Below are 72,089 nucleotides of genomic sequence, written 5' to 3' on the forward strand. Positions count from 1 at the left end.
ATGTGTATGATATCCAACTATCCATCAGAGAAGGCACCCCACCGAAGTTGGATACTTCAAAAATCAGGCTGATCAAGCACCATGTAGATCACAATCTTAATTTAAAAGTTTTTGTATAGTTATCCAATATTTCCGGTATTACAGCGTGCCTAATTAATTTTTTAGGGCTGATTTTTAGTAAATACCATCGTCATGGTGAGGGAGGCTTAATGCACGCACAGGTTGGCTGAGATAGGTGCAATATACGCACTCAGGTAGCCCAACATTCAAATGATTGTTTCGCATGGTATTAAAAGTTGGAAGAGACCATGTTTATTGCTGAAGGCTATCCACAATCATCATTTCATCTCAATCATCAGTAGGTTAAAACTAACTTTGGCAGAAACCCATGTCACGGATCGAGACAAGAGTATATATTGGCTCTGTACCATGCTTTAGATGGTGATGTAGAGCGGGATCGAGACAAGAGTATATATTGGCTCCGAACCATGCTTTAGATGGTGATGTAGAGCGGGTCGCCGACACTTTCATGTCCAAGATGTATCAAAGAAGGCCCGATCAAAGGCAGAAGTCATCAAGACTATCAGGACCTTAAAATAGGCATATCTCGCAAACCAAAATGAGTTACTCGACGTACCATTTATGATTTTGGGGTACGACGAGCTACTTTAGCCAACCAACCCCGCTATCCTAGGTTGCCCACGCCGAATTTGCGAGATTCCATCATATCGATGGCCAAATTCCATGTTTAATTCTGTTTTTACTATAAATAGGAAGTTTTAGTTTAATTATAATTCTTCATCCGTTGGGCTTCAGGAGTTGTGTCCAACATGAAAAGTGCTTAGAATAATTAGCAGAATAATGTGGTTAAGCCATATAGAAAACTTACCATAAAAAGTAAATTTACTATATAGTAAGTTACAAATTTCTAGGAGTTTTAGTTATAGTTTGCTTCTGATTTCTCTCTCATTACTTGGTATCCCTATTTAAAGGGCTATGAACTCGTTTATTTCATTAATCAATTAAAATTTGAATTTATTAGAATTTATTTCTATTTTTCTGCTTTCTTTTCTCGTGGATTCGAGAAGTCTCTGTAAGGAGTCCAGAGAAGCTCCGTGGATTCAGAGTATTTATCCTCAAAGAAAACTGTGATCAACCTCAACACGTTCATCCCTGCGCCAATTGGTATTAAAGCGATGACTCCCCTCAAACCGATGACAAACAACGAAGGTATAAACAAAAATTCTATAGACGGTGATTCAGAGATTCGTTATCTTTCGGAAAGAATAGAAGCTTTCCACCAGGAAAGTCAATTGACCATGCAAGGACTGCAAGCAACCCTCAACCATATTGCGGATGTGCTAATTCCGCCCTGAACTCAAAATGATATTCAACCGCCCGTGGTCGCTCTACGACACAATCCCGATTTCTGCAAAGCACCATCAAATGATAATAAATCACAGGTTACCACTTTGATCGTGAGGAAGTCGTTATACATGCTAAAGGTAGAAATAAAATTACAGCAAGACAACATCTTTCGAACGAGGTACATTGTATACCAAAAAGTCTGTAATGTGATCATTGATGTCAGGAGCAGTGAGAATCTTGTGTCGAAAATAATGATGAAAAAACTGAAACTGAAAACAGAAACGCATCCATCTTCACACATGATTAGATGAATCAAGGAGATCAACAAAAGTAACCAAACAATACATTGTCTCGTTTTCAATTGGTAAAAATTATAAAGATTAAGTACTTTGTGACGTAGTCAATATGGAAGTTTATCACATTACAAGAAAAGGAGACTTCAGCCTCGGTTCAAAACTGTGGATAAAAAGGTTAAAAACTGAGGCTAAAGCCTTTAGCCTTAATTTTGCCTCAATTATCCAAACCGAGGTTGAAACCCCTGTGGCTAAAGGCTTTAGCCTTAGTTTTAACAACCGAGGCTAAAATGACTTTTATAGCCTCGGTTCTTTAAGTGAAGCTAAAAGAACCTTTTTAGCTTCAGTTTTCTCGGAATGAGGCTAAATCAAAATTTTAGCCTCTATTGTTTCCAACTAAGACTAAATCCAAATTTAGCCTCAATTGCCTCCAACTGAAGCTAAAATTTTGATTGAAGCTGTGCATATTTCACCCATTTAGCATTCATCAAGACAATAATCGGCACAATATTAACAAAACAATTAATTTACCAAAACAAACTACAAATGTCTTCCTTTCCTTAACCTTCCACCCACGACATCTTTGAGAGAGTAGTATGAATTTACAAAAAAAGAAGAAGAAGAGTACAACGGACTTATACAGGAGAATGATTTCTTCACACCCTTTGCCAGCTTTGAAAGCAATAGGTACGAAACAGGACCAACAACAACTGCGACAGTCTCAACTCCAATCTGCAGAATGACCACAGAACATCAGCATATCACTGAAGTGTGTAGAATTTGACTGAAAAACGTTGTCATACATTGGTAGCCTGGTAGAAAAAAGAAGTAATTGCACATAATCTACCTCCTTAGCTTCCTTGTATTCAGACACCACCCTTCGGCTTGCATGAGGGCCTTCGGATGTGTCATGCAACACCGCCTTCCATCGCATGGTGACTATGATTTCCTGAATTTCTTCAATGATAGATATAATGTCAAGAATGTAGGCACACCCGCTGGGTCTCAGCATTCGATCCATCTCAAGCATGATGCTGGAGATGTTGCATCTGAGACAGAACAGAGAAATTGTTAAAGAGGGTTGAATGCTATTGAACATGCTCGGCCAAACCTAGCAATTTCCCAATCCATCCAGTGGACCGCAATGTAGCTGTTGGATGGCTAGAGATTAGCTAGCCCCACATGCACACTGTCCAAAAAGCACCTCCATATGCAGCATTGTGCAAAATCAGGTGAGTGTGGGGCAAGATGGCCCCCACCATGAGGGGAACATAAGAACAAAACCTGGCTGCATGGTTTTAAAAGAAGATAAAAAGAAACGCTAAGGATCTAAATCCAACATACGCGTGTCACCAGCTCGATGAGTGAACCATCATGATTTTTGCAGATAATGTTTCATTTCAATGTGTCACGCCCCAAAATTTGGGTACAGAGTGTGCACCCTCAGACCCGAGTTTCAGTTCGTAACTCGTACACAAAGTGTACTAATTTAATTCCTTAATCGGTTTAATCAGATATGATAATTATATTCAATATAAGGTCCACCATAATCTCAATCACACATACATAATACTTAGCACCAATCAACTAAACATATATAAATCTTGACGACCCTTAAAATAAAATGAACCTTAAAATCATTTACTTATTATACCATTATACTATAATGATATTTATTCTATGCTAACATTATTTTAAAGAAATAAATTTAAATAATTGCTTAAAGTCTCAAAATAAATACTAGTATGCATTATCAAACTATGCTAACAAAATAAAACATATAATCAAAAATTGTCTAATGCCGCCACTTCATCTTCAGATAAGTATGCCCATATTTCAGGTGGGTCATGTTCAAGTACAGTAGATCCTTCCGATTCTTGCGTCACATTATCTGCTAATAGATCCTCTGTACGATTTTTCCATCAATAAAAACGTAAGCTGGCCAGGCTTAGTGATATAACCCAGCATGGTTCATAATCATAGCAATTAAAATAATACATAAATACATATACAATGATATGAATGTAAAATTATGTATGAATGCATCAGATGGGGTGATCGTCCATCTGCTTGGGTTGGAGGTCGTCAACCCGCATCCACCCGTTGAGTAGGCTTCTACCTTTCGATAGGCTTGGGCATAGCCCGCATCTGGTAACGCTCTACCAGGATCGACATTTCTTCCAAGAAGGGCCCCTAGGATCGACCATGCATTATGCAATGCAATGGATAAAGGATGATATATAAATGCATATTTTTCATATTTAACATAGTTGTCTCGATTAAAATATTCACATATAAATTTATCGTACAATTATCATATCAAAATATTCAAACTAGTAAATCAATCAAACAATCACAATGATTTATTTTAATTTTAATGAATTATGAAACAAGTTGGGTTACTCACCTGAGTTTAGTAGTATTGACTCTGCAATGTAATTAGGTTGATTTGAATTCCGAAGTCCTATCAATTATATCAACGATATTATTATTCATTTATTTGTATTACATGGTGGGGTCCACCTTTGATTAACATTCTACGTGGTCAAATCTAAAATAATCAAATAATTAAAATTATATGTTTATGTAAATTTAATTATTAAGATTTAGATTTTTTTTTTAGGATCTGAAATTGAATGTCAAATAATTAATCGGGGTGGCCCACTGGATGATTGGATCATTCAGATTCTTGAGGCATTATCATGTTTTGCCTCTACACATTAGATGGATGGTGTGGATCTAACCACACATACACCGATGGCCCATCTCGACCTTCTTCGCCAAGTGATACCAACATTTGCGCAAAAATCTAAGATTCCTTTATTAAACACTTTTAGATCTGACTAACGTAGCCTATCTGATTGTTAGATTGATCTAAAAATTATGGCCCTTGTATATTTTGGCCTTAAGGATCATATGATCTGTACAGATTTATCTTAGCACAATTAAATTCCATCCATTTAATTTCTTTCTAAAATATTACTAATTAGACTAAAATCATAAAAACATCACTTTATTAAAATTGACTCTACACACCTATACAATGATTGTGTGGATGATCCATGACATCCATTGTATAGATCAAGAAGAAATTAACAACATAATAAATAGTTAAAAAGATCTAACGATTAGAACTTACCTGATCAAGCCTTCTTAAAATTTCCTCTTCCTTTTACTTTAGGGCTTCCTATCTCTCTCTTTTTTTTTTTCTTTTTTTTTTTTTTTTAAAATGCAGAAACCTTCCGTATCCCTTTTAAAAAAAAATTCTCATAAGATATGATAAACACATCCTTCCTTATCTTGAATTTGAATTTTTTTTATGATATTTAATAAAAAAATTTATTATTACTACTTTAAGAATCGATCCCTAAACCTCTCTCTCAATTAATAATTTCACTAACAACTCAACTATTGACTTGTTTTTATTTTTTATTTAAAAATAAAATCTTTAAATATTTAATTTAGTTTTTTTTATAATGTACCAAATTTTAGGGTTATTACACAATGTGTGGTCCACCCTACATGTCCCATGCATTCTCTGGTTGGCACTTTCACTGTGTGTAAAAGTGCTTGTGGAGAGAGCTACACATGGGGATGGCAAACTTCTGGATGACTGATTACATTCATCACATAATCCCACCTATTAGATAGGTGTGCTTTCGGGTACATGTGGAATGTTGACTAGAGTTTATTTTTTAATCATCCATCTGCAGGCTAACAATCGGATGGATGGGATTGTAGGACATGATATATTTTTGCAGCATCCCCCAAATTGGTGAGATCCTCTGTACATGATGCTGTTGAGAACCAAAAGCTACAAACATGGACCAATTGTATGCTAAAGCCTAGAATTGTGTACTAAAATGATGCAGAGAAGACAAAAAAAAATTGCAAATATGTCATATATGCTGGCATCCAACATTTAATGTAAGGGTAAGCCTACCGTTTTTGTTCGATGGAGAAGAGGCTAGATGCATGTAAGAGATGTATGTGTCAAAAGGCTCGCACCTGGAGAAGCAAGCATGAGAACTAGTATGGGGCATTGGCAGAAATGTGTCATGAAATAGAGAAACACGGAGAAAAATGCAATGAATTCAAGGTGAATGGACAAAATCGGTCCATGATTGAACAATTGTTAGTTGCACAGATCATGAAATGAAGGGGCAATAGACTCAGTTGCAGGAGTGGGGAAGCATCTGTTTCAAAATGACATGTGTATCACTGCTAAACACACTTCTATAACCAACTAGGCCCCTGTAAGCATGCAACCAGATAAAAAAAAATCAGCAATCTCTGCAACGAGACACAAGATAGAGTGGATTGAATACAAAAACATGGACAACCATGCAGACAGCCATTAGAGAACATCAATTTTGTAAGGATTGAAGAAAACAAATATTACAAAACACCATAAAGTAACAAAATTCAAGAAAAAAAGAGTGACATGTTGCACTCATGATTCTTCAAAAGAGAACAAATGTTAGATGAGCAGAGATTTTTATGAATGTTCACTCCAATGATTCAATGAAATTGGCAATGGCTGAAAGTGTTAATATATGAATGTAGCTTCTTTAGGTACACGAAGCCTTGAAATAAATCTTGATACCTCAAGGAATTTTGAGCCAATGTTAGACATCTTACACAGTAGGAGTAGGTAGGCAATCTGACCGAGCTACAGTTCTATTTGATTCATCTATTGAAAAGTGGACTACACAAATGACATTCAGGGTTTTTCCACGGATAACCTTCATATCAAATATAAATGAACAATGCGCACAATCTATGTAAATGATTAACAAATAAGAGAAGGCAAGTCAAGAAGTCACGTTATTTCTTCTTTACCTTTATCTCCAACCCTGAACTATTTGGAGTTCATTTCAGATTCTACGTAAGTCTAGCAATGTAAATTCTTTTTTAATAGGTAATGAGAAAATAAGTCTGACAACGTGAGTTCTTATAAACAAATTATTAGATACTTACATATTAATATCAGTCTGTTTTGCAGACTAACAAAATCAGGTTAAAACCATTGAAGTATTTATATTTGGTTAAATATAATACTTCAATGTTCATGTATGTGTTCATATAGGAGCTTGCTAATTGATAGACCCTTCAGCTTCCTGACATTATTAGAACAAATGTTTCCCACACCTTCTTCACAGAAATTGGATGAAACCATGGCAAGAACCAAGGAAGTTATATGTTCACACAGTCTACTGGCCAGAGAGTTAAAGAATCAATAAGCTCACATATATCCACTATATCAACATTGTGGTTGGTTAGGATTCCTTAGACATTTCATCACAAGATCTTGCTATTAGGGGTATGTCTCTGAAGTCCTAACTGGTAAGAGTGGGCCTGGTTCAATTTCCCTTGACAGATTGATCCCTTCTTTAGTCTGTGGATGTGGCTTCTATATTCATTATCTAAAATTCCACCTGAAAACTGGTATATGATCATAATTTTGTCTCGCTTGTTGGAAGGGGATTCAACCACAACAGTAGAAACTGCAGAGAACTAAAGAGTATTGCAACAAACGACGTGCAGAAATACATTTACCATTGACAGCTTCAGTATCAGAAACATTGATCAAATTTTGAATGGAAAATGAAAAATTATAAATTAAACCATGGTTAATTTAATAACAAATGGCTATCATGTTAATCTAACTTAACACCATAGTCCAAACCCAATCCTTGCGCATACTCAAGGATGGCAGGAAAATGGCTATCATGTCAATGAAGAAGTGCACACAAATCGTTGAGCCATAAACATTTTCCTAGTAAAGTTAGAAGTCGCACAGTTAGGCACTTCAGATGCATTAACATCACAGTGTAGCAAAGAAAGGCATCATTAGAAAACTTCATCGCTTTGATGTTTGATCAGTAACAAAAACTTTAATGCTTACAGTCATTCTATGTTGCAGGATGTGGGCAGGCACCTGGATAGAACATCCTTTCAACTAAGGCTACTCTAAACAACACCAGATGCTTATGGGTCTACACAGATATCAAATTAATAATTGCTACTGTAATGAATGAGCTGATTTTTCAACAGTATTATCAGTAGCAAAAAGAGGTTTCATTGCTCATTTCAGACCATTTCAGATGCCAATCTTTCAAAGAAGCAAAACTAGAAAATTGATAGTATACATTTCCACATATTTAAAGAATAAATAGCAAGACAGACCTGACCAAAGTATCCTTGAAAAGCAGATCCATACAAGGGAGTGAGATCAACCCCATAATAATTTTGTTGCTGCCAAAAAAGGGCCTAGATAACAATCATAAAGAAAATAAATAATAATTAGGAAAAAAATCTCAAAGACATTGCCAATAGATAAATAAATATTAGATCAACAGACAAAAATTTCTCTTAGGTTGAATTAATTCCACAACTATTAAATCAGAACAGGAGAAGGAACAAAAACAATAACAAGAAATCAAGAAATCATAATCTCCCTAAGGTACCTTGTTGGCAATTTCAACATACAGAAACTCATCGCTGAATGGTGCCATGTGTATCCTACGAAAATCACAAAACTTCATTTCTCGCCAACCTGAGCATTTTGAAGATCGACGTCGACAGTGTTGGCAGCGCCAGACTCAGGTTCACGATCGGACGACCACAGGTGCAGAACTCGGGAATCGGGGTTGAAACGAGCGATGAACGGTCCGGAATCAACAGAAGATGCTGAAGAAGAGCGAGATGACGTTGTAGAACAAGGAGATACAGAGACGGACTTGCAGATGAACTCCTGGTGTTTGTGGTTTTGCCCCAGAGAAACATCCATCTCTGTGTGTGTGTGTGTGTGTGTGTTTGGTGGAATTAGGGTTTTTGGATGTTGGGGTTGAGCAAAAGCAGGAAGATTGGAATCTAAGCCGCCAAGGAGTGCAGAGGCGAGCACCTTTCTCGTTACAGCTATTTATAGTGTTAGCAACAGTAGAAGAGAACAAAGGAAACGTGCTCCGCTTACCTTAATACCATGTGAGGCGTATCGTCTGATGATGTTACAGGTGGGGCCACGTATAAGTGATCTGGACCGCTCATCTGGTGGGTTCACTTGTAGATGGAATAATGGCAGGGAAACCTCTCCATCTGGTTATCTCAGTCATTCACTTATAGCCTGCAAATGGACGGTTCGTGTTAATTGAATTCGTATTCGCTGATCAGGTGTTTGGGGAGCATGGCCATTCATGTTGGCCCTTATGGAAGTGGGGCCCACTCGTCAGCAACGAGTATGTGGTTTGCTGGAGTGTGAAAGATTTCTATCATGTTGGGCCCACAGTGCTGATCCAAACTCTTGATCTGATGGGCCCCACGGTGGATGGGTAAGTGGGTGATGCCTTACAGATCGGGATACCCCAGCCCTTCGATATGGTGGCTTGCACGTACACCGTTGAGATGATAACTGCAGCAAGAGTCCCGATTCTGTGGGGGAAATGACCAAGTTTTGAGAGGTCTGGGATTTTCAGTCTCAAAGATCACGCCAGCATCTTTTCCGAGGTGGGTCCCATCAGATCAACGTTTCCTATCATTTAACAATAAGTCACCTGTGTACCTATTCCAATGGCTTCTCCGAACTTAATTTAACCTCGCAAAAGGGCAGGCTTTTAGCCTCAATTTCTCATCAACCTAGGCAAAATGATAGGCCTTTTGGTCTCAATTTCTCACCAATATGGTAGAAGGGAAGACTTTTGGCATCAATTTTTCACTAATCGAGGCAAAAGGGAAGACTTTTGACCTTGGTTTCTCACCAACCGAGGCAAAAAAGTAAATTTTTGCCTCAATTTCTCACCAACCGAGGCAAAAGGGAAAACTTTTGGCCTCAATTTCTTGGCCTCAATTTTTTACCAACCGATGCAAAAAGGTAGACTTTTGGCCTCAATTTCTTACCAACCGAAGCAAAAAGGCAGACTTTTGGCCTCAGTTTCTCACCAACTAAAGCAAAAGAACAAACTTTTAGCCTCAGTTTCTCACCAACCGAGGTAAAATAGTAGACTTTTGACCTTAGTTTCTCACCAACCGAGGCAAAATAGCAAACTTTTGGTCTCAATTTCTCACCAACTAAGGCAAAAGGGCAGACTTTTGGCCTTAGTTTTTTACCAACTGAGGCAAAAGGGCAGACTTTTGGCCTTAGTTTCTCATCAGCCGAGACAAAAGGGAAGACTTTTGGCCTCATTTTCTCACCAACCGAGGTAAAATGGAAGACTTTTGGCCTCAGTTTCTCATCAACTGAGGCAAAAACGCAGACTATTGACCTTAGTTTTTCACCAAACAAAGCAAAATGACAGACTTTTAGCCTCTGTTTCTCACCAACCGAGGCAAAACGGATGGCTTTTGGCCTAAGTTTCTCATCAATCAAGGCAAAAGGGAAGACTTTTGGCCTCAATTTCTCATCAAATGAGGTAAAAAGGCAGACTTTTGGCCTCAATTTTTTACCAACCGAGACAAAAAGTGAACTTTTAACTTCAGTTCCTTTACAACCGAGGCTAAAAAACACATTCAACCTCATTTTTTTGAACCGAGGCTAAAAGCCTATTTTCTTATAGTGTCATATGTTACTTGGTCAACCATGACAAAATAATATTGATGCTATTACTATGCATAGAGGTTAGAATAACGTATTTAAAATTACTAAAGATGATAGAAAGATTGGCCTCGTCTCTATGAGAACGGAGAACCAACCCAAGACTTTTAAAGTTGAGGAATAGTCTCTCACAACTGAACAGACTTTTCTTAAACAATCTGAGGAAATAAGCGATATATATGCATTAGTAGAAAAAAAAAGAATATATGGAGCCTGTGATCACCCTAGGAGATTTGAAACCAGTGTTGCAGGAGTTCAAGACGATTGTGCTCGATGAACTTCCTAATAAATTGCCTCCTATACGAGATATACAAAACCACATTAATCTTGTCACATGGATAAGTCTGCCTAATTGCCCACATTATCAAAAGAAATGTGACATCTTGAAGGCAGAAGTGAAGGAACTAATTCATACTAGCCAAGTCAAGGAGATCATGAGTACATGTATTGTACTGTCAGATCAAGAGCCTAATGCCAAGTACAATAAAATGACTAATAAACATCAGCATTAAAAGTTATCTCAGAATCATGAACCGAGCCCCTTGAGTAACTCGACGATGAGTTTTTTTCCAAGCAGAGGGGTCTAATGTAGAATGTGTTGCAGATACATTCCTAGCATGGTTGGATCAAAAGAATGTGGACCATAAATTGATCATAACTTTTGATCCGGGTATCATTACGACGCAACAGACGGAGTATAATGAACTGAAGCAGCATGAGAACTCGAGGACGAGTTCTTTTGAAGTGGAGAGGACTGATGTAGAGCGGATCGCGGACACTTTCATGTCCAAGATGGATCAGAGAAGGTCAGATCAAAGGCAGAAGTCATCAAGACCGTCAAAACCTTAAACACAGGCATATCTTGCAAACTGAAATGAGTTAATTGACATACAATATATGATTTTGGGATAGGACGAGCTACTTTAGCCAACCAACCCGGCTAAGCCAGGTTGCCCACGCCGAATTTGCAAGATTCCATCATATCGATGGCCCGAATTCCATGTTTAATTCCGTTTTTACTATAAATAGTAAGTTTTAGTTTAATTATAACTCTTCATCCGTTGGGCTTCAGGAGTTGTGTCCAACATGAAAAGTTCTTAGAATAATTAGGAGAATAACGTGATTAAGCTACATAGGAAGCTTATTATAAAAAGTAAATTTACTATTTATAGTAAGTTACGAATTTCTAAGAGTTTTAGTTATAGTTTGCTTTTGATTTCTTTCTCATTGCTTAGTATCACTATTTAAAGGATCATAAACTCGTTTATTATATTAATCAATTAAAATTTGAATTTATTAAAATTTATTTATATTGTCTTGCTTTCTTTCCTCGTGGATTCGAGAAGTCTCTGTGAAGCTTCGTAGATTCGGAGTAGTTATCCTTGAGGAAGATGGTGATTAGCCTCATCACGTTCATCCTTGCATTAGATGGTGTGTCCAAATAGGCCCTTAGCCCCGAACAAACGGAGCTTAAGCCCTATCCCAATGCCCATCTACTCGTATAGTAGGAAACAAAATTAGACCATTGGATAACTGATGATATGACTCAATATTTTAATGAGGTCCACCTTTTTTTTTTTTTTTTTTTGAAAACTATAATATTTTTTTCATCAAAGGAGGAGCACAAAGTTGTATAGTAAACTTGTTTCGGGCAAGGCCTACAACAAAAGGCAATCGGCCCCCCTATCGTATACAAAAAGAAAAACAAAAAACAGAGGAAAATGAGAGATTAGGCCCACCTTAGCCTAAGCCCACTCTATCCAGGAAGAGCTGGCCCTTGGAGAGTGATGAGAGAGAATGAGGTGAGTCGAAAACCAAGTTAGTTTGATGCAAGCTACCTAGGCGAGTTAGGTCATCCGCCACAGCGTTGGCTTCCCTTGGGAGTGTGGGTGAATTTGACTTCCATAGTCTTATTGAAGGATTCGATTCTATTCCTCTAGTACCATAGAGTCTAGGAGCCGACAGTTTCTTTAGACAGGGTCGCGACAACCGAGTTGGAGTCGCTAGCGATCTCTACTCTCAGAAAACCGAAATGGGCTACTAGGATTAGACCATCCAGAACTGCCCTCATTTCCGCCCTCGTGTTTGAACCGAATCCATACCCGAAGGTGAAGGCGAAAAGCAAATCTCCATTGCATGATCTACCCACGCCTCCTCCCCCCGATTGGCCCAGGTTCCCTCTGGTCGAACCGAGGCTTTTGGCAGCTTAGGAGGAGGGGATCTATCCCTAGAAGGTTGAGCATAAGGAGAAAGGGCAGTTGTATCTTAATTCATTGTCTTGATCTTCATACTGTATCATTGTCTTGATCTTCATATTGTATCTTAAAAAGTGAAAAAAAAAAAGGACATTGACTCAACCAGATTTCACCTGGGCTCGACAACAACTCGATTCAGTGAGGACTTTGTCAAAAATCAAGAAAAACCCACCTGAACTTGAAAAAACTCACTAAATGATCTCAACAAAAGCTGGAAAAAAAATGATAAAACTTGACTAACTTAGCACAACTAAACACTATTTACATATTATTTATACTTTTTAAATGTCATAATTTACAGGAAAGACCTCCATAAAATTCCTATCAGTTCGGACAAACTAGTAGTTTTGGAGTCGACTCGACTCGACTCTACTGTGTTTCTTTTTTTCTTTTTTTCATTTTTTCCAAAGAGACTACTGTGTTTCTAGTCGAGCTAAATTTTCATATTTTTAGGCCATTCTTCGTGCAAAGTGATCATCATGGTGTAGCCCACTTTTTGCACTGGATTGTATATTCTATCTGTGTCGATGGGAAAGAAATGGTTGCATCAAAAGTTCAATATACAGCCTAAATTTCAATCAGTGTAGTATTTAATTTCAAAGAAATATAATTACACTGAAACAAAGGCCTATTTGATCACATATTTCTTGTTGTAGCTTGCCATATAATGAAAATACAAATGAAATATGATAAGAAAAGAGGAATTACAATGACATGATAATATCAACCAAACCGTCTAATGATTCATATGAAGAACCTCCTTTCTCTATACAATGCATTGCATTTTCCTTTAGATCACGTACTCTCTCTCTTATATCCTTCCCTTCAATCTCCACCATCAATCTTCTTATGGCCCACTCTATCTCACTTCTATCAAACCCATTCTCAAGTTGAATTCCCACCCTCCAAACATGGCTCACATACCTAGCATTCAAATTTTGGTCCCATAAATAAGGAGAACATATCATGGGGACCCCTTCACATATGCTCTCCAACGTAGAATTCCAACCATTGTGTGTCCAAAAACCTCCCACTGATGGGTGGGCCAGCACTTTTTGTTGTGGGGCCCAGTTAACAATCTGGCCCCTCTCCCGTGTCTTCTCTTCGAACCCTTCTGGTAGTTCGACCTGATCATGGCCATGGATGGAGCCTCGCCGGATCACCCACAAGAAAGGCTGGTCACTATTGGCTAGCCCCCAGGCTATCTCCACCACGTTTCTTTTATCAAAGGAAGCTGTGCTCCCGAAGCTGACGTAAATCACGGTCTGTGGTGCCTGCTTGTCTAGCCATGCCATGCAACTGTAGTCTTGTGTTAGTAAGCTGTTTGATGATCCCGGTGAGAATTTACAGAGCGGGCCCACTGCAAACAATGGCATGGGATGAATATCTTGTCTAATTTTTGCCAACGCAGTTGATTCAAGATCATCAAATGTGTTCATAATGTAACCCAAAGTAGACCTCATTGCATTGAGAACATTGGCCCCCAATTGCTCAAATGTATCAGGATCTGTGGTGCCGATGTCTGGAATGTCCTTGATCCTGAGCGGTGGAATCTCAGGAATGAGTGTGTTTGGCTGACCATCTGGTAAAGAAGATATTGGTTAATATGTTTACTTTAATCTACGCATGGCTTGTTTTTAGAGTTAAATGTGTTTGTGACAAAGGTTGGTCCCAACAGAAGTGGCCCGAGCCTTGTTATTTGCTGCATTTTCTTTATAAAGTATCAATCAAATGTTTCCTTGTATTTCATTTTTCTGATAGATTTTATACCTACTAGGGTTTGTAAATGGGCCTAACTGAGCTAGGCCGATGGTCTACATACTTGACCCATGGCTCGTCTGAGTCGACTCGGTCTCAATTCAGCTGAGTCCATTCTAGCTTGGCACCACGAGTCACCCCACCCCCAACTCAGGAAAGTCGTGACTATGTAATATCTAGACCAGATAGGTTTGGGCTGGATGACTGAGTCTGGCCAGTCTGGCTCACTTACATTCACAGACCTACCCAAGGAAAATTTTCATGTCATGGTCTCTCATCACCCATACACGTGGCAAAGATACACCTCAATGCAACTTGTGAACTGTCCAAATCATAGGGTCCGGTGTAGATGGAGTATACCTAAAGAATTGAACTGATCAAATGCTCCTGACCATCCAACTGATGGATGCCAAATGAATACTTTAAAAAAAAAGGAAGAAGAAGAAGATCACTGTCCAAGTTCAACTAGAGAATCAATGATTAAGATCGTCCAAAAAGTGTGTGTGTATAAAGGCATGCTCCATCCACATGGCCCTACAACTTGGATACTTTGGATTGTTATACACGTGCACCAAGTTTACGGTGGGTGATAGACCAAAACTACAAAAACGGTGGTGAACTATCGTTGTAACTTAGCCACTTGGATTCCTCTTCAAACTACCCACAGCCACACAATCCCTCCTAGAAAGGACAACAATCACCAGAGAGCTGTTTGGATGGATGCATGCATGCCAGCATGAAAGGACAACGATCACCAGAGTGCTGTCTGGATGGATGCATGCATGCCAACATGAAAGGACAACGATCACCATAGAGCTGTTTGGATGCATGCATGCCCAGTCCTTGCCGCACATGTGATGCAGGGATGGAGTGGTGGAACGTACGAGATCTTAGGATGGTTGATAACAAATGCGGTACTGTAGTATGTTAATTGACACATGTGGCACATGTTAGGTGAAGCCGATTGCATACGGCCCCGCCTGGACATAAATATGTCCAGGCAGGGGCATCATGGGGGCCACATAATGTATGTATTTTATCCACACTGTCCATCCATTTTTAAAGGCCATTTTAGGTTAGGAGCCCAAAGATGAGGTAGATCCAATGCTCATACGGACCACACTATAGGAAGCAATGGTGATAAAGATGCATATGTACGGAATACACCATACAAGATTGTTAGCACTGTATATGATGTCGGCAATTTTCTTCTTTTTGTGTGTAAAAGCCTAAAATGTGCTTCACAAGAATACATCTTGTCAATGCAGGATCCAAACAGCACCTAAAGATTGTAATTGTGATTTGGGTTGTACCCTTAACCAAGGCTTGTAAGGATGAATAACACAATTTAAGAACTTTCTTGACTGCATATCAAGATCGATTCATTTCAAGAATTTCTTGAGCTGAACCAATCAAGATTTGGGAGACGCACCCAAATAGGGCACTAACATGCACACGTACCTGTGATGGAAAGGAGTCCATTTTGTTGTAGAAGCTTCAAAGACGCTGTGGTAGTGGCATATGTGGCACTGCCGGTGTTTAACAAAATTCTCGGGAGCTTCAACTGATCGGCAACGGCTTTAGTGAAGTAAAAAATCTCATCAGTGATGATGCACGTAACTGGGCCATCAGATAGTAATCGGGACAAGCGATCATGGAACGGTGCTTGGCACGTGTCGTTGAGGAAGTACAAAATTTTTACGGGGTCCTCAGTCCAGAGCTGACTGTCCGATAAGCCATCGGGTATAGGCTCGAAGTTGAAGTTGGGGTAGTTGGATGGATTGGGAGAGTTGAAGTGAGTGTGAATTAAAGTGATTGAGAATCCTTTGGACTGTAGGAGAGTGGCCAGTTGAAGCATGGGATTTATGTGTCCTTGAAATGGGAGTGGCAAAATAACCAAATGAGGGACTTTCGTTCCTTGGATTTGCATGTCTCTTAATACTTCCATTGGTTTTGAGATGTGATAAGCAGAGGTTGAAAGGGGCTACTGGCTTTTCGGCTAAGCTGGGAACTCCACACATATATAGGATATATACAGGGAGTTATATGATACTCTTGCAGAGTATGACACTTGATAAGCAGGCGCTCAGTAGTTTTACATGCGTCATATATTATCTCAAATTAAACCAACAAAATTGTGGAACCCACTCTTGATAAGTCACAGTCAAAAAATCAGACTGGTTTAATGACCCTAAACTCTGATAAGTGGACACTTGATTGTTAAAATAGGATCATTCGATATTTTAAACTGTTCATTAATGTCCGCCAATCCCGTACTAAGATTAATAATTCAGTGTAACTTTTTATTCACGATGCATCTCAACAAAGTTCCATAATTTGGACAGTTTAATTTGGATTACTTGTGTGTCTGCAATTTCCAATATATTGTTAAGCGTCTGTCATCCACCACTTTGCCAAAGTATTAAAAGTTTCTCTTTGGCCTTTGCATATGTAACACAAGGAAGAGAGTGAAATAATAAGAGAAAGCTTACCATCTTCCTCAAGTAATTAAATAATTTAAATTTACAAAGTAGTTTCATAAATTCATAAGAAAAAAGAGATAAAATTCAAATATTTTATTGAATAATATCTGATGCGTAAGATTTCTCAATTCCACTACTAATAAAGAAAAAAAAAATCATAATTCGAAATTATTCAAAATAGTAAAATTCTAACCTTTTTTTTCTGTAATTAACCATTCATCATATTTCATAGCAAAAAGTTTGTACTGCTTAAAATTTTTTGTAAAATTCTAACCTTAATAAACATACTAATTTAATTAAAATAGAACTTACTCAAAATAATAAATTTTGTCAAAAATAAAAAGTCATAATTAAAGTAATCTTACTGCTGGATTCCTAGCATGATTCCAATCAATCTCTAAAAAAATATGAAAAATCTAAAACTTTAAAATTAAAAAATTAAAAAAATTTAAAAAGAAGAAGAAGAAGAAGAAGAAATGTTACCCTTTATAAGATGTTCCACTGTGTTTTTATATGACATAGGATGTATTTATAAGATGTGCCCTACCATGATCAATAAGCACTCAAAAGATAAGTGTTGACATGTGGAGTCACATCTGGGGGCCGCTCGACCAGTCGAGTGGCCCACTCGACCAGTCGAGGACTGCTCGACTCAAAGTCTAGCGAGCAACAAGTTTTGGGTTCTGAGGTGCTCAATCGGTCGAGGCCCCTACTCGACCAGTCGAGGGTCCGCTCAACCAGTCGAGCAGTCTGCTTGACTAGTTGAGGCTACGCAAATTCGTTTTTGGATTTGATGCATCCAGACTGCGGATTTTGGAGTCGATTTTCGCAGATGTGAGAAAGGGAAGTTGCCTAAACTATAAATAGGAGTCCCTAGGGCTTTTCTAGGTATTATGAGAGTTATTCTAAGGTGTGGAGAAAGGGTTTTCTTTGTACTTCTAAGAGAGAGGTTAGTATATTGCCTTGTAAGCTTCATTTTTCTTCATAGTGGAAGTTTGCATCAGTGGTTTTTTTACCCTTGTTGGGGTTTTTTCACGTATATCTTGTCTTGTGGTTTGTTTGGATTACTTTGATTCTTTTCTAGTTTATATTTCTTCTTATTTATCATTTATGGGTGAGACCGGAGATTGGATCTTGGTTCACTGTGTTGTTGGCGTGTTGCGCAACAAGTGGTATCAGAGCTATTGGTTTAATTCTATTGGGAGCGATGACGGAAGAAGGGAAAACTAGAATTGAGAAGTTTGATGGTCCAAACTTTGCCTTCTAGAAGATGCAGATGGAGGATTATCTGTATCAGAAGGACCTCTATATTCCTTTAGGAGGAAAAGAGAAAAATAAAAAAAGATGACAGATGATGAATGGTTTTTACTGGATATGAAGGCTTTAGGAACGATCCGACACTCTTTGTCTAAGAGCGTCGCCTTCAATATATCTAAGGTGAAAACTAAAAAAGAATTAATGGAAGCCTTAGCTACCATATATGAAAAGCCCTCAGCGTCCAACAAGGTTCATCTTATGAAACAACTATTCAACATGATGATGTCATATGGTGGGAGCATGACTGAACATCTAAACGAGTTCAATACAGTCATGACCCAATTGAAATCCGTTGGCATTGTTTTTGAGGACGAGGTCAGGGTGTTATTGATCTTGTCGAGTTTGCCAGACAGTTGGGATGGTTTGGTGATTGCTGTGAGCAATTCTTCAGGGTCGACAAAGCTGAAATTTGATGATGTGGCCGGTCTAATTCTCAGCGAAGAATCTAGAAAAAAGACATCAGGAGTTTCAGGGGATTCAGAGAATGCTCTAAACGTTGAAGGAAGAGGAAGATTACTGAATAAAGGAGGCAATAAACACGGATGTTCTAAGTTAAGAAAAAATTCCAAGTGACTGAAAGACAAAGACGGGTGTTGGCATTGCGAGAAGAAGAGGCATATGAAATGTGATTGCAGGGTGCTCAAGAAATAAGAAGAGAGTGACACAGAGGCGTTGATCTTGTCTCTTGATGCGAGGAATGAGCATTGTGTCATAGACTCGGGTGCTTCGTTTCATACCACTTCATATAAGGAAGTTCTACGTGATTATGTGTCAGGTGACTTGGGAGAGTCTACCTGGGTGATGATGAGTTGTGCAGTATTGTTGGAAAGAGAGACATTCATATAAATCAAAAAGATGGAACGACTTTGAAATTGAATGATATCAGACATGTATCGATTTTAAAATGAAACTTGATCTCAGTGAGGTAGTTGGTCGATACCGGTTATGTGACGACCTTCACTAATGATTCCTGGAAGATCACAAAAGGTGCCTTGGTGATATCTTGAGGCAAGAAGGAAGGTACTTTCACTGCAAGAAATATCACTTTTACCGACGAAAAAAATTTCATCGGTAAAAGTACCTTTCGTCGGTAAAACAGAACTTTTATAGATGAATTTTTTTTTGTTGGTTATAATCTTTAATTTTCGTCATTAAAAATATAATAATTTTTAAGATAGAAAATTTTGCCGCTATTCTGAAAAGTTCGCGGTAAGACTTTTAACGACGAAAATTTTCATCGGTAAAAAGCACAAAATTACTTTTACCGACGAAAATTTTCGTCGGTAAAAGTGTTATGTTTTTCATTTAGAAAATTTTTGCCCTGAGTTTTACCGAGGAACTAAAACTGTCGGGAATAATGGTTTTACAGAAGAAAATTTTCATTAGTAAAAGTGTTACGTTTTTCACTTAAAAAATTTTCGCCCTGAGTTTTACTGACGAACTGAAACCATCGAGAATAATGGTTTTACCGATGAAAATTTTCGTCGGTAAAAGTGTTATGTTTTTCACTTAGAAAATTTTCGCCTTGAGTTTTATCGACGAACTGAAACTGTTGGGAATAATGTTTTTACCGATGAAAATTTTTCTCGGTAAAAGTGTTATGTTTTTCACTTAGAAAATATTCGCCCTGAGTTTTACCGACAAACTGAAACTGTGGGAATAATGTTTTTGCCGACGAAAATTTTCCTCGGTAAAAGTGTTACCTTTTTCAGTTAGAAAATTTTTGCCCTGAGTTTTCCTGACGAACTGAAACCGTCAGGAATAATGGTTTTATCGACGAAAATTTTTGATGGTAAAAGTGTTACTTTTTTCACTTAGAAAATTTTCGTCCTTGGTTTTACCGATGAACTGAAACCGTCGGGAATAGGGGTGCACATTTAACCGGTAGAACCGTGGAACCGGACCGGAACCGACCAAACGGTCCGGTTTGGTCCGGTTCTAGAGTGCACCGGTTCCGGTTCCGGTTCCAAAAATCAAAGAACCGGTGACAACGGTTCGGTTCTCAGTTTGGGGGTATGTAGAACCGAACCGAACCGTGAACCGATCCGTAGAACCAAACCGTGGACCCGATCCATAGAACCGAATCGTGGAACCGAACCATGAAACCAAACCGATGTATTTTAGCACACCTTACAATTATTTTCTTTAAAATAATTATTTTCGTAAATGTATTTTTGCACACCTTATACAATATCTAAACCATTCATCAAATGGACCACAACATGGATGGACATGGGCTTGCAATTGGGCTGGATTATAAAAAGCCCAGAACCGTGGAACCGATCCGGAACCGAACCGGTTTTAACGGTTCGGTTCCGGTTCGGTTTTAGGGTGCCAACAGTCCGGTTCCGGTTCTGAATTTCCTAGAATCGTTAGGAACGGTTCGGTTCCGGTTTCACCACCCCTAGTCGGGAATAATGTTTTTACCGACGAACATGTTACGTTTTTCACTTAGAAAATTTTCGCCCTGAGTTTTACCGATGAACTGAAACCGTCGAGAATAATGTTTTTACCGACGAAACTTTTCGTCGGTAAAAGTGTTATGTTTTTCAGTTAGAAAATTTTCGCCCTAAGTTTTACCGACGAACTAAAAATGTCGGGAATAATGTTTTTACCGACGAAACTTTTCGTCGGTAAAAGTGTTACGTTTTTCACTTATACAAATTTCGCAGTGTTAGGTTTTTCACTTAGAAAATTTTCGCCCTGTGTTTTACCGACGAACTAAAACCGTTGGGAATAATGTTTTTACCGACAAAAATCCTCATGGGTAAAAGTGTTACGTTTTTCACTTAGAAAATATTCGCCTTGAGTTTTACCAACGAACTGAAACCATCGGGAATAATGTTTTTATCGATAAAAATTTTCGTCGGTAAAAGTGTTATTTTTTCAGTTAGAAAATTTTCGCCCTGAGTTCTACCGACGAACTAAAACCGTTGAGAATAATGTTTTTGCCAACGAAAATTTTCGTCGGTAAAAGTGGTATGTTTTTCAATTAGAAAATTTTCACCCTGACCTTTGCCGACGAATTAAAACCATCGGGAATAATGTTTTTCCCAACGAAACTTTTCATCGTTAAAAGTGTTACATTTTTCACTAACAAAATTTTCGCCCTGAGTTTTACCGACGAACTGAAGTTGTCGGGAATAATGTTTTTACCGATGAAAATTTTCATCGGTAAAAGTGTTACGTTTTTCACTTACAAAATTTTTGCCCTAAGTTTTACCGACGAACTAAAACCGTCGGGAATAATGTTTTTACTGATGAAAATTTTCGTCCGTAAAAGTGTTATGTTTTTCACTTAGAAAATTTTGGCACTATTTTGAAAACTTTCGCGGTAAGAGTTTTACTGACGAAAATTTTCGTTGGTAAAAACATTTTTCCCACAAAAAACCACTTTTGTCGATGAAACTTTTCATCAGTAAAAGTGTTATATTTTTAAGACGGAAAATTTTGGCACAAAGTTTTACTAACAAAAATTTTCGTTAGTAAAAAGCAGAAAACCACTTTTTGCCGACGATCGTCTGTAAAACTCTATAGGGGCTATATGAAAAGAGAAGTCTATATAAGAACAAACTAATTAATTCAACAATCCATGAATTTGCATCAAGGGGTCTCCATGTGGAAAATAAACTCATCAATTCAACAATCCATGAATTCATAAAAAGAGATCTGTATAAAATAAATGCCATCACATTTCTTTGCCAAAAAAATATAATTGCTAATTTAGATTAAAACAATGTTGCTCCTTTATCTAACAAATGCTCTCTTGGTCTAAAAGTCTGCTTCTAATGTTTTCCTAATAATATCTAAGAGCATATAAAGATTCTAACCTAGTAAGTAAATGGAAAATAATTAAAAAATGTTAACATAAGTTAAATTTATAAGGTTACTCATGAAATTAATATACTAAACTCATTGATGTACAGCTACTCATAAAACTAATATATTGAACTCATTGATTTGCTTAACTTGGACAATACAAGCTAATCCCACATAACAAGCTGAGAATCCGAAACTATGATAGAGGCCTGATGTCACGCCCCCAAACTCGAAAACCGGGCTCACAAAATTCCCGATCGCCGAATCCAGTGCCGACAGCCTCTATAACACCCCATTCTCGGCTCCTAGCACCTATACGCCAGTTTCCAATCCTGGAATCCTATAAGGAGGATTTGCAATATTAATTTGTCTCGTAAGAAGCATAACCATAAGTATACCCAAATCACAAGAACAATATCATCACCACATATTCACTAATATAATCATTTCAGTACAACGCTGAAAGGGAAAAATAAATGCATATAATAAAAATCTTCACAAGGCTCGGCTGCACGATCCTGCTCCTGCTTAGCTACGACTACATCCTAGCGTCACTTACACGAATATATCTTGCATAAGCTTACAGAAAGCTTAGAGGGTGGTGTGAGTGTGTGAGCAGTATATGCGTGCTCAGAATGTTATATCAGAGTAAACGGAAATACTGGTAAGTCCACGACCATACAATATCAGAGTAAGCAGTAGTACTGACAAGTCCTATAAAAATATCATTAACCTAATCTAGGATATGTGATGAAAAGACATAACAAGCCAATGTCATATACGGAGAAGGTAATGTAGGTTAGTTATACAATGCGGAGACATAATGAGTTAAATATCAGATACCGATGATACAATACCCTATGCAATTCTTAAGAGCTACGAATACCATTAGCCTCATCTAAGTCATATGAATGCAAAAATATAACAATCTAAAATGCCATATGCCGCGGATGTAATGCAATATGCAGTGCGAATGGAATGAACATGCTGGAGTGTGAAATCGGGATGATAATACGTAGTATCGCAGGCTATGGAGTCCATCATAAAGGACTTCTATCCAAACTAGTCTCATACCTTATTTGGATAGTCAAACTCAATGTGGTAAATTCCTGATCTCAGGTTAGTCGCGCACCCCAACCGAAATCCTGACCATTGCGAAGGTACACGTAACGAATAGTTGTGCACACTAGCCTAAGTGGATAGTGAATGAATGAATGAATGAATGAGTATGCAACTCCCGCTCCACAAATCAGTACTGTACATCTCTGGGATCATCACTGGGGGTCTAGTACATTGTACATGCAAATCGCTACCCACTGACGTGCAACCATGCAAGTGGAAGAGACCTCACTATCCGCCTGGCCAGTAGTCAGCCAATATCTACCTGGCACGTTGATAGCGGACCCATTCATGAGCTGGTCAAACTCAGCCTAGCTATGCCCCCTAATCTCAGGCGGGTAAGGCCACACCCCCTCTCAACCGACCAGGACACAGTGGGAGACGCGGCCTCCTGGTATTCGGCACTCGGGCGCTCATGTATCCACTCAGTTTCGACGTTGGGGCATTCCTGGCCTTGGAGGTTTAGGGACTTTCACTCACAGACATCCAAAGTGTCCAGATGCTCGAACCAAACATTTTCGGTGTCCCATCTGGCCATCCAAGACATGCCTGTGGAGGTCACAGCCCTGATGTCGTTAGGGCGTATATTAATCATAATCACACAATGCAAGATCCAATATCTACCTGGCACGTTGATAGCGGACCCATTCACGAGCTGGTCAAACTCAGCTTAGCTATGCCCCCTAATCTCGTGCGGGTAAGGTCATACCCCCTCTCAACCGACCATGACACAGTGGGAGACACGGCCTCCTAGTATTCGGCACTCGAGCGCTCATGTATCCACTCGGTCTCGATGTTGGGGTGTTCTTGGCCTTAGAGGTTTAGGGACTTTCACCCACAGACATCCAAAGTGCCCAGATGCTCGAACCAAACATTTTCGGTATCCCATCTGACCATCCACGACATGCATGTGGAGGTCACAGCCCTGATGTCGTTAGGGCGTATATTAATCACAATCACACAATGCAAGATGCATGAGTCACGTAGTCCAATCATGCATCAATTCTGTGCATATCGTGCGCTCATGTGAGATAACTCCACCTATCAGGGAGTCTCATAAACCATCTGTACTATGGCATATACAAGGGTCAATTACATCTCATAATAAACATGCAGATGATGTGTATGGGCATGTAGCATGATGCTATGCTGTCACATACTCATAATTGATATCAATAACTGACATCAACAATTGGCCTTGACAATGTGGACTTTTAACCAACATTGCCCCCAAGGAATGGCCCACATAGAGCCAAACATATAATAGGCCCACGGCCTCACACAAAGGCCTAATATACAACACAATGGGCCTTACTCGAGGGCCACATATACACTCCTCGACTATGAGTAATCGCGAAGGGTGTGGAGGGCGAGATCGACAGTCTGATTTTCTCCCTGTCCGTGAACGTGGAAATGAATGACTCCGAGATATGGCCGGAGCTACTCTCCGTAAACCAGGTAACGTCTCTGAATGGGTGGTTGTATCAAGGAAGAGAGATAGGGCAGATCGCATCTCTCCACATTTAGGGGTTTTTGCAGGAAACCTGACCTACAATACATGTGAGGAAGATATTAATCGCATCTTCGGGAGGTTTGGAAAAATCTTGGCTATTTCAATCCCTTGGGACAAGGAAAGAAACAGATCCCGCGACTATGCTTTCATGTCATGTCCTAAACTTGGAAACCAGGCTCACAAAATTCCCAATCGCCGAATCCGGCGCCGACAGCCTCCGTAATATTCCATTCTCGGCTCCCGGCACCCATACACCAGGTTCCAATCCTGGGATGCTACAAGGAAGATTTCTAATCATCAATTTGATTTGTAATGAGCATAACCAAGCATAACCCACAAACAATAACCACAAGAACATCATCACAAAATTCACTATGATAAAAAACTTTTGAGTACAATGTGTCTAAAGGAAAATACAAGATAATGCAAATAACGAAAACTCCAAAAGCTCAACTGCAGCTCCTACTGCTCCTATGATACGGCTGCGTCCTGGCGTCACCTACAAGCATCAATCATGCATAAGCTTATAGAAAGCTTAGAGGGTGGTGTAAGTGTGTGCACAATATAAGCGTGATCAGAATGCAAGGTCAAAGTAATGCAGAATCATGCCGATGCGTACATGAATGTAAATCAGCTGTATCAAGGTTATGCGGTGCAAGATATGAATGCTATCGGCCATAACACGGCCATGCAATGTGAGATGCAGCTCAAGTATGCCAATCCTCATCATATATCAATACAGTTCTCATTATGGATAATCACCGGAGTTTAGTACACTCCAAATGGCACTGCCGCTCTCCTAGATGCATAGTCCAAGTAGGCGTAAGAAACCTCACTATCCGCCTAGCCAATAGTCTGTTAATACCTATCCGGCATGTCAATAGCAGACCCATTCGTGAGTTGGTCAAACTTAGCCTAGTATTGCCCTTTACCCTTGGGCGAGTAAGGCCACACCCCTTTCTAACCGACCACGACACAGTGGGAGATGCGGCCTCCTGGTACTTGGCCCTCGTGCGCTCATATATCCACTCGGTCTCGATGTTGGAGTCATCCTCTGGTACCATCAGGTTTAAATATTTTCACCCAGGAACATCTATGGTGCCCCTATGCTTAGTAACAATATTTTCGGTATCCAATCCAGCTACCCACGATGTGTCGGTAGAGCCTATGACCCTGGTGTCACTAAGGCATACAATAATCACAATCACACAAATGTAAGTGCATGAATCATACTATCAGACATGCAACAATCCTGCCCGTACTGAGCGCTCATGTGGGGCAACTCCGCCAATCAGGGAGCCCATAAACGATCTGCCCGAAGGCATATGCTATGATCAGTCACTTTTCATATCAGGCATACATATGATGCGTATGATCATGAATCATGGATCTATGCTATACATGTTATGTGGTGATGGGCTTTGACCAAAACGAAGATGGACTTAGACGGCTTATACGCTATAGGTATGGGCCTATTAATGGGCCCTAGGGAGAGAGTGACAATGTTGACATTTAACCAACATCATCCTTACAATGTGGACATCAAACCATCATTGCTCTTGAGGTATAGCTCGCTATAAAAATTAACACATATACCATGGTGGAATCACACTACAAGGGGCTTTATGTACGTCCTATTGGGCCTTGACCCATGGGCTTTCAGTACATCAAATGGGCCTCATACATGGGTCTCGTATATATATCAAGGTGGGCCTCAACGACGGGCCACAAATGCATCAAGATGGGCCTAGTCACATGGGCCTTGCATACATCACAATGGGCCTTATAATATGGGCCTCATATTTATATTAAGGTGGGTCTCAACAAGGGCCACCAATACATCAAGATGGGCCTCAACAATGGGCCTTAAATATGGTAAGTGGGCCTCACCACACGGACCACATGTATAACAAATGGGCCACACCCAAAAATGAGTGATGTTAAGGATTTCCACGATTTAAAATTTCTAAGGGCTTAATGGTGGATGTTCAAACCCACTATTCTCTATAATGTGGTCCACCTGATCTTAGATTTGTCTTATTTTTAGTCTCAAGCCCTAAAACAGGCTTTTAAAATGGTCGGGCAGATTGGATGCAACACATGCACCATGGTGGGTCCCACCGTCCAGGTGTGGACGGTGTGGATGAAATACATAAACCATGGTGGGTCCACCATACTGTTTACATGACATCCAAACTGTTGATAAGGTCACGTGGACCAGGGGCCCACCATGCTGTTTATATGACATCCAAACTGTTCATAAGGTCACATAGACCAGGGGCCCACCATAATGTTTCTTTGCATCCAATTTGTTCATAAGGTCACGTGGACCTGGGTCCACGGTGATGTTTATTTTTCCATCCAAACCTGTTGCTAAGGTCATATAGACCTGGGGCCCACCATTCATAAGGTCTCATGGACCTGGATTTGAGGAGGAAAAAAAAAATTCGTGTTGATCCAAAACTTCTGACCCCAAAAAGGGTCTCAATGGTAGGCATCAATCCTCACTGTTCCTTGTGGCATGGGCCACCTGAGATCCAAATACAGCTGATTTTTGGGTGGTCCGTAGCCACGAGGGAGGCCCACCCAATGCACGGTGTGGATGGTATCACACATCACGGTGGGGCCCATGGCTGAGATCGTGGGTCCCTGCCTTTACTGTCCACAGCGCCACGCGCTGGCGCCCTCTGACAGCAGCAGTAGCAGTAGCCGATGTTGTTTCATATATATATATATATATATATATATATATATTGAAAATAATAATTTTCTGGGGTTTTTCATACGTGGGGCCCGCATCAGGGAAATCCACCCCGCCCATTGGTCTCTGTGGCTCAATACAAGCCCATCAAGCCCAATATTGGATGGGTTTTGGTGTACAGCAACATCAGGGTGTATTTCAATGGTAGAAAACTTTGTTTGCTATGCTATGACCCACCAGAAATTCGGATTGAGATCATTTTTCGGCTCAACGCCTAAAATGATCTGAGGAAAAGGATGGACGGCTTGGATTAAGTACATACATTAATGTGGGGCCTGTAGGAGCGGCCCACTAAAAAAAGCTAAATATATTATTTTTTTGTTAGCCGTTATTACACACCCATGTCAATATCACATTCCATGTTAGCCACGCCCGTCCAGCGTCTAGAGACGCTGGACGGCATGGATATAAAACAAGCATCATAGTGGGCTCCGCACACTACCATGGTGGGGTCCACGTGGCAGCCCACCAAGGTTTGGATCAGTTGATGTTTGTGTTTTGCTTCCTCTAAGTTTGGACAACAAGGTGGGCTCCGCCAGTGGGTTGTAGTGTGGTCCACTAAATGGACAGCATGGATACAATATATATATCATCGGGTGGGCCATCAACAATGAGAGAGAGAGAGTAATAGAGAGAGATCGGCGGAGTGGAGGGACCCCGCCACTATGGGCCCCTCTTTAATCACAAACACATACATCAAGTGGGTCCCATCATAAGTGGGCCCTTAATGGAAATTAACGGTGGATCAGCTACCTCTAGGCCTTCTCCTTGCTCCCTTAGGCTCCTAAGCTCCTTGCCTTCAACTTTTATGGAGGTTGATGGGGTTTTGATGGTGGGGATGAGAGATGAGAGGGTAGGAAAAGTGGGCCACACTTGGCTTTAGAGAAGAGCTTAGACGTATGGAATTTGTTGCTAGAGAGAGTGTTTGAGAAAATGAAAGAAAAAGAATAATAAGAGGGATGGATGGAGTGGTGGGTGTAAGGAAAAAGGGATGGCGAAGTAAGGTGTTGTTTGAAATTTTGTAAGAAGAGTGATGGAAGGTATGGCCTTAGATGAAAATGAGGTGAAAGAGGGATGGTGAGGGGAGAGAGAGTTGACTTAAGGGAAAAGGAGGGATAGGTTGGTTGTACTTGGGGTAAGGTGTGACTTGACTTGAGTGATTAATTGACTAATGGGACAATCGTATAGATTTCCTCGAAATTTACAAGGCGCAGCGTTTCTTCGGAATGAACGCAGGCCCACATCTTCTAGCCTAGCTATCGGTTCGTTGTGCAAGTCACGGCGTTGGAACCGCGGCGACGGTGCGGTCGCTATGATACAAGTTTCGGATTAAGCCGACATCGGTGTGCGGGACCCTGCTTAGGTTCATGCGCAAACATCGGATACAGGTCGAGGATTACCGAAATTTGACCAGAAGGACCACGGAAGCCAACGGAATGGTACAGACTAGGATACGAGCCTTACAACTCTCCCCTCCAAATTAAAATTTCTTCCTTAAATTTTGCACAATCATTGCAAGTAAACATAACTCAAAAAGAAAGAGAAAATATGGTATCATCATATAAAATTGGAGACAGCATACAAGATATAACGTACAATCAATCATCAAAGAGATGTGGATAGCGCTCTCGAATCTCGTCCTCGCACTCCCAAGATGCCTCATCAACAGAATGGTGACCCCACTAAACTTTTACCAAGGGAATGACCTTGGTCCGGAAGACCTGCTCCTTCCGATCAAGGATACGAACTGGCTGCTCGATGTAAGAAGCATCCTCACGAACCTCCAACGACTACCAATCAATAACAGGAACTACGTCTGACCCACACTTCCTTAGCATAGAGACGTGGAAAATGTTATGGATGCCAGACAACTGAGATGGTAAGGCAAGCCAATAGGCCACGGCATCAATGCGCTAAGTGATCTTGAAAGGTCCAATGAATCTCGGGGCAAGCTCCTTTGCTCCAAATTGAACTACGCCCTTCATGGGCGAGACCTTGAGATACACATGGTCCTCTACATCAAACTCTGAGGGACAAACGCCGGTAATCAGCAAAACTCTTCTGCCGGCTCTGAGCTGTGTGCATCCTCTGCCTGATGATATCGATAACCTCTGACATCTGCTGCATAAGCTCGGGACCTAGGAGACGCCGCTCTCTAACCTCGGTCCAACAATTCGGAGATCTACACGGTCTACCATACAATGCCTCAAAAGGAGCCATGCCAATGGTCGCCTGATAACTATTGTTGTATGCGAACTTAGCCAATCGCAGATGCTCATCCCAGCTACCCTCGAAGTCAATCACGCAGGCCCGAAGCAAATCCTCAAGAATCCGGTTGACCCTCTCAGTCTGGCCATCGGTCTGCGAGTGATACGCGGTGCTAAGCTGCAAATCAGTGCCCATCGCTCTTTAAAAGCTCCTCCAAAACTGAGACGTGAACCTCGGGTCTCAGTCAGAAACGATCGATACTGGAACGCCATGCAGTCTCATAATCTCCTCAATGAATAACCTCGTAAGCCAGTCCAAAGGCCAAGTTGCATGAATCGAAAGAAAATGTACTGACTTCGTCAGACGGTCAATGACAACCCAGATGGCGTCATGACCACGCTGAGTCATCGGCAAGCTCATAATAAAATCTGTCAACATGTGCTCCCACTTCCACGTCGGGACACTCAATGGCTGCAATAGATAAGGGGGTCTTAGATGATCGGCCTTTACACGCTGGCATGTGTCACACTCGGCCACAAAACTGGGGACCTAGCGCTTCATCCCTGTCCAAAAATACTATCGCCTGATATCATGATACATCTTCGTCGAGCTAGGATGGATAGAAAACCGCGATTAATATGCCTCGGTCATGAGATCTCTACGTAACTCAGGAATATCTGGAACACATAATCGGCCTCTAAAATGAAGTCCACCATCAGAACCAATCTGCCAATTTGTCTGATTCTCAGATGCTACCTCTACTCAATAATCCTGTAACAACTATCTGTCTACTGAGCCTCGATCACCCTTGCGACAAGAGAGAGTTGAGTCGACAGGCTCGATAGCTGAACGATAGAAGACTGCAGACCAAAATTGAAGTCGTACTCTACTATATCCTTGAGCATCATCCACTCCTGAATCATCATATGTGCCACTAGGCCTAGTAGTTGACGGCTGAGGGTATCCGCCACCACATTTGCCTTGCCTAGGTGGTATTGGAGGTCAAAATCATAGTCCTTCAGAAGCTCTATCCAGCGTATCTGCCTCATGTTCAGCTCAGACTGAGAGAATAGATACTTCAAGCTTTGTGGTCAGAGATGAGCTCGAACCTAAACCCATAGAGATAGTGTCTCCACACCTTCAGTGCGAAGATAACTGTTGCCAGCTCCAAATCATGCGTGAGGTAGTTCAGCTCATGGACCTTGAGCTGACGAGACGCGAAGGCTACAGGCCTGCCGTGTTGCATCAGGACAACACCTAACCCAATACGTGAGGCATCAGTAAATACAACAAATCCATCACTCATAGAGGGAAGAGTGAGGATAGAAGAGGGCATTAGACGGTCCTTCAGCTCTACAAATGTCTGCTCACATGCGTTAGTCTAGATAAAATCTACGCCCTTCCGAGTCAACTTGGTCAACGGGGCTACAATACAGGAGAAGCCCTCAATGAAACACCGATAGTATCCTGCTAAACCAAAAAAACTGTAGATCTCGGATCAGTCGTGGGCTGACCCCATTGACGCACTGCCTCAACCTTCGAGGGGTCCACTACAACACCCTCCCTCGTCACCACGTGACCGAGGAACTTCACTTCTTCCTACCAAAACTCGCACTTCTCTAGCTTCGCATAAAGCTGGTAGGCACGGAGTGTCTACAAAGCGATCTCCAGATGTTGCTCATGCTTCTCACGGGTCCTCAAATAGATCAAAATGTCGTTGATGAATACCACAACAAACTGATCGAGATATATACGGAAGACCTCATTCATCAACTGCATGAAGACCGTGGGTGCATTAGTTAGTCCAAAGGACATGACCTGAAACTCAAAATGACCGTAACGCGTCCTAAAAGCCGTATTCAGGATGTCCTCCTCTCGGACACGAATCTAATGATAACCGGAATGCAAGTTAATCTTCGAAAAGAATTGTGCACCCTACAGCTGATCAAATAAATCATCTATCCTCGGGAGCGGGTACTTGTCTTGATTGTGACTCAGTTGAGCTCGCGGTAATCCACACAGAGCCTCAACGAGCCATCCTTCTTCCTGACGAAGAGTACCGGCGCTCCCCATGGAGAACTGCTCGGACGAATGAATCCCAACTCACACAACTCGTCTAACTGTCACTGCAGCTCACGCAACTCCATCGGTGCCGTATGGTATGGGGCCTTCGAGATAGGCGCGGTACCAGGCACAAGATTTATCTGAAATTCAATATGATGGCGAGGTGGCAATTTCGGAATCTCCTGGAACACGTCAGTGAAATCATAACCACCGGCAATTGATCGATATATAAGGTAACGGGCTCCTTGACTGCGTAGGATATCAAACAAGACAACGACTCTCCTCTAGGCTGGCGACGAACTGAAACTGCTGCAAGCTAGGTATGCAAAACATGACTGTCCTCGCGGAATAGTCTAAGATGGCGTGATACTCGGCAAGCCAATCCATGCTTAAGATAACGTCAAAATCTAACATCGACAACACGAATAAGTCAGCGGGTAAAAAGATGTCACCGACCAGAACAGGGCAAGACGAACAGAAACGGCCCAACACTATAGTATTCCCCAAGGGCGTCGAAACGATCAATCCTTACTAGCAGACTCTGTCGATAATCCAGTCAATCGATAAAAATCCTCAGACATAAATGAGTGCAAAGCACCAGAATCAAATAACACTCGGGCGATGCATGAAGAGATAGGAAATATACCCTCTACAACTCCTCCGAAGGTCTACGGGTCCTGCTGAGCTGTATAAAATCTAGCCTAAGCTGGCTGGGGAGGTGCCTGTCCCCTCTGAGGTCCCTGGTGCTGTTGCTGCCTCTTCGGCGGCCTGTACTGCTATCTCTGCTGCTATTGGGGCCTCGACGGCTGAGGTGGCTGCGGTCGCTACTGTGTTGAAGGCTGCTGCTGAGGTCACTGCTATATTAGAGGCTGTTGTGGCCCTCTTGACTGCTGCAGATGAGGGCGAGGGCACTCAGACAGGCGGTGCCCTGTCCCACCATATCCAAAACAAGCCCCTGTAAACGGTTGTTGGGGTGGCGCTGGAGGTGCTGATGGGACTGTTGGTGCTCTAGCAGGTGGGTGGCTCGTGTAACTCTGTGGTCGTCGATGCTACTGGGAGCTACTGGAGAGGGCCTGCCTCTTATGATTCTGTCCTCTTCTTTGATATCGATCGCTCTGCGAGCCGGCCCACTTAGTCTCTTAAATTTGAGCCCTCCGCACTACCGCTTGAAAGGTCAGGAACTCATACCCAATAACACGGCCTTGAAGACTGTAACGTAAGTCATTCTCGAAACGGTCGGCCTTTCGCCCCTCATCATCAACCATATATAGTGCAAACCTCGATAGGTCACGTACTACGCTACGGTCATGTCCCCCTGCACTAGAGTCTCGAACTCCAGTGCTCTCTGATGACGAATGTGGTCAGGAAAGTACTGCTCCTCGAATCAATCGATAAAGTCTTCCCATGTCTAGACATAATCAGGTCCTGCAACACGGGTAACAGAGGTCCACCAGTGCTCAACCTCGCCCTGGAAAAGAAATACTGTCAATCGGACTCGCTGCTCAGTCGTACATGCCATAGTATTGAAGATCTTCTCCATATCGGAGAGCCATCTCTCGGCTGCAGTCGGATCTGGCTTGCCTTGGAAACACGGAGGATTAAGCTGTTTGAACTCTCAAAGAAGGACACTCGTGTGCTCCTGCTCGACCTGGGCTAGAGAAATAACTGGGCTCCTGCCCTGCCCCTAAAGCACATTAGTCACAGCCTGCAACATCTGCTGTAGCTGCAAGGCACTCACAGGCACAGTCGGATCTGCACCGGCATCAGGTGGGGGAACGTCATCCTCAGGCAGGGGAGCAGGTATCTCTTACGGTAGAACGAGAGGCGTAGGTGATAAAGCTGGAGCCTCAGGTGGTGGAGTGGGGTGCACTCAGGTCACTCTCCTGGGCGGCATGCCCTATAGGAAGAATAAAGATGCTAATCAACCTTGAGAATCGCACGTTAGGGAACTCAAACGGAAGGTTACGCACCCGGAACCTAATCATCCTAAACTCATAGCAAGCATGTGATGTTGTTCTCGGTTATTCCCAAGTTATGCTCTGATACCAATTTTTGTCATGCCCCAAACTCAGAAACCGGGCTCAAAAAATTTTTGATCACCGAATCCGGCTCCGACAGCCTCCGTAATACCCCATTCTCGGGTCTTGGCACCTATACACCAGGTTTTGATCCTGTGATGCTACAAGGAGGATTTCTAATCATTAATTTGATTTGTAATGAGCATAACCAAGCATAACCCACGAACAATAACCACAAGAACACCATCACAAAATCCACTATGATAAAAAACTTTTGAGTACAATGTGTCTAAAGGAAAATACAAGATAATGTAAATAACAGAAACTCTAAAAGCTCGGCCACATGCTGCTGCTGCTCCTATGCTACAGCTGCGTCCTGGCATCACCTACACACATCAATCGTGCATAAGCTTCTAGAAAGCTTAGAGGATGGTGTAAGTGTGTGCGCAATATAAGCGTGCTCCGAATGCAAGGTCAGAGTAATGCGGAATCATGCCGATGCATACATGAATATAAATCAACTGCACCAAGGCTATGCGGTGCAAGATATGAATTCTATCGGCCATAACACGGCCATGCAATGCGAGATGCAGCTTAAGTATGCCAATCCTCATCATATATTAGTACAGTTCTCGTTATGGATAATCATCGGGGTTTAGTACACTCCAAATGGCATTGCCGCTCTCCTAGCCGCACATTCCAAGTAGGCGTAAGAAACCTCACTATTCGCCTACCCAATAGTCTGTCAATACCTATCCGACATGTCAATAGCGGACCCATTCACGAGCTGGTCAAACTCAGTCTAGTATTACCTCCTACCCTCGGGCGAGTAAGGCCACACCCCTTTCCAACCGACCACGACACAGTGGGAGACACAACCTCCTGGTATTCGGCCCTCGTGCGCTCATATATCCACTCGGTCTCGACGTTGGAGTCATCCTCTGGTACCATCGGGTTTAGGAATTTTCACCCAGGGACATCTATGGCGCCCCGATGCTTAGTAATAATATTTTTGATATCTAATCCAGCCACCCACGATGTGTCTATGGAGGCTATGGCCCTGGTGTCACTAGGGAATACAATAATCACAATCACATAAATGCAAGTGCATGAATCATACTATCAGACATCCAAAAATCCTGCACGTACCGAGCGCTCATGTGGGGCGATTCCACCTATTAAGGAGCCCATAAATGATCTGCCTGAAGGCATATGCTATGATCAGTCACTTCTCATATAAGGCATACATATGATGCGTATGATTATGAATCATAAATCTATGCTATACATATTATGTGGTGATGGGCTTTGATTAAAATGAAGATGGGCCTAGACGGCCTATACGCTACAGGTATGGGCTTATTAATGGGCCCTGGGGAGAGAGTGACAATGCGGACATTTAACCAACATCATCCTTACAATGTGGACATCAAACCATCATTGCTCCCAAGGTATAGCTCGTTATAAAAATCAACACATATACCATGGTGGAATCACACTACAAGGGGCCTTATGTACGTCCTATTGGGCCTTGACCCATGGGCTTCCAGTACATCAAATGGGCCTCATACATGGGTCTCGTATGTATATCAAGGTGGGCCTCAACGACAGGCCACAAATGCATCAAGATGGGCTTAGTCACATGGGCCTTGCATACACCACAATGGGCCTTATAATATGGGCCTCATATTTATATTAAGGTGGGTCTCAACAAGCTCCACCAATACATCAAGACGGGCCTCAACAATGGGCCTTAAATATGGTAAGTGGGCCTCACCACACGGACCACATGTATAACAAATGGGCCACACCCAAAAATGAGTGATGTTAAGGATTTCCACCATTTAAAATTTCTAAGGGCTTAATGATGATGTTCAAACCCACTATTCTCTATAATGTGGTCCACCTGATCTTAGATTTGTCTTATTTTTAGTCTCAAGCCCTAAAACAGGCTTTTAAAATGGTCGGGCAGATTGGATGCAACACATGCACCATGGTGGGTCCCACCGTCCAGGTGTGGACGGTGTGGATGAAATACATAAACCATGGTGGGTCCACCATACTGTTTACATGACATCCAAACTGTTGATAAGGTCACGTGGACCAGGGGCCCTGTTCAATCCCCAAGTATAGGGTTATGATGTAGTAAACTCGGTGAGACCGAGGTCGAATCCCAAGGGACTGAAACCCTTACATAATCTGAAACTAAATAGAAGTAGAACTAGACTAAGATGAAATCTAAATCGATTATAATTTAAGGAATAATGGTGAATTACTAATTTAAAACCTAAGAAATTCAGAGGAAGGAAACTAGGGATTCAGAGGATCCACTTGTAGAGATCAAGGAGATCTATGGTCGATTCATGAACTCAACTGGACTTCGAGTCTCATCTTCATCCAGTTGGAAGATATAACCTGCAAATCAAATCTGAACATCTTTTGATCTAGTTTTAGGGATATAAGATTAAAGTAAATTAGAATGGATTCCATCACAAAACCATGCCCATGAGACAAAGCAAACAACAGAATTAAACCAATTTACTTCAATCTGAGAGATGTATGAACGGTAGGAAGGGTGCCATCATTTAACTATGCCCAGGAGACGCTAGTAAACAACAGAGCTTCTTAACTTCATAATCACAAGAGGAAAAGGAAATACTCAAGCCATCGGAGATCTATTGTAATTTCAGTCACAACAAACCATTAACAACTAAAGGCATTCCTTAATAATCAAACTAGAATCAAATCAGTTCATAATATGAATCAAACCAGTAGAACACTACCCATCACACCACAAGCTTCACCTCTTAGCCCTATCTAAGAGGTTAGCTAACCACAGACATGATCAACTAATTCTAAAAAGAAAAGAAAAGAAAAAAAAAAAAAACTCTCTTGCATTCACATCCACAATCGGATCCCCTTCTCTCTCCCTTTCTTCTCCTTTTATAGCCAAGGCTGTGTCGGTGGAGGTCAGTCGGTGATGTGCGTAAGCTTACGCAGCAACGTGCACAGCAAGGCTTGCTGACTGACGCTGGACATTGGTGGGACCCATTTCTTGGAATTGCTCACAAGATCCAATCCATTCATTGGATTGTACACGAAATTTCAGCAAGATATGGGTGGTTTTGGAATGTTATTGATACGGTCGAAGGTAGTAATCAAGCTACAATCTGTGCAGGGCTGTCCATTTATAACTGTTGAAACCAGCACGTGTGTATGCATGATTGCACAAGGTCAACATGGGTTTGATTAAATCGAGCCACTCTACATGATGGACGGCTCAGATTGAGCATTTGGACCATAATGGAGGCCCACTACAGATCAAACGGTGCTCTGTTTCATGCTAGAAGAAACGAAAATTTCTGTTTTGAGTTGGTGGTATCAGAGGGCCCCACCTGATCGAATTCTAATGGGAAATCCATGTCGTCCATTAGAATATACTCGAAATTTCAGTAGGAAGTGAGAGGGACCATGTGAGTCTTATGGACGGTCTAGATCGGACCTTTGATGCACGGTGTTGGCCCATAAAGATCACAGCGTAAGTCCCTGTTATGTACACTGGAACGAAAACAGAGTTTCCGTTTTTAGGAAGGAGGCTCATTGCCGTACACGGCTAGTGCACTTGTGCACTATGCACACACAACTCAAGTGGGTTCCACTATGATAGTTCTGGGAAATCAGCTCCATCCATTCGTCTTGTCTCCTCATATAATGTGTTGAATCCGAAGTTGAGGCATATCCAGGTAGCATGTGGGCCCTACTTAATGAATTGCGAGGCTGATCCATCCGTTGGCCCATTTTCAGAGATATCCCATGGCTGAAATTTTACATGTACGGTCCCCAGGCCATGTATGAAGTTTCGTGTCAATCTGATGTCATGAACCCTGTGATCTTGCATTTTGGACCAATTTCAGGCCTCTTTAACATGAACGACTTGATTTTCTCGGATCCCTGGTGTGTAAATCTATTGATTTTGGTCCCATGGAGTCCGTCCCTTGCCTTGGTGAATTCTGAGCGTTAATTTCATGCTTTTAACATCTTTTTCAGTCCACGCTCCTAGATTTATCTTGCATCACAAACACGAGTAAAATAAACCATTAAGCAGTGTCATATTCATAAATCCATGTAGTAACTGGGGTCTAATATGCAATATTTGACCCTCAACAGGCCCACCATGCTGTTTATATGACATCCAAACTGTTCATAAGGTCACATGGACCAGGGGCCCACTATAATGTTTATTTGCATCCAATCTGTTCATAAGGTCACGTGGACCTGGGTCCACGATGATGTTTATTTTTCCATCCAAACCTGTTGCTAAGGTCATATAGACATGGGGCCCACCGTTCATAAGGTCTTGTGGACCTAGATTTGAGGAGGAAAAACAAATTTCGTGTTGATCCAAAACTTTTGACCCCAAAAAGGGTCTCAATGGTAGGCATCAATCCTCACTATTCCCTGTGTCATGGGCCACCTGAGATCCAAATACAGTTGATTTTTGGGTGATCTGTAGCCAGGAGGGAGGCCCACCCAATGCACGGTGTGGATGGTATCACACATCACGGTGGGGCCCATGGCTGGGACCGTGGGTCCCTGCCTCTACCGTCCACAGCGCCAAGCGCTGGCGCCCTCTGACAACAGCAGCAGCAGCAGTAGCTGTTGTTGTTTCATATATATATATATATTGAAAATAATAATTTTCTGGGGTTTTTCATACGTGAGGTCCGCATCAGGAAAATTCACCCCACCCATTGGTCTCTATGGCTCAATACAAGCCCATCAAGCCTAATATTGGATGGGTTTTAGTGTACAGCAACATTAGGGTGTATTTCAATGGTAGAAAACTTTGTTTGCTATGCTATGGCACACCAGAAATTCAGATTGAGATCATTTTTCGGCTTAACGCCTAAAATGATCTAAGGAAAAGGATGGACGGCTTGGATTAAGTACATACATCAATGTGGGGCCTGTAAGAGTGGCCCACTAAAAAAAGCTAAATATATTATTTTTTGTTAGCCGTTAGTACACACCCATGTCAGTATACACACTCCATGTTAGCCACGCCCGTCCAGCGTCCAGAGACGCTGGACGGCATGGATATAAAACAAGCATCATAGTGGGCTCCGCACACTGCCATGGTGGGGTCCACGTGGCGGCCTACCAAGGTTTGGATCAATTGATGTTTGTGTTTTGCTCCTCCAAGTTTGGACAGCAAGGTGAGCTCCACCAGTGGGTTGTAGTGTGGTCCACTAAATGGACAGCATGGATACAATATATATATATATCATCGGGTGGGCCATCAACAATGAGAGAGAGAGAGAGTAATAGAGAGAGATCGGTGGAGTGGAGGGACCCCGCCACTATGGGCCCCTCTTTAATCACAAACATATATATCAAGTGGGTCCCATCATAAGTGGGCCCTTAATGAAAATTAATGGTGGATCACCCATCTCTAGGCCTTCTCCTTGCTCCCTTAGGCTCCTAAGCTCCTTGCCTTCAACTTTGATGGAGGTTGATGGGGTTTTGATGGTGGAGATGAGAGATGAGAGGGTAAGGAAAGTGGGCCACACTTGGCTTTGGAGAAAAGCTTGGACATATGGAATTTGTTGCTTGGGAGAGTGTTTGAGAAAATGAAAGAAAAAGAATAATAAGAGGGATGGATGGAGTGGTGGGTGTAAGGAAAAAGGGATGGGGAAGTAAGGTGTTGTTTGAAATTTTGTAAGAAGAGTGATGGAAGGTATGGCCTTAGTTGAAAAAAGGGTAAAAGAGGGATGGTGAGGGGAGAGAGAGTTGACTTAAGGGAAAAGGAGGGATAGGTTGGTTGTACTTGGGGTAAGGTGTGACTTGACTTGAGTGATTGATTGACTGATGGGACATATCGTAGAGATTCTCTCAAAATTCGTAACGTGCGGTGTTTCTTCAGAACGAACGCAGGCCCACATCTTCTAGCCTAGGTATTGGTTTAGTGCGCAAGTTGCGGTGTTGGAACCGCGGCGATGGCGCGGTCGCTATGATACAAGTTTCGGATCGAGCCGACGTCGATGTGTTGGACCCGGCTTATGTTCGGGCGTAAACATCGGATACAGGTCGAGGATTGCCGGAATTCGACCGGAAGGAACGCGGAAGCCAACGAAATGGTACGGACTAGGATATGGGCCTTACATTTCATATATTTTCGGTATGAGCAGGATGCCCTAAATGCTATTAACACATTCCATGGGCGTAGGATCGATGACAGGGAAATCACTCTAGAAAAGGTAAAGTAGAAACCAATGTCGACTTCCATTCCAGATTTCCGAAGAACATCTGCTTAGGTCAGTGTTTCTTTAGGGGCTCCATCTTTTCAGCAATCCAATCCTCTGACCAAACGATCCTACTCTGACTCCCTCAAGAACAGCAACCTAAACCCCCAATCCAACTCAAATCCTGCTCAAATTCCCCTTCCCTCCCAGGGAATCTTACCGTCTCAGCAAATATCCATGAAGTTCGAAGGCTTTAGGAAGAGCTATCGTCGGCCCTCATTTGTACGGCAATAGACATTTCAGTATCCATCTCGCATATCTCCAATACCCTCTGCTATTCATCTTTCGCTCACCTGAAAGTGGATATCTGCAGAATATCCCCTTTACAATTCATCATCAAATTCAAATCTAAGCAAGAGATGACTGCCTTTGCCAAAGACTCCATCATTCACAAGAAGATGAATCTCATTGAGGTAGCCTCTTGGTATCTAGAAGCTTCCATCTTAGGCAATGGGAGGTGGATCAAACTCTTCAAAATTCCGGCACACTCCTGGAACCCGACAGCTATTGAGGACCTCACGAAAACATATGGGAGGGTGATTCAAATAGATCATGCCACTAGATTTGCTGCATTTCAGGTTTTTGCTAGAGTTCAGGTTGTTCTCAAAGCAGGCGTAGATCTTCACAGCTTACGTTTTCTCAAGGTTGCCGATCGAACTTTCCCTATCTATGGGATTTTGGAATCTCCTGAGTCTAGCTGTGGTGGATTGGTCAATCCTCAGCACCCCAAAGAGTCCACAAAACAATGGGTCTCTAAGACTTTCCACAACACATATTTTAACGACTTAGGCCCCCTACCATCTGGTTGTGATAATATCCAAATGAATCCTCCTCAGGCTCCTGCGACGTTACCTACCTCCTCTCCACCACCTACACCCCTGCCCATAGCGGGTGAATCTTCAATGAACCTAACTCAGCTTCCCCCGCCACCCCCCACCATTCCCCCTCCCCCTCAGCCCCCCTCACCCATCAACCAATCTCTCATAGATACCACCCATCCTCTGCACATCTCGCATACTTTTAACCCCACACCTCAACTTGCCCTGTCCATTTTACCCACTCTCCAGACTTCAGCCCTCCCTTCTTTCACCACTAACTTGGGCATTGATAACACCCCTACACCTGTTGGCCTTCAAACCCCAGAAGATAGTGGTCCTCTCTTCATTCAGCCATCTTAGTCTATTTCCCATAATGATATCCCTGTTGTAACTAGCCACATAGGTACGATGTCTGATTATGACCCCATCATGCAAGTGGCACCTCTGTCCTCGGCTATTGATCTTCAATAAGTGGAAATCGACCACCTTAGATCTCTACCTCATTACTATCTGTCGTTAATCATGTTCTCTAAGAGGCAACCTGATTAGCAGGTTTCAAACCCAGGCAAGGATCCAGGTTCGGATGCCCTTTCGAGGACTATCAGGCAGCCAGCAAATGCATCGGCTCCAAATATCCTTACTATTGATGTGGGCATGCATGATTTGGAGCAGAGGAGCCAGGGTTAGTTTTCACAACTCAATAGGGCAGACTTGCCAGCTGAAAAGCAAGCATCAGGCCCCAAAACAAATGGTTCCGACCCCAATCAAAACTGCCAGCACTGCACCTTTGTTTCTACTGAAGACAGAGAGAGAGATTGCTCTCCTCTGTGGGTCACTCTAAAGAATGCTAGTAACTCGATAGGCTGCTCCCGCTCGGTGGGCAACTCCCCAATTAAATTTCAGGATTTTCAAATCGCGCCCAGTCCAGCATTCAAGTGCAGAAGCCTCCCTCTCTCTTATAAGCAGCTCGTCCATGATGTGGAATTTGTTCCAGCGAAACCTGTTGTTTCTGCTAATAGCAGAGTGGTCTTTCAACCAATTGTCCTAGAAGTGGATTTATTGCCATACAAGTTCAAAGCAGGAGAGAGAACTTCCGAAGACCCTGACGAAATAGAAGGCAGTGACAACGATACTATATATTCCTAGGATTTTCAGGCAAGCTTCAACCCAGCCACCCAATCCCCTCAAGTAGAATGCCAGGGCACCGGACACATGGCACAACCTCAACCAAAACCCCCATCCAAGAGAGGAAGGAAAAGGATATTGGTCAGGAAAACAGTCAAACCAGGAGCAGGGCTCTTGTAGGAACAATGAGGAGGGCGTCTAAGATGACTTAAGAAGAGGGATATTAGCTCAACTAAAAAAATTCTTAATGGATAGTGCAATCATTTCGAATGCTCGTGGGGTAGCAAATTCCGTTACCCTCAGATCAACGGCTAGAATTGTGAGACATCAGAAACCTCTATGTCTGGCAATTTTGGAGCCAATGGCTAGAGAAGATAAAAGAATATCTGTGGGGGCTCAAACTGGGTTTTCATTCTTCCATATCAAATGCGGAAGAAGGTGGGAAAATCTGGTTCTTTTACAATAACAACTTCAGCGTCTCAGTTATGCATAAATCAAATCAAGTGATGACTGTCCAACTGCAACTTGTAAATTCAAATTTTTCTTTCCATCTATCTATTGTATATGCAAAAATGCTCTAGATTGCAGAGGAGAACGCTGTGGACGGATCTTATATCTTTGGCCATGTGCATTCCGAGCCCATGGGCAGTGGGTGGTGATTTCAACACTATCTTATCCACTGCAAAAAGACAGAGTAACAGGAATCAAGACTTAGGCAGCTACACGGAATTACAGTTGCTATGGATTCAGCGAGTTTGTTGGATGCAGGTTTCAGCGGCAATAGGTTTACTTGGAGCAATAATCAAGTTGCAACTCGCGGGTTTGGGCTCGTCTGGATAGGGTCTTATGCAATGTAACGTGGACTAATGTTTTCCCCCGTTTCCAAGTTAAGCATCTCCCTTGTGTCCACTCTGACCATTGTCCTCTGCTACTTCTACTCCCCCCAACAATGCAATCCTTCCCGAAACCTTTTCATTTTCAGTTAATGTGGACCCTACATCAGGAGTATCCAATTGTCATCTTGCAGGCCTGGAGGGAAGATCTATCAGATCAGTCACTGATTAACCTTATGCTTAAATTGAGGAAGGTTAAGAACCAGTTGAAAGAATGGAACAAATCGGTTTTTGGCAACATTTTCCATCAAATCAAATCTGCAGAACAATCCATTACCTGCATGGAGGAACAGGCTCAACAGTTACAGGGTTTCAGTCTCGATGAGCTTTTTGAAGCTAGGAAACGCCTCGATCATTTGGAGCTGGCCGAAGAAATTTTTTGAAAACAGAAATCCCGCATTAATTGGCTCAATGAAGGTGGCGATCAAAATACAAATTTTTTTCACATGTCAGCCACTGAAAAGATCAGGAGAGCTCAAATAGCTGAAATTCAGCTAGATTCAAGCGCCATTATTTCTGATCCCAAGAAGATTCAAGAGGAAGCGATTCGGTACTTTTCTGTTGTGTTTAAGTCGGAACCTACATCGAATCAAGACAGCATCTTCAATTCAATCCCGCCGTCAGTATCGGCGTCAGATAATGAATTCCTGATGAGCTACCCCTCTTTGGAGGAGGTAAGATGCGCGGTCATGTCCATGCCAAGGGATAGCGCCCTCAGTCCCACTGGTATGTCAGGGGTGTTTTTTGCTAATAGTTGAGATATCATTGGGCCGAATGTCCATAAAGTTGTGATTAACTTTTTCCATGGTGGAAATTTGCCCCATGCCTTCACGGCCACTCTCATTTGTTTGATCCCTAAAAAGCCTACCCCTAAAGCCTTTTCTGATTACCGCCCTATAAGCCTTTGCAACAACGTCTATAAAATTATTGGCAAAATTATTGCTGATAGATTGACAATTATCCTCCCCAACATTATTTCCCTCGAACAAGGTGCCTTCGTTCGAGGTTGCTCTATAGCGGAGAGTGTAGCTTTAGCTCAAGAGATGGCTAGAGAAATTGATCGAAAAGTCAGAGGCAAAAATATCATCTTCAAGTTAGATATGGAAAAGGCGTATGACCGCCTAGAGTGGGATTTCCTTTCAAGGGTTCTACAGCGTTTTGGTTTCTCTTGAAGTTGGATTCACTTAGTTGAAAAGTGTTGGAGTAACAATTGGTTTTCAGTCAGTATCAATGGGTCCAGTTGCGGTTTCTTCAAGTCGACTAGAGGTCTCCGCCAAGGAGATCCTCTTTCGCCGAGCCTATTCATTCTTGCAGCTGAGGTTTTAAGTAGAGGCTTTGCCAAGCTTTTTCTCAGCCCCACCTGTATTCCGTTCAAGTTAAAACGAGGATGTAAGCAGATCACGCACCTTCTTTACGCGGATGATACGGTTCTCTTCTTTAATGGTGGTAGCCCCTCGATCCGTGTGGTGACAGATTTCCTCTCCTCATACCAGATGGGGTCAGGTCAGCATATCAATTTCCACAAAAGCTTCACTCACCTCTCTTCCTTAATGCCAGTCAATAGAATTAGAAGCATACAGAGGCGAATTGGTACCCCCACTTCATCAGCTCCCTTCATTTATCTAGGGATCCCCCTCTTTAAAGGGAGGACAAGCATCCCTCTTTTTCACCATCTATTGGAAAAAATTGAAAAGAAAATTCAAGGGTGGATGGTTAAAATCCTTTCTCAGGCGGGCCGGTGCACGCTTATTAACCATGTCCTCTTTGGAATTCCTATCCATGCCATGTCGGCGGCCTCGATTCCAGCCCAGATCCTTCAGCGAATGGAATCGAGTTTCTCTAAGTTTTTTTGGGGCTGGGAGAAAGGAAAAAATAAATGTCATTGGATAAAGTGAAACAAAATATCTATGCATAAGGAGGAAGGCAGCTTGGGTATCAGGAAACTTCGAGATGTTATGGCTGCCCTCAGATTGAAGATGGCGTGGATAGCAAGAGTGTGTCCAAATAGAAGTTTGTGGGCTGATTTCATCGCTTTGAGATATGGCTCTATGTCGAAAGATTCGACAAGCTCATCCAGGTCCTCCCTCTCTCCCATGTGGAAACATATTCTGGTGCTATCCTCGATTCTTGATAGTCACATACAATGGAAGGTGGGACGGGGCTCCCTGAACCTCTGGCGAGAAAATTGGATAGAGAGGGGGTGTTTAATGGACTTAATTGCACAGCCAATTCCCAATGATCTTTTACACATGACAGTTATCAATCTGCTCTCTCCTGAAGGCATCAACTCTCGATCACCAACCCTCAACCTTCTTCCAACGGATATTAAGGAACACATCATCCACTATGGTATTTGCACTTCAAACCAGCCACATCACCGCATCTGGCCCCTTGATCGGATTGGCTGTTACTCAGTTAAATCAGGTTGGATGGTATGCAGATTTGCAGGGCAGGTTTTTAATTGGGTTAAACGAATCTGGCATCAAAAACTCCCTCACAAAACTCCATATTCACATGGAGGCTGTTCCACTGGGCCGTCCCCAAGGATGATAAGATTCAATCGAAAGGTATCTCCCTCGCATCCAAGTGCATATGTTACATCAGTGAGCATAACCTCTCCCCTCATACAGAGATGCTAGACCACCTTTTCTACTTCGGGGTGATTGCCACCACCATTTGGATTGAGTTCATGGATATTTTCAGTATCCACCTTTCTTCTCCTTCTTTAACTGCAGATATTTTCTCTTCATGGTGGAATCCCACACATCCTGGTGGTGGAACACATCTTTATCGTCTCATAACTTCGTGCCTCATTGTTTGGGAAATCTGGAAGATGCGAAATTCGGCCAAGTTTGAGGGGACCGTTCCTTCCAGCAACAAGGTCATCAGCAATGTCAAATGGCTGCTAGGGAGGATCTTCCATGGCTCCCATATTCCGAGCCCGATCGCTCTTCGTCTTGGTCTTCATCACAGGCCCAATGCGCAGATCTCTAGTCACTTAGTTAAATGGTCCAAACCTCAGGCGGGTAGGGTAAAGTTCAACATTGATGGGGCTGCAGCTGGTAATCCAAGCCCATCTGGGGGCGGTGGCATTTGCAGAAATGCCAATGGAAACCTGATGTTTGCTTTCTTTTCGGGCTACGGACAAGCTTCAAACAATAGGGCCGAACTTTGAGCCCTTCATGATGTGATGTAGCTAAGTATATCACAGGGTTTGCAGGATATATTCTTTGGATATGACTCTTCCTTTGTGGTGGGAGCTTTCAAGGGGACGTTGATCCTTCACTGGAAGTGGGATTATTGGATCTCGAGAATAAAAAATCTGCAAAACAAAGGAAACTTCTCCATTTTTCTGATTCCCAGGGAAATCAATGATCCGACGGATGGGCTCGCTCATTTCAGAGCGGCAAATCAGGAATCCTTTTGGATGGATAAGTGGGCTGATCTTCCTAGACTGATCCGGGGGCTTTGTTTCCTTGACAGAGCAAGTATAGGAGCAGTTAGAGAGAGCTAACTTTCCTATTTTTTTTTCTTTCTTTCCACTCATCCCTTTTTTTTATTGTATAGCTACACGATAGGCGGCACTGGGACTCTTTTTATCTGCCCGTGTGTGCCTGAAATCCTATCCTGTAAGTTTGTTGATGATATGAATGAAGTCACAGTTAAAAAAAAAGGGCCACATATACACAACATGTGGGCCCTGCTCATGGGCCTCAAATACATGATATGTGGGCCCTACACATAGGTCTTGAATACATCAAATGGGCCATGCATCATAGGCTTAATACATATCATAATGGGCCTTGCATGAGAGCCTCAAATACATCACAATAGGCCCTATCACATAGACCTCCTATTCATCACATTAGACCTTAAACACGGGCTGCATATATATCACACAGGTCGAATACACATCACAATAGGTCTTAACTACGGGTCGCATATACATTATATAGGTCTCGACAATCGGCCTTAGTAATCGAAATTGGCCTCGATAATTAAAATTGGCCTCGACAATTAAAATTGACACTCGGAATCGGCCTCGATACTCAGCTTCAACAATCGGAATCGGCCTTGGCAAATTAGAATCGGCCTCGATACTTGGCCTATACAATTGAAATCGGCCTATACAATCGGCCTCGACAAATCAGAATCGGCCTCGACAATCGGAATCGGCCTATACAATCGGCCTCGACAAATCGAAATCTGCCTTGACAATCGGCCATGACAATTAGGATCGATCGTTAATCATAATCAGCAAATCGGTCACATCAATCAGAATCAGTCATCGGTCATAACAATCGGAATCGATTGATAATCAGAATCGGCAAATCGGTCATATCAATCGGAATCGACAATCGGTCACGATAATCGGAATCGATCGATAATCAGAATCGACAAATCGGTCACGTCAATAGAAATCAACAATCGGTCATGACAATCAAAATCGATCGATAATCGGAATCGGCAAATTGGTCATGTCAATCGGAATCGGCAATCGGTCATGAGAATCAGAATCGATCGATAATTAGAATCGACAAATCGGTTACGTCAATAAGAATTGGCAATCGGTCACGACAATCAGAATCGATAGATAATCAGAATTGGTAAATCGGTCACATCAATCAGAATCGGTAATTAGTCATAATGATCGGCCTCGATCGCTAATCGACAATCGGTCATGATAATCGGCCTCGATCGCTAATCAACAATCGGTCATAATGATCGGCCTCGATCGCTAATTAACAATCGGTCATGATAATCGGCCTCGATCACTAATCGACAATCGGTCATAATGATCCGCCTCGATCCTTAATCGACAATCAGTCATGATAATCGGCCTCGATCGCTAATCGGCAGTCAATCACGATAATCAGCCTCGATTGCTAATCGGCAATCGGCCATGATAATCGGGATCGGCCTTGACAATCGGCCTAAGGGAAGGTCACAATGTGGACATTTAACCGTCATCACCCATCAATGTGGACATTTAACTAACATTACTCCCAAGTAGTGGCCCACATAAAGCCAAGTATAAAGTGGGCCCTTGGCCCTACACAAAGGCCTAATATACATCACATGGGCCGCACTAGTGGGCCTCATATACATCAAGTGGACCACGTCCATGGGCCGCACCAATGGGCCGTATATTCATCAAGTGGACCATGTCCATGGGCCTCTCCAATGGGCTTCATACATATCAACTGGGTTACATCAATGGGCTGCACTAATGGGCCTAATACATATCACAGTGGCCTTGCCTATAGGCCACGAATACATCATAATGGGCCTTGTATACATCACATCGGGCCTCACTCATGGGCCCAACATACATCACAATGGGCCTCTCCATCTGGGCTCCACATACATCATGCTGAGCCATACAGCAGGTGGGCCTGCACCTCCCAAATGGGCCCACCAGATGAATAACATGAATGTACAGCTCATACACCAAGGTGGACCCTACCATATCATTTATTTTCCATCCAATATGTACACAAGGTCATAAAGACCTAGATTAAGAGGAAAAGAAATTTCATACTTATCGGTAGCTGTTCAATCCTTGCCGTTTGTTGGTGTAGACCACCTGATCAACAGCTAGATCACGGTGTGGCCCACCGTGATGTATTTTGAGATCTAGCCTAATCATAGATTAACATAGTGATAGACGAAGTGAAAATAAAAACATCAACTTGATCCAAAGTACTATGGCCCCTTAGAAGTTTTGAACGGTGGATATCACTACACCTACTATTTTCAATGGTGGGGTCTGCTTAAGCCATAGATCTGACTCATTCTTTCTCTCATGCCATAAAATGATCTCTCAAAATGGTGGGTTGGTATGGATACAACACATGCATCATGGTGGGGTCCACGTACGTGGCCCACTAGAGACGTGAATTTGCTTCATTTCTCGTCTCAGGCCTTAAGATGAGCTGGCCATTGGGTGGACGGTTTAGATGAAACATGCACTGCATGTGGGGCCCACCACAATGGGTGACGTCAATACAGTAGCTATATAGCTGTAGTGTGGTAGGCTAGCCAACCTGCTTTTGATAGAAGGTGGGTCCCACCCGTCCAGCGTGTTGGACGGTGTGGATGAGACCCTTACATTACAGTGGGGTCCACAAAACTAGCTGATGTCAGCTACACTAGCCAATCCGCTCCAGATGGGTTGGTCCCACGTCCATGAAGTGGACGGACGGTGGGGGTAAGACCCATACATCACAGTGGGTGATACCCACATGCCCTACATCCATGTGGGCCCCACATGTGTACCATAGTGGGGCCCGCATCTCCTGTTTGTTTTTTCATAATCTAAGTAAATTGCTGTAAATCGCTGTAAAGAAGTAATTATTACATTTTTTTTCACTTGTTTGGAAACGAGTGAATAATTTCACCTAGAAAATCGGTCTAAAAATGTTGACTTAAATCCGTGGGCCCCATCATAATGTATATAATATATCCGTGTCGTCCATTTGTTTTATTAGTTTTTTTTAGGCTTGATCCGAAAAAATTAGGAAGATCTAATGTTCAATTGGCCCACATGAAAGGAAACAATGGACTTAATTTGTCCACCGTTGAAAGTTGATTCTTTTACTGGGCCCACATTGGGGTTTATTTACCATCTAACCCGTTCATAGGGTCACCTGGACATGGATAAGTTAAAAATATAAATATAAGCCTGATCTAAAGTTTCTAAGGGCCTCAACAAGTTTTTAATGGTAGGCATTCAATTCTCATAATTTCATGTGGTGTGGTCCACTTGACCTTTGGATTTGCCTAATTTTTGGGCTCATGCCTTAAATTCATTTGGCATAATGAATGGGCGGTGTGGATAAGCTACACACATTATGGTGGGCCCTATATTTATTTTACAAATTCCTTGATTTAAGTGCTTAAAAAGTAACTGGTCAAGTCAGCATTGGGAAAGATGGAGGTAATTACCTCGGTAAATAATGATTACTCATTTACAATGTAATTACACTTGAGCCAGAAAACTAAATAGGCCCTAAACCTAAACCTACACCTAATTGTAATCTCAACTCCTTAGCCTAAACCTAAACTTGAAAACTCAAACCTAAACCCGATCCCAAACCCGAACCCGATTTCCTAAACCTAAACCTTAACCTATTCTCAATTCCCTAAAGCTATAACCTATAACCTAAACCTAAACCTATAACCTAAACCTATAACCTTAACCTAAACCTAAAACCTAAAACCTAAATGTATTCTCAAATCCCTAAACCTAAACCTGCACCTAATCCTAATTTCAACTCCTTAACCTAAACCTAAACTTGAAAACCCAAATCTAAACCCAAACCCGAACCCAAACCCGATTTCTAAACCTAAACTTTAACCTATAACCTAACCTAAACCTAAACCTGTAACCTACACTTAAAACCTGTAACCTTAATCTAAACGTAAAACCTAAACCTAAATGTATTCTCAAATCCCTAAACCTAAACCTAAACTTAAACTTATAACCTAAACCAATAACCTACAACATTAACCTAAATCTATACTTATAACCTAAACCTATTCTCAAATCCTAAAACATATAACCTAAACCTAAACCTTAACCCATAACCTAAACCTTAACCTATAATGTATAACTCATAACCTATAACCTAAACTCAATTCCCTAAACCTTAACCTATAACCTAACCTAAACCTAAACCTATAACCTAAATCTAAACCTAAAACCTAAATGTATTCCCAAATCCCTATACCTAAACCTACACCTAATCCTAATCTCAACTCCTTAACCTAAACCTAAACCTAAACTTGAAAACCCAAACCTAAACCCGATCCCGAACCCGAATCTGAATCCCTAAACCCTTAGCCTAAACTTAAACCTATAACATAAACCTAACCATAAACCTATAACCTAAACTTAATTCACTTAACTTAAACCTACACCTTAACCCAAACATATAACCCGAACCCGAACCCGAACCCGAACCCAAACCAGAACCCGAATTCCTAAACCTAAACCTAAACCTATTCTCAAATCCCTAAACCTATAACCTAAACCTAAACCTAAACCTATAATGTATAACCTAAACCCAAACCTATACCTATAACCTTAACCTAAACCTATAACCTAAACCTAAACCTAAATCTTAACCTATAACCTAAATCTATAACCTATAACCTAAAACCTAAACCCAAACCTAAACCCGATCCTGAAGCCGAACCCGATTTCCTAAACCTAAACCTTAACCTATTCTCAATTCCCTAAAGCTGTAACCTATAACCTAAACCTAAACCAAAACCTAAACCTATAACCTTAACCTAAACCTAAAACCTAAACCTAAACCTAAAACTTAAATGTATTCTCAAATCCCTAAACCTAAACCTACACCTAATCCTAAACTCAACTCCTTAACGTAAACCTAAACTTGAAAACCCAAACCCAAACCCGAACCTGATTTCCTAAACCTAAACCTTAACCTATTCTCAATTCCCTAAACCATAATCTACAACCTAACCTAAACCTAAACCTATAACCTACACTTATAACCTAAACCTAAACCTATAACCTAAATCTATAACCTTAACGTAAACGTAAAACCTAAACCTAAACTTAAAACCTTAATGTATTATCAAATCCCTAAACTTAAACCTAAACCTAAACCTATAACCTAAACCTATAACCAACAACATTAACATAAACTTATAACCTAAACCTATAACTTACACTTATAACCTAAACCTATCCTCAAATCCCAAAACCTATAACTTAAACCTAAACCTTAACCTAAACCTAAACCTATAACCTAAACCTTAACCTATAACCTATAACCTATAACCTAAACCTATAACCTATTACCTAAACTCAATTCCCTAAACCTTAACCTATAACCTAACCTAAACCTAAACCTATAACCTACACTTGTAACCTAAACCTAAACCTGTAACCTTAACCTAAACATAAAACCTAAACCTAAACCTAAAACGTAAATGTATTCTCAAATCCCTAAACCTAAACCTAAACCTATAACCTACAACATTAACATAAACTTATAACCTACAACATTAACCTAAACCTATACTTATAACCTAAACCTATTCTCAAATCCCAAAACATATTACTTAAACCTAAACCTTAACCTAAACCTAAACCTATAACCTAAACCTAAAACCTTAACCTATAACCTACAGTTACAACCTAAACCTAAACCTATAACTTAAACCTATAACCCAAAACCTAAACCTAAACCTAAAACCTAAATGTATTCTCAAATCCTTAAACCTAAACCTACACCTAATCGTAATCTCAACTCCTTAACCTAAACCTAAACCTAAAACCTAAATGTATTCTCAAATCCTTAAACCTAAACCTACACCTAATCGTAATCTCAACTCCTTAACCTAAACCTAAACTTGAAAACCCAAACCTAAACCCGATCCCGAACCCGAACTCGATTTCCTAAACCTAAACCTTAACCTATTCTTAATTCCCTAAAGCTATAACTTATAACCTAAACCTAAACCTATAACCTAAACCTAAAACCTAAACCTAAACCTAAAACCTAAATGTATTCTCATATTCCTAGACCTTAACCTGATCTCCTAAACCTAAACCTTAACCTATTCTCAATTCCCTAAACCTTAACCTATAACCTAACCTAAACCTAAACCTATAACCTACACTTATAACCTAAACCTAAACCTATAACCTAAACCTGTAACCTTAACCTAAATGTAAAACCTAAACCTAAAACCTAAATGTATTCTCAAATCCCTAAACCTAAACTCGAACCTAAACCTATAACCTACAACATTAACATAAACCTATTCTCAAATCCCAAAACATATAACCTAAACTTAAACCTTAACCTAAACCTAAACCTTAACCTTAACCTATAACATATAACCTATAACCTAAACCTATAACTTATAACCTAAACTCAATTCCTTAAACCTTAACCTATAACCTAACATAAACCTAAACCTATAACCTCCACTTATAACCTAGACCTAAACCTAAACCCAGACCTGTAACCTTAACTTAAATGTAAAACCTAAAACTAAACCTAAAACGTAAATGTATTCTCAAATCCCTAAACCTAAACCTATAACCTAAGCCTATAACCTACAACATTAACATAAACTTATAACCTATAACATTAACCTAAACCTATACTTATAACCTAAACCTATTCTCAAATCCTAAAACCTATAACCTAAACGTAAACCTATAACCTAAACTTAAACCTAAACCTATAACCTAAACCTAAACCTTAACCTATAACCTAACCTTAACATATAACGTATAACCTATAACCTAAACCTATAACCTATAACCTAAACTCAATTTCCTAAACCTTAACTTACAACCTAACCTAAACCTAAACCTATACCCTACACTTATTACCGATAACCTAAACCTAAAACCTAAACCTAAACCTAAAACCTAAATGTATTCTCAAATCCCTAAACATAAACCTACACCTAATCCTAATCTCAACTCTCTAACCTAAACCTAAACCTAAACTTGAAAACCCAAACCTAAACCCGATCCCGAACCCGAACCCGAATCCGATTGATGTAATAATGTAGCCCAATCACATGGCAACAAACAAGAAAATTTTGCCTTGTTGGCAAGCGTACTTGAACTCAAGCATCATAATGCATCTATTTCCATCTCTACCATCTCTTATAGCATAAATTATTTGAGATTTGGATTTATCTCATTTTTAGAGTCATGTCCTAACACAATATGATAATATTAATAGACAATGTGGATTTGTCACCAACATTATTCTAAGACCCATATAACTTTTCCTTATAGGAAGTTGGGTAGGGCACATGCAGCTTGAATCCATTAAAGGAGATAAGGATCACCTCTCATATGTTCTCTCTCTCTTTTCATTTATTTTTTTCCATAGGATTGTTTATTTTGTGATGTCTGCTTATGCACAACATTTTATCATGTTAATATAGTTATAAGTGGCCTAATCTCACCTTTCTAAAAACAACTAATAATAATTTCTACATGATGAGAAATCACCAAGTACTATTAAGCTTAACCCAAAAAGATAAATCAGCATTTTCTTTCTTTCTTTTTCTTGGAACACACACTCACACACCAGAGTCGCTTACGGCTACAATGGGTACTTGAACTCATGACCTTGTATTGAAACCATTTTGAATCGACCATGAAGGTATGAGTAAGGACCTAGGTGTGTGTGCATAGTCGGCGATGTGTTCACCACACTGAATTTTGTGAGCCCCACCAGGATATAGGCTACGAATAATTTTTTGTAATTTATTTATGATGTTAAACTTATATGTATTTATGCGTTGATGAATGTGATGTGGATAAGATTGTTTGTGTTTGGATGGATGTAGTTTATGTTTGGATGAATGTAGTTTATGTTTGGATGGATTTACGTAGTTTGGGTTTAGATAGATGTGAATGTGGATATGATGAAATATATTATATAACAGGTGTATATCAGGAAGAATATGATGAAATATATAGAGACAGGTGTATTTCAGGAATTTTGTGCTAGAATATTGAAAAAAAAAAGGAGCCTTTTACCTACAAAATATTTCTTAGGTAAAAGTCTCATCCACTTTTTCTACCTACGAAAATTTTCGTAGATAAAAGTCTCATCCATGTTTTTACCGATGAAAATTTTCATAGGGAAAAGTTTTGTAAATATTTTTAAAGTATCGTGAAATATTTTACCTACGAAAAAAATTGTCGATAAAAGTTTTTTACTTATTTTTTATCGACGAAACAATTCGTCGGTAAAAGTTTTGTAAATATTTTTACCTACAAAAAGTTTCATAGGTAAAAGTATCGTGAAATATTTTTACCTACGAAAAAATCATCGGCAAAAGTTTTGTAAATATTTTTACCTACAAAAATTTTCGTAGGTAAAAGTATCATGAAATATTTTTACCTACAAAACGAATCATCGGTAAAAAATTTTTACTTATTTTTTATCGACGAAAAAATTTGTCGATAAAAGTTTTTTGCTTATTTTTTACCAACGAAAAAATTCGTCCGTAAAAGTTTTGTAAATATTTTTACCTACGAAAAAAATCGTAGGTAAAAGTCTTTTACTTATTTTTTACCGACGAAAAATTTTGTCGGAAAAAGTCTTACCTTTGCCAATGAAAATTTTTGTCGTCGGTAGAAGCCTTTACTTCGGTCTTTTACCGACGAATTTACCAATGAAAAAATTTGTCAGTAAAACTTTTTACCTATGAAAATTGTGGATTTAGCGATGCAATTTTTTTTTGATAAAAGTGAGTTTTCCTGTAGTATTTGTATGTGACTTCAGGATCGTATAGTTCACTTGCAGTCGCATCAACTAGAGTGAATGGGCAGTTATGGCATCAAAGGTTAGGACATATGAGTAAAAAGGGGATGAACGTGCTATTGTCAAAAGGGAAGCTACTAGGGCTGAAGTCTATCGACTTAGAATTCTGCAAGGACTGCGTATATGGCAAGCAGAAAAGGGTAAGTTTCAAGAAGACATGATGTACTCTAAAGACGCATCTGTTGGAGCTTGTACACACTGATGTATGGGGACTGGTACAGGTATCATCTCTTGGTGGTTTATGTTATTTTGTTTCCTTTATTGATGATGCTAGTAGAAAACTGTAGGTTTATTTCTTAAAGCACAAATCTGATGTATTTGATGTATTTAAGAAGTGAAAAGTAATGATAGAAAATGAGACAGGTAAAATAGTAAAATGTCTCAGATCTGATAATGGAGGAGAATAATTTGATAAGAGGTTTGAGGAGTATTGGGCAGCAAATGGAATCAAACATTAGAAAATGATTCCAAGGACATCGCAGTAGAATGGTGTGGCTGGACGCATTAACAGGACCATCCTTGAGCGCGCCAGGAGCATGAGGTTACATGCAGGGTTGTCTAAGATGTTTTGGGTAGATGCTGTGAATACTACCGCATATCTCATCAATAGAAGTCCCTCACCACCATTGGATGATGGGCTACCAAAAAAAAAACGTGGACTGAGAAAGAAGTGAACCTTGCACATCTTAGAGTGTTCGGTTGCACTTCATATATTCACATTGATGTAGAGCACAGAAACAAGCTGGATGCAAAGTCTTGGAGGTGCACGTTTATAGGCTACGGGAAGCATGATTTTAGCTACGAGTTTTGGGATGCAGAAAATAGAAAAATCATCAGAAGCAAGGATGTAGTCTTCAATGAAAAAGTGATGCATAAGGATAGTGCACAGGAAAATAAGGTCGATGAGAAAGAATTCGTAGAATTAGAAGAGTTACCAGACACGGGTGTTACAACGCCATAGGATGATCATGCATAGGAGCATTATGAGGCACAACCACAGACAACAGTTGTGAGGAGGTCTACTCGGGAGAGGAGACCCGCGGTCCGATACTCACCCTCCTTACATTATCTACAGCTAACAGATAATGGTGAACCAGAGTGTTTTGAAGAGGAATTATAGTCAGATACATGGGTTAAGTGGGAGCAGGCCATGGATGATGAGATGGACTCTCTTGAGTCTAATCGTACATGGGAGCTAGTCACTCTACCTAAGGGTAAGAAAGCTTTTCATAATAAGTGAGTTTACAGATTAAAGGAGGAGCACAATGGTTCGAAACGGTACAAGGTTAGATTGGTTGTGAAAGGGTTTCAACAAAAGGCGGGTATCGATTTCACTGAAATATTTTCACCTATGGTGAAAATGTCTACGATTCGCATGGTCTTGAGTATAGTGGCTATAAAAGACTTACATCTAGAGCAGTTAGATATTAAGATAGCCTTTCTTCATGGAGACCTTGAAGAAGAGATATATATGCATCAGCCGTCAGGATACGTGGCACCAGGAAAAGAGAGCAAGGTGTGCAGACTGAAGAAGAATCTATATGGCTTGAAGTAGGCCCCAAGGCAGTGGTATAAGAAGTTAGATAGTTTCATGTCAGGAAATAGTTTTAGGAGATGTCATGCAGACCACTGTTGTTACTTGAAGAAGTTTGATACGTCGTACATTATCATTCTCCTGTATGTTGATGATATGCTTGTGGTTAGTTTAAGCATGAAGGACATCTCAGATCTCAAAAGAAAACTGTCTAGAGAATTTGCCAAGAAGGATTTAGGAGCTAGAAAATAAACCATAGGCATGAAGATAAAGCGTAACAGGAAAAATAAGAAATTAGTTTTGTCACAGGCAGAGAACATAGCCAAGGTACTTGATCGATTCAATATGGGAGGTGCTAAGCCGGTTAGCACTCCATTAGCCAACCACTTCAAGCTATCTAAGGAGCAAGGTGCAAAGACGCATGAGGAATGAGACTACATGGGTAAAGTCCCATACGCGTCAACTATTGGGAGTCTCATGTATACTATAGTAAGCACGAGGCCAAACATTGCTCAAGTAGTGGGAGTTGTTAGCAAATTCATAAACAATCCCGGGAAGTAACATTGGGAAGCTGTGAAGTGGATCCTTAGATACCTGGTAGGTACTAAGGATGTAGGGTTGTGCTATGGTGGATCGAAAATCAAGCTACAAGGCTACGTAAATTTAGATTTGGTAGGAGATATCGACAGCAGAAGAAGCACTATAAGTTATGTCTTTACTCTGGGTAGTGCTGCAGTCAGTTGGGTCTCCCAGTTACAGAATATAGTATCTATTAGTACGACAGAAGCAGAATATGTTGCGGCTATAGAAGCGTGTAAGGAGATGGTGTGGATGCAAGGTTTCATGGAAGAGTTGGGTAAGAAGCAAGCAGATTGCAAGCTGTATATTGACAGTCAGAGTGTAATACACTTGGCTAAGAATTCAGCCTTTTATTCAAGGACCAAGCATATTGCCATCAGATATCACTTCATATGTTCGTTACTGGAAGATGGATCGATTGCTCTGGAGAAGATTCATACAAGTGAGAATCCAGCGAATATGCTGACCAAGGCGGTCACACGGGAGAAGCTGAAGCTTTGTTCAGTTTTGATTGGTCTTTACGCTTAAAGACGGGGAGGTGTTGCACTCCAGATGTAGAAGACGAAGGTTTATGGTGATGTGTCTCCAAGTGGGAGATTGTTGAGATGTAGAGCCACATCTGAGGGCCGTTTGACCAGTCGAGTACCCTGCTCGATTCAAAGTCCAGCGAGCATCAAATTTTAGGTTCCAAGGTGCTCGACCGGTTGAGGCCCCTGCTCGACCAGTCAAGGGTCCGCTCGACCAGTCGAGGTTACGCAAATTAGTTTCCAGATTTAATGTGGACTACAGATTTTGGAGTCGATTTTCGCAGAGGTGCGACAAGGAAGTTGCCTAAACTATAAATAGGGGTCCCTAGGGCTTTTCCAAGTATTATGAGAGTTATTCCAAGGTGTGGGCGAAGGATTTTCTCTGTACTTTCAAGTGAGAGGTTAGTATCTTGCTTTGCAATCTTCATTTTTCTTCATAGTGGAACACGTGGGTGAGATCGAAGATTAGATCTCGATTCACTTCATTGTTGGCGTGCTACGCAATAATAAGTCCGTTATGAAAACTGTGGTGGGCCTTACTACCTAATTTTATATGTTTCAGGAATGATATGACGTAAGGGTATCAAAAGGCCAGGCTCGGGTCAGCTTTTGCCTAGATTTTGAACTATTTGGGCCAGCCCTTATGGCCGGGCAGATTTAAATTTGATTTTCTTGGCTAAAAATCAGCCCAATTGACAGCCCTAGTTTTACATAATATGTCCAACTTGGTTTTGATTCAGAATGCTTTTTTAGATTAATAGAGAACAAGAGCGGGAGCAAATAACGGATGGATTGGATTTGATACACATTATGGTGGGTCCTACACACTACATTTTAGAGTAAGCATATAGCATTGCACAAGATCCAGTCCCCTTTATAATTGATGGAATTGGAGAGGGAAGATGGTTGCTCTATGGAAACATGTATCATATGCTCATTGTACTACGCATTAGGCCCACAAGTCATGTGTCTGGTATCCAAATATCCATAAGAGAAGGTGCCACACGGAAGTTAGATGCTCCAAAAATCTGATTGATTCAACCATCATGTGGACCACCACCTGCATTTAGAAGTTTTTGGATAGTTATCCAATGTCTCTTATGTTATACAGCCACCTAATTAATTTTTTAGGGCTGAATTTTGGGAAATCTCATCATCATGGTGGGGCTAATGCATGCATAAGTTGGCTGACATATATATGTGCAAACCTGGTAGGCATTATTACAACATAATGGAAAACCATCTAAAAACCTCCAAATTCATATGGCCCACATGATACTTGGATCGCCCAATTTTTTGGTCATACCCTATTTTCATGGTGGGCCTACCTGGGATTGGTTGGATGAAATATACACACCCTTGTTGAATGATTGTTTTGGATGGTATGAAATAGAAATTTGGAAGAGAGACTGTCCACTGGGAAAGGGTCTCCACACTCGTCATCTCATTAATATCATCGATATCATTAGTAGGTTGAAACCAACATTTACGTGAAACCCTCTTTCGAATGAGACAATTTCGAACCCTACTTTAGATGGTGTGTCCAAACAGGCCCTTAGCCCAGCACAAACCGAGCTTGAACCCTATCCCCAGCTCCATCCACTCATAGAGTGGGACACAACATCAGCCATCAGCGAATTCACTGGCATCTCTGAAAATCTCAGCACCACTGCTGCACCTGGCCCCTCCTAGCTGCTATTATTCTTGCAGTCACCCCAGCCTCAACACCAACAATCTCCCTCCGAACTACTTCCCTAATCAGGAAACACAGCAGGACAGATGACAGACAATCTGGATTGAAATCTGAAAGAGCACCGCAGCTTGGCACATAACAAAGAAGCAGCAGGGAATATTCTTATAATTAAGCTCAACATTGAGAAGGCTAATGACAGGCTAGACTGGGAATTTCTCAAGCTTGTTCTGTTATTATGGCTTTGTGGTGAACTGGATTGCTTTGGTGGAAAAATGTTGGAGCAACTCCTGATTCTTGGCTTCTTCAGTTCAACCAGAGGTCTACGGCAAGGAGACTATCTCACTAGGGCTCTTCACACTACACCAAAACAGTGAAAAAAGGACTATTGAAAACCGTCTCAAATGACAATAAAGGACGGTTTTGAAGCGTCGCATCGGCCGTCCTATTTTGGGGCGTCGTATTACTTAAAGGACGGTCATGAACCGCTATTGCTATGGACATTTAAAGGATGGTTATGGACCGTATGTAAAGAAGGACGGTCATGGACCGTCAATAAATATAGACATTAAAATGACGGTTATGGACCATCTAGTTAAAACGACGGTCATGGGCCGTCCTTAAAAAGGACTGTTATGAGCAGTCTCTAATGAACCCTAAAAGGACGGTTATGGACTGTCTCATATTTGAATATTTAGAAAAATATGGATGGCCTAAAGCCATAAAAAAATTACTTGCATTAAAAATTAAAAAAGGAAAAAAATCAGCAACAATTTTCTTTGTCTTTCATCTATTAAAAAAATATTCAACCAACAAAACATTATAATTCAGAATCATGAAGAATTGTAGAAACTTCATTCACTTTTTTTTTTCCAAAAAAAGTGGGCACACTTTTTTAAAATAAAACTGATCATTAAAATAAAACTAATGCAATCAAATAATGCAAAAAAGTGTTTCAATTCAAGTTAATAGAAACAACAACAAAAATTAAAGCTTTGTAAAATCCACCTTGTCTATTAATATTATCATATTCATGTGCCCTACCCAACTTCCTATAAGGAGAAGTTATATGGGTCTTGGAATAATGTTGGTGACAAATCCACCTTGTCTATTAATATTATCATATTATGTTAGGACATGACTCTAAAAATGAGATAAATCCAAATCTCAAATAATCTATACTATAAGAGATAATGGAGATGGAAATAGATGCATTGTGATGCTTGAGTTCGAGTATGCTTGCCAACAACGCAAGATTTTCTTATTTGTTTCCATGTGATTGGGCTACATTATTGCATCAATCGGGTTCAGGTTCGGGATCGGGTTTAGGCTTGGGTTTTCAAGTTTAAGTTTAGGTTAGGGAGTTGAGATTAGGATTAAGTGTAGGTCTAGGTTTAGGGATTTGAGAATACATTTAGGTTTTAGGTTTAGGTTTAGGTTATAGGTTATAGGTTTAGGTTATAGATTTAAGTTTAGGTTTTAGGTTTAGGTTAAGGTTAGGTTATAGGTTATAAGTTTAGGTTATAGGTTATAGGTTAAGGTTTAGGTTATAGGTTTTGGTTTAGGTTAAGGTTATAGGTTTAGGTTTAGGTTAAGGTTTAGGTTTAGGTTATAGGTTTTAGGTTAAGGTTAAGGTTTAGGTTATAGGTTATAGTAGATAGGTTATAGCTTTAGGGAATTGAGAATAGGTTATGGTTTAGGTTTAGGAAATCGGGTTTGGGTTCGGGTTCGGGATCGGGTTTAGGTTTGAGTTTTCAAGTTTAGGATTAAGTTTAGGTTAGGGAGTTGGGACTAGGATTAGGTGTAGGTTTAAGTTTAGGGATTTGAAAATACATTTAGGTTTAGGTTTTAGGCTTAGGATTAGGTTATAGGTTTAGGTTTAGGTTATAAGTGTAGGTTATAGGTTTAGGTTTAGGTTAGGTTATAGGTTAAGGTTTAGGGAATTGAGAATAGGTTAAGGTTTACATTTAGGAAATCAGGTTCGAATTTAGGTTTGGGTTTTCAAGTTTAGGTTTAGGTTAAGGAGTTGTGATTAGGGTTAGGTGTAGGTTTAGGTTTAGGGATTTGAGAATACATTTAGGTTATAGGTTTAGGTTTAGGTTTAAGTTATAGGTTATAGCTTTAGGGAATTGAGAATAGGTAAAGGTTTAGGTTTAAGAAATCAGGTTCGGGTTCAGGATCGGGTTTAGGTTTGGGTTTAGGTTTTAGGTTTTAGGTTTTAGGTTATAGGTTATAGGTTATAGGTTAATGTTCAGGTTTAGGTTTATGTTATAGGTTTAGGTTATGGTTATAGGTTTAGGTTTGGATTTAGGTTTTAGGTTATAGGTTTAGGTTATAGGTTAAAGGTTTAGGTTTAGGTTATATGTTTAGGGATTTGAGAATAGGTTTAGGTTATAGGTTTAGGGATTTGAGAATAGGTTTAAGTTATAGGTTTAGGTTTAGGTTTAGGTTATAGGTTTAGGGATTTGAGAATAGGTTTAGGTTATAGGTTCAGGTTATAGGTTTAGGTTTAGGTTTAGGTTAGGTTATAGGTTATAGGTTTAGATTAAGGTTATAGGTTAAAAGTTAAGGTTATAGGTGTAGGTTTAGGTTAGGTTATAGGTTTAGGTTTAGGTTTAGGTTTAGGAATTCGGGTTCAGGTTCGGGTTCGGGTTATATATTTGGGTTAAGGTGTAGGTATAGGTTATAGGTTTAGGTTAAGGTTTAGGTTTAGGTTATAGGTTATATAGGTTATAGCTTTAGGGAATTGAGAATAGGTTAAGGTTTAGGTTTAGGAAATTGGGTTCAGGTTCAGGATTGGGTTTAGGTTTGGGTTTTCAAGTTTAGGTTAAGTTTATAGGTTAAAGATTATAAGTTTAGGTTTAGGAATTCGGGTTCGGGTTCGGGTTATATGTTTGGGTTTAGGTGTAGGTTTAAGTTAAGTGAATTAAGTTTAGGTTATAGGTTTAGGTTTAAGTTATAGGTTTAGGTTTTGGTTTTAGGTTATAGATCCTAACTCCCTAATCCTCACTACCACAATTTATGAATTATTCATTGTCTACAAATGCATGGAATTGAAATTTATTTGCATTTAGAATTAAAACATAAGAAAATTTCCTTAGATACCATGAGTAAAAATTATATAGCTATATAATTTCGACAAAAAAAAGCCACAGTTCCTGATCTTTATACCTACTCTTTGCTTTCCCATAATAGGAGTAGTTCCCTCTAAAGCATTCTATAACCCTACAAAAAAAGGCCAAACAATACCTTATATCATCTCTCTCTATATATGATGTAAAGATGCATGATCCATCCCTTCCTTGCTTTCTTCTTATAAGTACTACCATCTATTTCTCATACTACCCAATCCCCATCCAATTAATCAGTTCTCCTAGCAACACCAATTTACTTTTGTTATTGTTCTAGTCCATCAGTGTCATTTTTTGGATTCCAAGATAATTATGAAAAACTATGATGAATATTTTGAGAATCTTTGAAAAGAATAGTACTCAAGCTTCAACTTTTAAGAAGTCAAAGCACAATGCATTAAAAGATCAATGCCATTAGTGTAATATGAGCCATAAAAATTTTAATCTATAAGCTACTAAGCCAACTATTTGAGAACTAACAATAAACTTGGAATCGAAGAGAAGTTCATCAACCTAAGTTTCTTAATTTGTCAAGCAAGGTTAACCATTCACCTGTCAATCTAAAATATCCACCAAAATTAAATAACTAAATAAAAAGAAAAGGAGAAATTGGGTGCAAGTAAAGCACAATACACAAAAACTCCTTGTTGAGCCATTTTTCATCAAATAGTTTGCGTGCATGAAATACAGGATGTATTACACAATGGGCTTTTTAGTTTTTACTAGTGGAGCGATTGTTCGATGACCTAAAATGATGGTCCATGTACCAAAAATCTGAAAAGGGTGTTTGTAAATTTATATATATAAAAAAACTATTTTCCAAATCCATAAATTCCATACCGATAACAGCAACTCGCAAGATCAAAACACTAATTCTCAAATCCATCGATCTCGCAATAAAACCATCAATAAAAGAAATAAATCAAAACAAAATTCTTGTAATTCAATCTGACCTAATTCTTCTTCTTTGCGAAGATCTCATCTGGCACAACCTTAAGGAGCTTCATCTGCTTTGACTTGGTGATCCTCTTCAACCTTGCCTCTTTCCATCTCCACCGCAATCAGCCCCTATTGCCAATACCCTTCTAACCTGGTCGTCTTCTCTGATCTGATGGAGATGGGCGCTGCCCTGTCTTGTGATGATGGTGGTTCCGCTGCCGAAGATGAGAAGAATAAGATAGAGAGAGAGAGAGAGAGAGAGAGAGAGAGAGAGAGAGAGAGAGAGAGAGAGAGAGATATTCAGTTTTGGGAGGGGGCTTTAGGAGCAATGGGCACGGTGAAAACAGAGAGAAATTTTCATTCTCCCGGGCTATCAAAGAATGAGTGTGGATTGGGTAATACCCCACGCAGAGGCAAAAATGAATTGGCTACTCCCCCTGCCACCAGCTCTGTGGCTGGTGGTCGGTGCTCTATGGGCCCCACCATGATGTATTTATTTCATCCATTCCGTTCATCCATTTTTAAAGATCATTTTATGGCTTTACACCAAAAATGAGATGGATATAAATCTCAGGTGGACCTCACCACATGAAAACAATAGTGATTGGATATCTACCATTAAAATCCTCCTAAGGCCCACTATAATGTTTATTTGACATCCAATCTGTTGATTAGGTCATACAGTCCCAGATAAAGAGAAAAAATAAAGATTAGGTTGATCTAAAACTTTTATGGCCCCTCAAATGTTTTTAATGGTCGACCCTCATTTAACATTATTTACTGTAATGTGGTCCACTTGGGATTTGGATGGTGTGGAAAAACAATTTGGGTTTAACCCTTAAAATGATCTGAAAAAATGAATGGGCGGTGTGGATCAACCACATGCATTCACGGTGGGCCCACTTGCATTCACACTTAGAGTTGGGCAACTGTACAGCCATGTTGCCTGCCTGGATAAGCTCAAGCAGGTTTCTTGCATCACACACAATATAAATGAAAATTGAAAAGTTACATAGGTTGAGTAGCCACCAAGATTCCTACTGAAGTCACGCCACCAGGTTATGTGGGACCCACCATGATGTATGTGTTGTATCCATACCGTCCATCAATTTGTAGAGATCATTTTAGGCAATGAGACAAAGAATGAGTAAGATTTAGATTTGGAATGGACCCAACCACAGAAAACAGTGGGAAGAGTGACTTTACCGTTGAAACCTTCCTAAGGTCCACTACGATGTTTATTTGAGATCCAATGTGTTCACAAGTTAAGACAGACATGAAAGAAGTGAAAACACAAATTTTAGTTTGATCAGAAACTTCTGTGGGCCTCAGAAAATTTTAATGGTGGGCGTCACTCTCTCCACTTTTTTCTGTGCTGGGGTCCATTTGAGCTTTGGATCTAACTCATTCTTTTGCTCCTTCCCTAAATTGATATCTCCAAATGAATGGACGGTGCGGATACAACACATATATCATGGTGGGTCCCACAGAACTTGGTCACGTCACTTCACAAACTTGGTTACGTCACTTCGGCAGGGAGTCTAGCTACTAAACCTGTCAGTAGCTAATCCGCGTCCCACATGGCTGGTGGTCGGTGCTCTGTGGGCCCCACCATGATGTATGCTTTTCATCCATTCCGTTCATCCATTTTTAACGATAATATCATGGCTTGGTCCAAAAAATTGGAGGAATATAAATATCAGGTGGACCACACCACATGAAAACAATAAAGATTGGATATCCACCATTAAAATCCTCGTAAGGCCCACTATACCATTTATTTGACATCCAATCTGTTGATTAGGTCATACAGTCCTAGATGAATTCAAAAAACAAAGATCATCTTGATCCAAAACTTTTATTGGCCCCAAATGTTTTTAACGGTCGACCCTCATTCAACACTGTTTCCTGTAATGTGGTCCACATGAGATTTGGATATACCTCATTTTTGGACTCATATCGTAAAATGATCTGAAAAATAGATGGACGGACTGAATTAAACACATACATTATGTTGGGGCCCACATAACACTGACCACCAGCCATTGGCTTGTGACAGGGGGAGTAGACCAGCCAATCCGTTTCCCGCAACCACACGCAAGGGGATACAGCCCGTTGTACATACATGTCATGCGAAGACGAGCACATACACGCCTCGAGCTCCGAGTTGGACAAATGGCTCAAATACGATTAAAGTTACATGGCCCCACCATAACGTTTATTTTCCATCTAATTCGTTAATAAATTTAAAAATACATAGATAAAGTTGAAAAATAAATTTCAAATTTATCTGAAACTTCTTTGATCTGAAAAGGGTTTCAATGGTAAACGATCAATCCCCCACTGTTTTTTGCAGTGTGGTCCAACTAATCTTTAGATCTGTCTTATTTTTTGGCTCAAGCCTTAAGACAAGCTCCCCAAATGGATGGACGATTTGGATATAACACATACCTCCACCACCGGTCACTTCTCTCTTCCGATTCGAACCCAACCCGAATCATTTTTCTGACCGGGTCGGACTCGGTTCGAGTCAGATTATCACTAAATCAGGTCAGATCGAGTTAGATGACTTGAACTCGGTCCCGGATCGGATCGAGTTCGGGTCAAACCATGTAGAAACCAGACCGAGTCGAGTTGGACCCGATCTAATCCGACTCGGTCTGATGCCCAGCCCTACCACCAGCCATCGGCTGGTGTTAGGGGGAGTAGCCAATCTGTTACCCGCATAGGCAGAGACAGACAGTCATATCGAGGGCTCTGTGGGCCCATCGTGGTGTATTTGATTTATCCACTTCGTACATTTATTTTGTAAGTTAGTTTTACGGGACCACCAAAAAGGATGCAAATTGAATGCTCATGAGGATCCCACCATGATGAATTTGTTTCATCCATGCCATCCATCCATTTCTCAACATAATTTTATCATCGATCTTAAAAAATGAGCGTGAACTAAAGCTTGGGTGGACCGCACAATGCGAAAAGAATACTGATTGGATGTCCACCATTAAAATTTTGGTTTTCCCTAATAATGATTTAAAAATACTAATGGATGGCATGGATGCGTAATACATGCATTAAGGTGGGCCCCACAATAACCCAGGTGAATGCATGTGGTTTATCCGCACCATCCATCCATTTTACCATATGAGTATGAGCCAAACTATGAGATAGATCTAAAGTTTGAGTGAACCCCACCACATAAAACAATTGGGATTGAATGCCTACCATTAAAAACTTCTTTAGGCCATAGAAGTTTTCGATCAAGCTAATATTCATGTTTTCCCTTATTCCATGTCTATATTAACTTATAAACAGGTTGGATCTCAAATAAACATCATGGTCAGCCTTCAGAAGGTTTCAATAGTGGGTGTCACTATCCCACTCTTTTCTATTGTGGGGTCCACTTGAACTTTGGATCTGCCCATTAGTCAGTTGCACTATTCCATTGTGGCCATGGGTTTAAAAATAAAGTACGAAATTTGTTTTTCTATTCATCCAAGTATTTGGTTCACATCACATGAAATGGTGTTGATTGAATATAAATCCAACATTAAAAACTTCTTGTGATTGAGCCAAAGTATGAGGCAGAGTCAAAGTTCGAGTGGACCCCATCACAAAAAATAGTGGGGATTGAATGCCTACCATTAAAACCTTACTTTGAGCCATAAAAGTTTTCAACCAAGGTAATATATATGTTTTCCCTTATTCCATGTTTGTATTAACTTATAAACAGGTTGGATCTCAAATAAACATCGCGGCGGGCCCTAAAAAGGTTTCAATAGTGGGTGTCACTATCCCACTCTTTTCTGTGGTGGGTCCACTTGAACTTTGGATCTGCCCCATCAGTCAGATGCACCATTCCATGGTGGGCCACGAGCTTAAAAATAAAGTCAATCCATGACTTGGGTGGGCCACACCACATACTATAGTTGAGAGGGTTACCCTCCCATTAAAACATTCAAAACTCATTTATTGGGCCCACCTAGATGTGGTTCATAGATCCAGCCCATTCATTATGTGTCCCACTTGGATGAGGAGTCAGACCAAGTTTCATACACATCCAAAACTCATGTGGGCCCCACCAAATGCTTTTATATGTTTTAGGGATGTCTTCACATAGTTTTACATGCTATGGCTCACCTGAGTTTTGTATATGACTGATTTTTGGAATTAAAGGGGACAGATCAAATGCATGGTGTTGATGCTCTACACACATCATGGTGGGGTACACACAGATTAACCTCATGGGAAGTTCCCATGAGGTGACCTTATAGTACCATTTCACTATTTAGGTAACTCCTTCATGAGTGTTACTCTAACCGTGTAGGGCCCACCTTGATATATTTTATGTATATTGACACCGTCCATATATTTTTTCATCATATTTTAGGATGTGATTTCAAATCATAAGAACTCAATAATCTGAGGTGGGCCATACCAATTAAAACAATGATGAATAACTATTAAAAACCGTTTGAAGGCCACAAAAGTTTTGGATCAATTTGATCTTTGCAGTTTACCTTCATCTAGATCTTCCTTACATTATCAACAAGTTGGATTGCAAATAAACATTACTAAAACCTTACGATAGGCTCTTTATAATTTTTAATGGCGAGGTACTATATTATCATTCTTTCCAGTGGTGTGGTCCACTTAAGATTTAAATCTACACAATTTTTTTATACCCGGCCTAAAAATGGGTTGGAGAAACATAGGGGCGGCAAGGATATACAAGACATCATCAAAATCTCACTTTTGTTATCTAACTTTTCAATTTTTCTTGTTAAAATACAAAATCTAGTTTTCTTTTTTAAAAAATATATTTTTTTATAATTTGTCATTTTTGTCACACTTTTGTTTAATTTTTTAAATTTTCTTTTTCAAAATATCATTTTTTTATCGAAATCTTTTTTTTTTTTTTTCAAAATTATCAACATCATTCAAAGTTCTTAATTTTTTTTTTCAAAATCTAGATTTTTATAAAATCATAGTTTTTTTTTTTTTTTAAATCATAATTTTTCTTAAAGATTGTTAATTATTTTTCTAAGCTTCTCAACTATTTTTTTTTTCAAAATTCATAATGTTTTTGAACTTCTTAATTTTTGACCTACAAGCATTAGAGACGGTTTTTGACAGTCTCAAATGACTGCTATAAGATGGCTAATGACTGTCTCTAATGCAAATGGTTTTGATAGTCTCAAATGACCGTTATAAGACAACTCATTACCGTCTCTAATGCAGACGGTCTTTGACAGTCTCAAATGACTGCTATAAGACAGCTAAGGACCGTCTCTAATACAGACGATCTTTGACAGTCTCAGATTACCGGTAAAAGACGGCCAATGACCGTCTCTAATGCAGGCGATCCTTGACTGTCTCCGATGACTGCCTATAAGACAGCTAAGGACTGTCTCTAATGCAGACGGTCCTTGACAGTCTTAGATTATCAGTAAAAGATGGCCAATGGCCGTCTCTAATGCGGACAGTCTTTGACTGTCTCAGATGACCGCATATAAGACGGTTAAAGACCGTCTTTTATTCCAGATGATCGATAGCCGTCTTTTCTCTGTAGTTAACGACGGATCCTAACCGTCTTAAATGAAAAGGCAATTTTCCTTCATATTAAGGACGGTCAAGAGCCGTCTGAAATTTTAATGATGGTTTACGGCCGTCTCTAAACCGTCTTTAAACCAAGGAATTTTGCAGACGGTCCACAACCGTCTCAAAATTCATCTCTTTTTTTTTTCCCATTTTTCACAGTGTCATCCTAGCATCCGAGGTTCTTAGCAGAGGCTTCCATCATTTGTGATCAGTAGTGGCTCCTACCACCCTTTTGTCATGTGCAAGAACTGCTCAACTGTTTTCCACTAACTCCGTGGATGACACATTGATCCTTGCTAACGGGGGAACCCACTCCCTAGCCTAGATCGCTTCCTTCCTCGCCTAATACCAAAGAGTCTTAGGCGAGAAGATCAACACTAGAAAGAGCTTTTTCATCATCGCCTCTAACCAATCAGTGGCCTGTGTCAAGTTTGCCCAAAGGACCCTTGACTTCAACCAAGGGTTTATGTCGTTCACCTATCTTGGGGTTCCTATCTTCAAAGGAAGATCAAAGAAAGTCTACTTTTAGTCGTTGGTGGAGAAATTTCAATTCAGAATATCGGGCTGGAAGAGCAAGATTCTCTTCGAAACAGGATGAGCAACTCTCGTTAACCACGTCCTGAGCAGCATCTCAGTCCATGCCATGGCAGCAACTGACATCCCTTCTACCCTTCTTGGGGATTTGGAAAAAGCATGCGTTGACTTTTTTTGGGGTTGGGAGGGGGACTGTAAAAAATGTCATTAGCTTTCTTGAAAATGCATTGCAGCCCCAAAAGATGAAGGTGGGCTAGGAATCAAAAGTCCGCGGAATGTAATGAGGCTTTTAGATTAAAGATGGCCTGGACCATAACTTGCAGAGATAAAGGTAGCTGATAGGCAGACTTCTTCAAGGCTAAATACCCAAACAACATCGACATGGCTAGTGCAGTGAGTCTCTCTTCCAACGCATCTCCCTTATGGAAGAACATATGTAGACAGCTCCCTGTGGCGGCTAACAGTTGCCGCTGGATAATTGGCCGTGGTGAACGCAACTTCTGGAACGATAACTAGTCTGAATTGAGGCCGCTTGCAGAATTGTGCCTCCTACCAACTCCGGCGCACACCGTTTGCATCTGCCATTTCATTGGGCCCTGCTGTTGGCACAACCCAACTGGTGCTCATCTCGACCTTCCCCAACTGGTCCTGGGCCACATTGTTGAGGAGGGTATTTGTACCTCTCCCGAAGAGGACAAAAAAATTTGGATGCTGTCATCTTCGGGGGAATTCTAGTTCAAGTCGACTTGAGAGTTAACTAGAATTGTAGGAGAAAGGAAATCATGGACAAAATCGGTTTGGCATCCCAAACTCCCTCTGAAAATCTTGATCATGGCATGGAAGATTATTCACAAAGTGGTGCTGGTGGCAGCCAAATTTTAATCTAGAGGGATCCATCCGGCATCCAAATGTGTCTGCTCCTCTCCCCCATTTCCACTAAACGAAGAATCCATCAACCACGTCTTCTCTTCAGGCAACTCGGCTAAAATGATTTAGGAGCACTTTCAGCTTCTTTTCAACATCCCCCTTGTTTTTCAGGACCATTTCCACATTTTGAGGGGTATTACTCCCATGTTCATCTTATGGGAGATCTGGCTGGCTAGAAATAGTGTGCTTTGACAATATCAGGTTCAACGCAGATAGGGTGATTGCTAAGGTCCACCACTGGATCTCGAGGATCGCCCCTTCCCTCCCCCTCCCCAAGGTCGTTAATTGCTCCCCGACTATCTCTCTCTCTCTCTCTCTCTCTCTCTCTCTCTCTCTCTCTCTCTCTCTCTCATACTTAGGTGTAGATGGGACTAGCTCGATTCGAAAGAGGACTCAAGTTTTCAAATGGATCAGACCAAGGAGGTATTGGATAAAAAATTAATGTTGATGGTTCTTCCATTGGTAACCCGAGCCCTTCAGGGAAGGTGACGTGGCTAGGTGCAGTGAGGGAAATTTTCAGTTTGCCTTCTCTTCGGCCTATGGGCTAGGCTCTAATACCTGTGCCAAATTCAGGGTGATCTGGGAAGACTTATCTCGGTGCACCGAATTGGGTTTCTCAAAGGTGGAGGTGGCGAGTGACTCAAAGTCCATAATTACGATTCTCTTTAAGGATCTGGTAGCGGCGTGGTTCATTTGCTATTGGAAGGCAAGGGTTAAGGCGCTATTAGAAGTTTTGGAGGTTACTTTTGCGCATACCCCAAGGGAGGCAAATGCGGTGGCAGATGACTTGGCTGGGAGGGTTGGTGCAACCTAGACCAGTACTTTCTTTCAGAATCAGACCTCGCTTTCTAGATCCTCTAGGGGTCTATTATTTTTGGACAGAGAGCAGGTCTAGGTTACATGAGGGAGGAGTGATCATCTTTTGTTCCTCTTCTTTTATTATCTTTTGTTTTCTTCCTTATGATAGGTGGCCCTTTCTATTTTTGTTGATCGGGCTGCCGGAATCAATCTATACAATGAGAATCCATTTTGAGAAAAAAAAAAAAAAGCATCCGGATAACGGGGTGAAGTGACGAAGCTTGGATCAGACTCATTAGCAGAAGCTCTACACGTGACTACCCTTAAAATGCCATTGTCCAAATATCTAAACTTGCATTTTGCAAGCACACCCAGCATATCTCGTGCCATCACACCAGCCATACAACTTCAACACGCAGGCCAGCCATACGACATTAAGCTTCCAACCCCTGAATTGTCTTAGGAATATAGTTACACTGAAACAAAGACCTATTTGATTACATCCATCTTCTTATGGCTTGGCCATAGAATGAAAATATAATTGAAATGTGATAAGAAAGGAGGCATTAAAATGGAATATGATAAGATCAATGAAACCCTCTAACGACTCATATGAAGAACTTCCTTTCCTTAACTCATTGGATTTTCCTTTAGACCACTTATCCTCTCTCTCATCTCCTCCCTTTCAGTCTTCACCATCAATCTTCTTATGGCCTACTTATCTCACCTCTCTCGAACCCATTCTCAAGTTGCACTCCCACCATCCAAACATGTCTCACAT

The 72,089-nt window shown here is 40.8% G+C and overlaps 2 protein-coding genes across 4 annotated transcripts; both read right to left on the reverse strand.

The window, feature by feature from the left end:
- Positions 1–2,310: 2,310 nt before the first annotated feature.
- LOC131252700 (uncharacterized) lies at positions 2,311–8,540 on the reverse strand. Of its 2 annotated transcripts, XR_009174651.1 has the most exons (5): positions 8,132–8,540; positions 7,851–7,934; positions 5,605–5,669; positions 2,465–2,710; positions 2,324–2,393 (listed from the first exon to the last, which is right to left on the reverse strand). XR_009174651.1 is itself a non-coding variant. In XM_058253379.1 (4 exons), exons 1-4 carry the CDS (start codon positions 8,448–8,450, stop codon positions 2,667–2,669), a joined length of 423 nt encoding a protein of 140 aa, XP_058109362.1. In that variant the 5' UTR covers positions 8,451–8,540; the 3' UTR covers positions 2,311–2,666. The 2 variants fall into 2 exon arrangements, 1 of the variants encoding a protein (XP_058109362.1); XM_058253379.1 differs by having other exon boundaries at positions 2,311–2,710; positions 8,221–8,540.
- A 4,527-nt stretch (positions 8,541–13,067) lies between these two features.
- On the reverse strand, positions 13,068–16,278 carry LOC131252698 (UDP-glycosyltransferase 76B1-like). 2 transcript variants are annotated; one of them, XM_058253377.1, is made up of 2 exons: positions 15,726–16,278; positions 13,068–13,866 (listed from the first exon to the last, which is right to left on the reverse strand). In XM_058253377.1, the coding sequence occupies exons 1-2, from the start codon at positions 16,210–16,212 to the stop codon at positions 13,211–13,213; spliced, it is 1,143 nt and encodes a 380-aa protein (XP_058109360.1). In that variant the 5' UTR covers positions 16,213–16,278; the 3' UTR covers positions 13,068–13,210. The 2 variants fall into 2 exon arrangements, with proteins under 2 accessions (XP_058109360.1, XP_058109359.1); XM_058253376.1 differs by having other exon boundaries at positions 13,068–14,088.
- Positions 16,279–72,089: the final 55,811 nt, after the last annotated feature.

Source organism: Magnolia sinica, chromosome 8 (genome assembly GCF_029962835.1).
Source record: "Magnolia sinica isolate HGM2019 chromosome 8, MsV1, whole genome shotgun sequence".
Lineage (NCBI taxonomy): Eukaryota > Viridiplantae > Streptophyta > Magnoliopsida > Magnoliales > Magnoliaceae > Magnolia > Magnolia sinica.

Coding starts and splice junctions, on each gene's coding strand:
- LOC131252700 (XM_058253379.1), bottom strand. CDS start 8,450: ATGTTTCTCTGGGGCAAAACCACAAACACCAGGAGTTCATCTGCAAGT. Junction 7,935..8,220: donor TCGATCTTCAAAATGCTCAG/GTTGGCGAGAAA, acceptor ATTGTTATCTAG/GCCCTTTTTTGGCAGCAACA. Junction 5,670..7,850: donor TTCAAGGATACTTTGGTCAG/GTCTGTCTTGCT, acceptor TTGCTTCTCCAG/GTGCGAGCCTTTTGACACAT.
- LOC131252698 (XM_058253376.1), bottom strand. CDS start 16,212: ATGGAAGTATTAAGAGACATGCAAATCCAAGGAACGAAAGTCCCTCAT. Junction 14,089..15,725: donor TGGACTCCTTTCCATCACAG/GTACGTGTGCAT, acceptor CTTCTTTACCAG/ATGGTCAGCCAAACACACTC.